At 43.1% G+C, this 72,089-nt stretch overlaps 1 protein-coding gene, 1 long non-coding RNA gene and 2 pseudogenes across 7 annotated transcripts; 2 read left to right on the top strand and 2 right to left on the bottom strand.

Annotated features, from left to right (window-relative positions):
* Positions 1-10,138: 10,138 nt before the first annotated feature.
* LOC103649886 (uncharacterized) lies at positions 10,139-11,089 on the top strand (annotated as a pseudogene).
* A 28,348-nt stretch (positions 11,090-39,437) lies between these two features.
* LOC100278387 (uncharacterized) lies at positions 39,438-44,568 on the bottom strand. 6 transcript variants are annotated; one of them, XM_035965799.1, is made up of 6 exons: positions 44,293-44,568; positions 42,951-42,995; positions 41,320-41,376; positions 41,176-41,234; positions 40,654-40,746; positions 39,438-40,008 (listed from the first exon to the last, which is right to left on the bottom strand). In XM_035965799.1, the coding sequence occupies exons 1-6, from the start codon at positions 44,477-44,479 to the stop codon at positions 39,982-39,984; spliced, it is 468 nt and encodes a 155-aa protein (XP_035821692.1). In that variant the 5' UTR covers positions 44,480-44,568; the 3' UTR covers positions 39,438-39,981. The 6 variants fall into 6 exon arrangements, 5 of the variants coding, with proteins under 5 accessions (XP_035821692.1, XP_035821693.1, XP_020405238.1 ...); NR_176369.1 differs by having other exon boundaries at positions 39,445-40,008; positions 40,654-40,757; positions 41,320-41,386; positions 44,293-44,479; XM_035965800.1 differs by lacking the exon at positions 42,951-42,995 and having other exon boundaries at positions 41,320-41,400; positions 44,293-44,567.
* Positions 44,569-45,611: 1,043 nt separating this feature from the next.
* On the top strand, positions 45,612-45,758 carry LOC111591258 (uncharacterized; annotated as a pseudogene).
* A 1,596-nt stretch (positions 45,759-47,354) lies between these two features.
* Positions 47,355-48,246, bottom strand: LOC103649888 (uncharacterized). The gene is made up of 2 exons (XR_563781.2): positions 47,890-48,246; positions 47,355-47,781 (listed from the first exon to the last, which is right to left on the bottom strand). It is a non-coding gene; the product is annotated as an uncharacterized lncRNA (long non-coding RNA).
* Between the last annotated feature and the right edge of the window lie 23,843 nt (positions 48,247-72,089).

Here is a 72,089-nt window from a genome sequence, read left to right on the forward strand (position 1 = left end):
GAATCTGCAAGTTGAGGAGTATCTTGAGGAGGAAGGCATCAAGCATGAGTTCTCCGCTCCCTACACACCACAGCAAAATGGTGTAGTAGAGAGGAAGAACAGGACGCTAATAGACATGGCGAGAACGATGCTTGGAGAGTTCAAGACGCCCGAGCGGTTTTGGTCGGAAGCTGTGAACACAGCTTGCCATGCCATAAACCGGCTCTATCTGCATTGCCTTCTCAAGAAGACCTCCTACGAACTCCTTACCGGTAACAAACCCAATGTCTCTTACTTTCGTGTATTTGGGAGCAAATGCTACATTCTGGTGAAGAAAGGTAGACATTCTAAATTTGCTCCCAAGGTAGTAGAAGGGTTTTTACTAGGGTATGACTCAAATACAAAGGCGTATACGGTCTTCAACAAATCATTGGGATTGGTTCAAGTCTCTAGCGATGTTGTATTTGATGAGACTAATGGCTCTCCAAGAGAGCAAGTTGATCTTGATGATGTAGATGAAGAAGAAATTCCGATGGCCGCAATGCGCACGATGGCGATAGGTGATGTGCGACCACAGGAACAACTGGAGCAAGAGCAGCCATCTTCCTCTACAATGGTGCATCCCCCAACTCAAGATGATAAATAGGTACATCAAGACGAAGGGCATGATCAAGGGGGAGCACAAGAAGATCAAGTGATGGAGGAAGAAGCACCATAGGCCCCTCCAAACCAAGTCCGAGCAACGATCCAAAGAAATCATCCCATCGATCAGATTCTAGGTGATATCAGCAAGGGAGTAACTACTCGCTCACGCCTAGCTAATTTTTGTGAGCATTACTCGTTTGTCTCTTCTATTGAGCCTTTTAGGGTAGAAGAGGCCTTGCAGGATCCAGATTGGGTGTTGGCCATGCAGGAAGAGCTCAACAACTTCAAGAGAAATGAAGTCTGGAGCTTGGTACCATGTCCAAGGCAAAACATTGTGGGAACCAAGTGGGTGTTCCACAACAAGCAAAACAAGCACGGGGTGGTGACAAGAAACATGGCTCGACTTGTGGCAAAAGGTTATGCCCAAGTCGCATGTTTGGATTTCGAGGATACTTTTTCTCCTGTGGCTAGGCTAGAGTCTATTCAAATATTATTAGCCTATGCTGCTCACCACTCTTTCAGGCTATTTCAAATGGACGTAAAGAGCGCTTTCCTCAACGGGCCAATCAAGGAGGAGGTATACGTGGAACAACCACCTGGCTTTGAGGATGACAGGTATCCCGACCACGTGTATAAGCTCTCTAAGGCGCTCTATGGACTTAAGCAAGCCCCAAGAGCATGGTATGAATGCCTTAGAGATTTCTTAATTGCTAATGCTTTCAAGGTTGGGAAAGCTGATCCAACTCTTTTTACAAAGACTTGTGATGGTGATCTCTTTGTGTGCCAAATTTATGTTGACAACATAATATTTGGTTCTACTAATCAAAAGTCTTGTGAGGAGTTTAGCAGGGTGATGACACAAAAGTTTGAGATGTCGATGATGGGCGAGTTGACCTACTTCCTTGGGTTCCAAGTGAAGCAACTCAAGGACGGCACCTTCATCTCCCAAACGAAGTACACACAAGATCTTCTCAAGCGATTTGGGATGAAGGACGCCAAGTCCGCGAAGACACCGATGGGAACCGATGGGCATGTTGACCTCAACAAAGGAGGTAAGTGCGTTGATCAAAAGGCATACCAGTCCATGATAGGTTCATTGCTTTATTTATGTGCTAGTAGACTGGACATTATGCTTAGTGTATGCATGTGTGCTAGATATCAATCCGACCCCAAGGAATGCCACCTTGTGGCCGTTAAGCGAATTCTTAGGTATTTAGTTTCTACGCCTTGCTTCAAGATCTGGTATCCAAAGGGGTCTACCTTTGACTTGATTGGATACTCAGACTCCGATTATGCATCCGGCATCACTTCCTGAGAGACCACCAGCAAAAGGGAGATATCAAGGTGTACCATATTAGCACCGAGAACCAGCTAGCCGATATCTTCACTAAGCCTTTAGATGAGAAAAGGTTTTGCAGGTTGCGAAGTGAGCTAAATGTTTTGGATTCGCGTATATTGGATTGATAGATAGCATACATGTGTTCTATGCCTTTGATCATGTTACTTTATGCATTTCAATCAATTATTGTTATTTATGGTGCTCAAGTTGTACAAGTGATCCCTGGACCTCACAAGTCCATATGCGAATGATGCACATATTAAGGGGGAGATGTGCTACAACTTGACCCTTTGAGACTAACCTGTTTGTTTGAGTCCACTTGATGTAGTCTCAAAGGTGCATTGAAAGGGAAAAGTGAACTTGGACGATGAAAAGACTTCCACTGCACTCCGGTATTAGTGTACTTACTTCCAAGTTCATACTTGCAATCTCATTGCCTTTTTGCTCTTAATTGGCATTTTTGGTGAGGCAATGGGGTTAGAGGGCCAAAAATGATCCCGTTTTGGTGCTTAATGCCAAAGGGGGAGAAATTAAGGCCAAAGCAAATGGATCAGCCAACCACTTGTGAATTTTGAAAATAATAGAGTTAGAGTTAGAATTTTTGATTTGTCCAAAATGCTCCTATTGCAAAATTTGGTCTCTTATGGGGGAGAATTTTGATTATGGGAAAAAGGGGGAGTTTTTTGGCACTTGATCAATTTTTCTCTTGGAATATCTCTCGATTTGCCCAAACAAGTGTGTTTGACTTAGAGATAGGAAAAAGAATTTGATTTGCAAAAACAAACCAAGTGGTGGCAAAGAGTGATCCAAATATGCCAAATCATAAGCAAAAATAATTTGGTCTTCAATTGCATTGATGTTGCACTCCTTTTGTTGCTTTTTGATGTGTTGGCATAAATCACCAAAAAGAGGGAGATTGAAAGAGAAATGTGCCCTTGGGCCATTTCTATAATTGTTTTGGTGATTAAGTGTCCAACACAAATGTTTTGAACTCTTATGTGCTAAACAAGCAAAGGTGCAAATCAAAGACAAGGTATGTTTCTAGACATAGTGAATTGTTTTTGAGTATTAACATGGTTGTCTAAGTGCTAGAAACAGTGGAGAGTAAAGAAGAAATGAATTGGAAAAGAGTTGGCTGTGTACAACCAACTCCAGCTCGGCCTGGCACACCGAACTGTCCGGTGGTGCACCGGACAGTGTCCGGTGCCCCAGGCAAGCCTCCGGTGAAGTAGCCGATCTCGGGAAGCGACGCAGGCGTACGGCTATAATTCACCGGACTGTCCGGTGGCGCACCGGACTGTCCAGTGAGTCATCCACGGCGAACTCGTCGCTCTCGGGAAAAACAATGGAGCGACGTGGCTATAATTCACCGGACTGTCCGGTGGTGCACCGGACTGTACGGTGAGCCAACGGTCGCCATCGCCAACGGTCGACCGCGCAATCAACGCGCGACATGTGGCTGCTCCAACGGTCGGCTGGGTGCACCGGACTGTCCGGTGTGCACCGGACAGTGTCTGGTGCGCCATCTGACCCGCGGGAGCAACGGTCGACTATGCCCGATTTGGAAGGATAGCCTAACATGTTGATCTCCAACGGCTCCTAGTTGCCTTGGGGCTATAAAAGGGACCCCTAGGCGCATGGAGCATACCACCAAGCATTCTCTAAGTATTCTAAAGCATCCAAACTCCGCTCCCACGCATTTGCTTCATTGTGTTAGTGATTTGGGCTCCATTCGAGTTGTGCACTCCCTGAGTTGTCATTTGAGCTCAAGTCTTCACTTGTGTGCGTGGTTGTGCTGCGTATTTGAGTCTTGCGTGTGCTGCTTCTCCCAACCTTACTATGTGCCTTCTTTGTGATCTCTACTGTAAGGGCGAGAGACTCCATGTTGTGGAGATTCCTCGCAAACGGGAAAATACACTAAAGGAAAAGATTGTGGTATTCAAATTGATCATCGGATCACTTGAAAGGGGTTGAGTGCAATAAAATCGCGTGTCTCTTGTGCTGCTTTCTCTGTGATTGGTTTTCGTTCACAAGAACTCGCCTCAGAACTACTTAGTCGCACTAACACTTATATAACTAAGTTTTGTGGCTATTTAGTGTTTGATTTTACAGGATCACGTATCCACCCCCCCCCCCCTCTAGGTGCTCTCAATCATAAGAACAAGCGTTCAAGTGCATAAATACCTATAAAGATAGTTTTGTTTTTGTTCCTAAGATTAGGTCTCCTATTCCTAAGGGTCACTTTAGGTACAGGATTTCAAAGTATGAAATCCACTTTTGTCATTAGAAGAGAAAAGGTAGGAGTAATCAGAGTAAAGCAGCAATATATAAGAAAACATTAAGGTAAGTTTAGAAAGAATCAGAGTAGCAAAGGAAAATATATAAGGGGTTGTCCGGTTTTATCTAGGTTACGTCCTACAGTCAACATTCCTCTGATACCACTTCTGTCACACCCAGATTTAAGGGTCAAACCTGGGTGGTTCTCAAATGTGTGCTAGGATCAAGTCTCACACATACGATGACTCATGGTATAGAAACGGATGTCACATCTTTACTATATAATATGATTTTTGTACAAAATCGCTAGATAAATACATCATACGAAGACAACGATCCAGCAACCATAGTTGACTAGGAGACAACGGCCTAGACCCCACACGAATATCATTGTGACATCCTTCATGGTCCTCATCATGTGGTACCTATTCTTGACCTGGGAGGATGTGAGTACATCAAGGGTGAACTCACATACGTTCATCGCTCAACAAGTTGTGGGGAATAATGTGCATGAGCTCACTTACGGTGGGGCGCATGTGTAGTGTAAGGCTTACCAAAGAAGATGGTTAAAGTTGAGCATTGCTTTTAAAGTTAGTCAAGTTTTATTAGCAGTTACTAAGTATAAGTAGATACCAACCCAAATAAATAAGAGATCACAATTAATAATAAATCCCACAATGAAATGCATATGACAAATTAAGTTTAGTTCCATAAATTACTCATGTGAGTGTCCGAGCCGCTCATGTCCGTGAGCACGACTGATATATTAGTTTTACACTCTTTGGAGGTTGTGCATCTTTACCCACAAGTCATGTTACCTATTTGCCAAGGGGTCGCGTCTTCTCATTCATCTGTACCGAGGAGACGAGGCAGGGTAGCACTACGAGGCCTTTACAAAGTTCCACTAGCTTTAGAAAACCCGTTACTGTATCTGAGAAGAGCGATATTGGAATCCCTTATCTGAAAAGCCATCGCATCATAATCATCCCGAGAAGCTCATTATACCGACAACTCCCCTACTGTCCTTTCCCTTTTCGAGTAAGGTAGTCCTCCAATAGTTTTCCAAATTAGTCAGCCAAGGGCGGAATCCCATACCACCCTTGTGGTAGCACTGTTTTCCCGGGTGGTTCTCCATGTTCCAATTATCATAATGATCTTATCATGTACAGTAATAAATCAATGATAATAAATAGCATGATCATGAATAATGTGAATCTTAACACCCAAAATCACATAGAGCAATAGCAAGTCTACCCAATAGTTCATTTGTCTGCAATGAGTGGGGTAAACAAAACTAGGAAAACCTATTGGGTCCCATCAAAATTAACCTATGCAGATCATAATGATTAATAGGAACATTATTGGGTAAATAAGAGTGATCAAGGGCACAACTTGCCTATGACTTGAGATTACAGGTACTTCACCAAGTTGGTCTTCGGTTTCACGTAACCTCACTGCTAGTCGTAGCAATACATACAAATAGACAAGGAGTACATAAAAATAACATTACACCAAATATGAGAACGAACGACGTAGGAATATTCTACGCACCACTATAAGATCGTAGGTTTGAGAATCACTAAAATTAGAGTTACGGTTAAAAAGATATGGTTTTCAGAAGATTTTCATGATTAAATTATAGAAACTATATTCTATGTTAATTAATGTAAATCATATGAGAAAAGATATTGAATAAATAACTAATTGAACTTTAATCCAAGTTATGACTTGATTATAGATTATATTTCAGTTAGATTATAATCATAGATAAATTAACTTTGATTAGCAAGATTTAATCTACTAAACATTGGATAAATAAATATATAACTATAAAAATGTATGATATGATAAATATAATGTTGTTACTGAGTAAGAAATTTTATTACGGAGCTAACACGATTGGAACGGGCCAAATCGGAGCTCTAACGGAAAAATTATGGATTTTCTAAGTTCACAATATTTATTTTTATACTAAAAATCATTATTTATATTCATTTCATTAATTTTATTTTGACATGTGGACTTTGGCTACTATTTTATGAGAGTGCAGGGTTATTTTTATAAATTTTTGGACCATTATGTAATGATCTATATATAGGGATGAACTGCGGGTAGATTAAAACAGAATCGAGGGTTCTTTTAGGAAATTGTCATGGTCGAAGGTATTGGTCGTTTCTGACTGCTTAGATTAGATCCAGCGGTTGTGATTCAATGCGCGCAGGGGAAACCCACGATCTAATGTACGTCGCTCCTTACTCGATTTACTCGATTGATGTCTCCAACCGTTCCGAGCCAAAAACGCTCCTAGAGCCCATCATCCCCTGATCTACGCTCATCGTGCAACCAAACTGAACTGGTACTCCTTAATTGATCCAAGCCGGTTATTACCAAATCAATGGCACGGCACCATCTTCCTCACCAGGCACGACGGCACAGCGCCCACACGGCGGCGCACATGGCCGGACCCCTATCTCGCACTCAGATGCTCAAACTCGAACCTACGGATGCTACATGTTGAGAGGACAAAGGAGAACTCTAGGGAAGGTCTTACCGGAGTATCAGACAGCGCAAGGACCCGACATCGACGAAGGGCGTCTCTCTCTGTCTCTCCCAACACTGACCGCTAATGGCGATTTGTAGGGTTTGCCGATTGAAGGAGTTGAGCGTGGGCGGTCACATATATAGGCGTGAGATGCGGTGTCCAATTAGGAGTAGTCCGCGCGTTGCTGGTCGGATCGGTTCGAGATACCCGGCGACGGCACAGCTGATCCGTTGGAGCACTACATGGAGCGCGCCAGCTAGGAAGACGAACCCACCTAAGGCCTTGTTCGGCTGGGCTGGAAATGGTCTATATGATGATTGGATCCACAGGTGTTATCCATGGCTGGATTAAATACAAGCCCAAAAAAAATATCTATTCGTTTAGCCCACGCCTCTTTGCAAACCAGGCCCAATACCCACGAAAAAACTCAATACCGGCCTCGAATTAGTCCACGCCTCCACAGCTGTGGAACTCTATCCCGGCCATGGTGTAGAAGCGACGGCGGCGCGTGATCTGGAGGAAGTTACGACGGCGACGCAAGGGCTCTTCCACCGTCGGCCGCCCTCTTCGTCGGCGAACTTTTCTCCTGTGAGTTCGTCCTTTCCTTCGTTCTCTTCTCCTCTTCCAAATCTGTGCAAATCTGGCTGGACGGGTCTAGCTCCAGCCGCACCATGGTCGAGCGAGCTGCGAGCCTGCTCCTCGCATGGCTGTTGGCTACATATATTTCCCCACAAAGCTTTTGTTGTTTGTAGTTGGCGCCATGGTCGAGCGAGCCTGCTCCTCGCATGGATGAACTGATCCTTATTTCCAAGTCAAGTCTGCTCACTCCGGCGACATGGCTGCTGCTGCCCAAAAGCTAGACGCACACATGAACTGATCCTTTATTCCTGCTGCCCAAAAGCTAGATGCGCACATGCTCTCTGCCCAAAAGTTGGACGCACACATGCTCCCCCTGACAGCGCCCCACCCTTCGCTTTACTCCTCTGTTCTCATGTTAGTTGATGCCGCATTCTTTATTTAACTGAAACTAGTTCTCATGGATTATGATCATAAATCTTCTATGCATTGTGCAGTACTACAGTCTCCCAATCTTCTGTTCTGTACATTGTGTGTTTCATTGTAGTGCAGAAGCAAAAATAAAAAGACTGATTTGTATGCATTGTTTTGCTGGTAGAGACAACATTAGTTCCTTTGTTTATTGTAAGCAGTATTGTTGCTTCTGCAAGGCTCTAAATTTTTCTACAGTATATTCTCCCTATTTTTATCTAGCCACAGGTTGTCTGTTTATGCACGTCAAGTCATGCTATGTTGTTTATTTGTGACGTGCATTTCTCTTTTAATATAAAAATAGTATTTCAGTTCCACTTATTCAAAAATATTACTAATTTGAATATTCTACCTTTTCTTTGTAGATTGTACCTGCACCGGTTAGAGTTGGAGAAGACCAACCCCCACCGTCTTGGGACCCGGTACCATCCCCGAGAGGTACTTTTTGGGACCTGGTACCCCCATTTTTTGCAATGAGTATGGGGTTAATGGAGCGCATTAGGAAGAGGAGACAGGATGATGATGATGATATGATGATGTTATTCCTTCCTGCATTACATTTGCTGCATTCTAGTTCTCTTAAAGGGAGGAGAGTTAAGAAACGACGACACACATCCAAGCTAAGTGGCGAGGAGCATGTTTTAGAGTTGCTTGAAGGGCATGTCAAGAACTGCCGAGTAGCATTCAGAATGGAACCTGGAATTTTTAGAGCCCTAGCCAGCTATCTTAGGAAGGAAAGGTTGGTACGTGACACAAGGATAAAAGTTGAGGAGAAGCTCGGCTTCTTTCTATACATGATAAGCCATAACGCTTCATTTGAGGATCTGCAAGAAGAGTTCGGGCATAGTAGTGACACATTCCACCATCATATAAAACATTTTTTTGACATAGTTGTCCCTTCCCTCGCCAAATGATTTTTGAAGCCTCCTTCTCCAATTCAAGTACATTCAAAAATTGAAAGGAATCCTAGGTTCTATCCTTACTTCAAGGTGATGGCATTTCTATCCTTGCCCAATATCTATTCATTTTCTTTCAGATTTTAAAAATTCACATATAGTTTTCTTGTGCAGAACTGCATCGGTGCAATTGATGGGACTCATGTACCCATTACAATTTCACCTGACAAAGCTGCTCCTTTTAGAAACAGGAAGGGGACTCTCAGCCAAAACGTGATGGTAGCTTGTGATTTTGACCTAAATATCACTTTCATGTCTACTGGGTGGGAGGGATCCGCTACAGATGCTAGAGTTCTTCGATCTGCAATGAACAATGGATTCCATGTACCTCCAGGAAAGTTCTATTTGGTTGATGGTGGGTATGCTAACACCACGTCATTCCTTGCGCCTTATCGTGGAGTTAGATACCATCTAAAGGAGTATGGGCAAGGTCACCGTAGACCTCAGAACTACAAGGAGTTATTTAACCATCGCCATGCCATACTGAGGAATCATGTTGAAAGGACTTTGGGGGTTGTGAAGAAGCGCTTTCCCATTCTAAAAGCTGCCACATTTCACAAAATAAGGAATCAAGTGAAAATACCAGTAGCAGCTGCTGTACTTCACAATATTATTCGGTCACTCAAAGGGGATGAGGAATGGTTAGATAATCAACCAGATAATATCTCGCCACAAAACTTTGTTGATCTACCGGATGGTGATCAAGGCAACGATCAAGTAAATGTCCAAGGAAATAATCTTAGAGATGCAATAGCACAAGAAATGTGGAATGATTACCAAGTGCATAGAAATTAGTTTGGAATATTAGCCCTCATGTATTCTGGCACATCTATTAGCCCTCATGTATTCTGGTTTAGTTTGGAATAGACCATATGTTGCTCTATTTGGTACATTTTATTTACTGTCACATTGTTACCTCTCTTAATATTTGGTTTAATCCATTTCAGCTAACTATTTTCAGCTAACTGTTTTTAGCTAACTGTTTTCAACTAACTGTTTTCAGCTAACTATTTTCAGCTAACTGTTTTCAGCTAACTGTTTTCAGCTACCTATTTTAAGCATAGAAATTTCAGCTAACTATTTCTCATTGTGTTATATAATATTAGTTAACATGTTTGGAAGGGGTTCTCCAAGAATCAACATGCTCTTATCAAAAAGTGCAACAAAGAAGCCTTCTCCTAAAGCTGGTGATCCAAGAAAACATGGAGGTTCTCCAAAAGGTATGCAAGTAGACTTAAGAGATATTAAGCGCCTCTTGGAATTCTACAACTAATGTTTCTTCCTTGTCTTGTGTAGAGAAATTAAGAGCCGCTTGGAACTCAACTCTAGAGAAGACTCTTGTGGACCTGTTGCATGAGCACAAGACAGCTGATTATAGGGGGTCAAAATGGATGGACAACAAAAGCATGGAACAAAATTGTCAAGGAATTTCATCAGAGGGAACAATATGTCTATTTCACAAAGACACAAATACAAGATAAGGAAAGAGAGTTGAAAAGGGACTATAGGTTGCTAAAGGATGCAAAGAATCAAAGTGGAGCTCATTTTGATGAGAAGACAGGGAGGATTACGGCTGACCTAGCTTTATGGAAAAATTTACTGACTTCTCATCCTAAGGCTAAAAAGTTCCGCAACAAGTCTTTTCCTCTATATGAGGCCTTGGGGGAGCTTTATGATGGTTAGTCTCATTACAATGTCCATTTTTCCAATATGTTATGTTGTCTACCCTTTTTAGTAAAACTTAATTGTGCAGGGCAAACAGCTGAAGGGACCTACAACTATACCTCCACCCAACTTCCCGATCTTACTCAAGTAGGAAATAGAGATGAGTTTCTCAACATACAACATGAACAAGATGAAGTGGAAGAAACCTTGCCGGCACATGAAGAAGATGATGTCCATGTTGTTGAGGCAGGAGATGCAACAGGTGAAAGGCATGATCTGGTGCCACAGAGAAGGACTACTGCTACAAGAGGGAACAATGAATAAACAAGGACAAAGAGGCATAAAAAGGGCGATAACCTAGAAGGAATAATGGGAAGATACATTGACATGAGAATGAAGCAAGCTGAGGAAGAAGACACACAACTAGCAAAAGAGAGGGAGGAAAAGGAAGTGAGTCAAGCTGCAGACTTCTCAATCAAGAAGTGCATATCCATTATTGGTACAATGGAAGTTACAAAGGAGGAAAAAGCGAAAGCCTACAATGTCTTCAAGGACCTTGACAACAGGCAAATTTTCTTGAGTGCATGCGATGATGATGCCGAGTCTGCACTGATTTGGCTGAGAAACGAGATGGCTTAGCTGGTATGCTCTCATCCTTTCCCTCTTCTCTTCCCACTAACTTTTTGAGGCTTGCATCTCTTCCTAGGTTGATTACTAGCCTGCAAGCATCCTTGGGCATTTCCTTCTGCTTTGCAGTCACTAGCTAGATGCTTGAACATTTCATATTTTCTCTTAAAATCTATTTGAACACCATAATAATAATGAATTGCTTATGGTTTATTTGAGCATTTCCTATTTTCCCTTATGATTTATTTCCTATTTTCCTATTTTAGTTGCAAACAAAGCACAATTCTTTCGTGAACTGCTTTCTTTTTAGATTATTAGACATGTTTGTCATTTCCCTACCAATCTTGGGCTATGAGCAAATATGTGATTCAACTCGAAAATACCAATATGGTCTAGCATGTTTATGTTTGATATGAAATGATTAAAATGCGTGGAGAAATTCTAGCGTTTAACAGTTGCATTCCCTTGCAGGTGGAGTCCTCTGAATTGCTTGTTGGATAGACAGTATGTTATGTTGTTCAAATGAAACATTAGCTCTCTCCCTTTGGTTTGTTCTTAATCTAAATGCACACACTCTATTGTAATGTAATAAGAGACAATGAGTGGCCAACTTCTGATTTTGATGCTTCAAATTTCATCCGCTTCACAGACCTAATACGATGGGCACTGATCTTTTTATATGCATGCAACAAATTAATGTATCCATGTGGTGTAACCAAACAATGGAAAATTAGCCATGTATTAAATTCCAGCTGTAATTGAAACACACATGGTTTAAGTGACATGGGATGGATTCACTCAATCCCACCGTGTATTGGATCCCTGAAAGTCGCCTAGAGGGGGGGGGGGGTGAATAGGGCGAATCTGAAATTCTCAAAAAATAATCACAACTACAAGCCGGGTTAGCGTTAGAAATATAATAGAGTCCACGAGAGAGGGTGCAAAACAAGTCGCAAGCGAATAATGAAGTGAGACACGCGGATTTGTTTTACCGAGGTTCGGTTCTCTCAAACCTACTCCCCGTTGAGGAGGCCACAAAGGCCGGGTCTCTTTCAACCCTTACCCTCTCTCAAACGGTCCCTCGGACCGAATGAGCTTTCTCTTCTCAATCACTTGGAACACAAAGTTCCCACAAGGACCACCACAAGTTTGGTGTCTCTTGCCTCAATTACAAGTGAGTTTGATCGCAATGAAAGAATCAAGAAAGAAGAAAGCAATCCAAGCGCAAGAGCTCGAAAGAACACAAGCAAATCTCTCTCTCTCTAATCACTAGGGCGTTGTGTGGAATTTGGAGAGGATTTGATGTCTTTGGTGTGTCTAGAATTGAATGCTAGAGCTCTTGTAAGTAGTTGGGAAGTGGAAAACTTGGATGCATGAATGTGGGGTGGTTGGGGGTATTTATAGCCCCAACCACCAAACTAGCCGTTTGGTGAGGCTGTCTGTTTGATGGCGCACCGGACAGTCCGGTGCACACCGGACATGTCCGGTGCACACCGGACATGTCCGGTGCGACAGTCACGTCACCAAAGCCGTTGGGTTCCGACCGTTGGAGTTCTGACTTCTGGGCCCGCCTTGATGTCCGATGGCGCACCGGACATGTACTGTTGAGTGTCCGGTGCGCCAGTATGGGCGTGCCTGACCTCTGCGCGCGCAGCGCGCGCATTTAATGCGTCGCAGGTAGCCGTTGGTGCCGAAATAGCCGTTGCCCCGCTGTTACACCGGACAGTCCGGTGTACACAGGACAGTCCGGTGAATTATAGCGGAGCAACTTCAATAAATTCCCGAGGCTGGCGAGTTCCGGAGGCCGCTCTTCCTTGGAGCACCGGACATGTCCGGTGTACACCGGACAGTCCGGTGAATTATAGCGGAGTCGCCTCTGGAAATTCCCGAAGGTGACGAGTTTGAAGTTGAGTCCTCTGGTGCACCGGACATGTCCGGTGGCACACCGGACAGTCCGGTGCGCCAGATCAGAGGTGCCTTCGGTTGACCCTTGCTCCTTTGTTTGAACCCAATACTTGGTCTTTTTATTGGCTAAGTGTGAACCTTTTGCACCTGTATAACTTATATACTAGAGCAAGCTAGTTAGTCCATTTATTTGTGTTGGGCAATTCAACCACCAAAATTAATTAGGGACTAGGTGTAAGCCTAATTCCCTTTCAATCTCCCCCTTTTTGGTGATTGATGCCAACACAAACCAAAGCAAATATAAGAGTGCATAATTGAACTAGTTTGCATAATGTAAGTGCAAAGGTTGCTTGGAATTGAGCCAATAAATGCTTACATGATGTGCATGGATTGTTTCTTTATTTTTGACATTTTGGACCACGCTTGCACCACATGTTTTGTTTTTGCAAATTCTTTTTGTAAATCCTTTTCAAAGTCCTTTTGCAACATAGTCAAAGGTAGATGAATAAGATTTTTGCAAAGCATTTTCAAGTTTAAAAATTTTCTCCCCTTGTTTCAAATGCTTTTCCTTTGACTAAACAAAACTCCCCCTAAATGAGATCCTCCTCTTAGTGTTCAAGAGGGTTTTGATTTATCATTTTTGAAATACTACTTCCTCCCCCTTTAGAACATAATAAGATACCAATTTGAAATTGACCAATTGAAAAATCTCCAAATTTAAAAAATTAGGTGGTGGTGCGGTCCTTTTGCTTTGGGCTCATATTTTCTCCCCCTTTGGCATGAATCGCCAAAAACGGAATCATTAGAGCCCAACGAAATACTTTCTCCTCCTTTGGTCATAAAAAAATGAGTGAAGATTATACCAAAGTTGGAGAGATGCTCGGGGTGACGGCGAAGGATGAGTAGGAGAGTGGAGTGGAGTGGAAGCCTTTGTCTTCGCCGAAGACTTCAATTCCCTTTCAATATACCTATGACTTGGTTTGAAATATACTTGAAAGCACATTAGTCATAGCATATAAAAGAGACATGATCAAAGGTATATTTATAAGCTATGTGTGCAAATTAGCAAAAGAAATTCCTAGAATCAAGAATATTGAGCTCATGCCTAAGTTTGGTAAAAGTTTGTTCATCAAGTGGCTTGGTAAAGATATCGGCTAATTGATCTTTAGTGTTAATGTATGAAATCTCGATATCCCAATTTTGTTGGTGATCCCTAAGAAAATGATACCGAATGGCTATGTGTTTAGTGCGGCTATGCTCAACGGGATTATCCGCCATGCGGATTGCACTCTCATTATCACATAGAAGAGGAACTTTGGTTAATTTGTAACCATAGTCCCGCAGGGTTTGCCTCATCCAAAGCAATTGCGTGCAACAATGGCCTGCGGCAATATACTCGGCTTCGGCGGTAGAAAGAGCGACCGAATTTTGCTTCTTTGAAGCCCAAGACACCAAGGATCTTCCCAAGAACTGGCAAGTCCCCGATGTGCTCTTCCTATTAATCTTACACCCCGCCCAATCGGCATCCGAATAACCAATCAAATCAAATGTGGATCCCCGAGGGTACCAAAGCCCAAACTTAGGTGTATAAGCCAAATATCTCAAGATTCGTTTTACGGCCGTAAGGTGTGATTCCTTAGGGTCGGCTTGGAATCTTGCACACATGCAAACGGAAAGCATAATGTCCGGTCGAGATGCACATAAATAAAGCAATGAACCAATCATCGATCGGTATACCTTTTGATCCACGGACTTACCTCCCGTGTCGAGGTCGAGATGCCCATTGGTTCCCATGGGTGTCTTGATGGGCTTGGCATCCTTCATTCCAAACTTGCTTAGAATGTCTTGAGTATACTTCGTTTGGCTAATGAAGGTGCCCTCTTGGAGTTGCTTGACTTGGAATCCTAGAAAATACTTCAACTCCCCCATCATAGACATCTCGAATTTTTGTGTCATGATCCTACTAAATTCTTCACATGTAGATTCGTTAGTAGACCCAAATATAATATCATCAACATAAATTTGGCATACAAACAGATCATTGTCAAGAGTTTTAGTGAATAAAGTAGGATCGGCCTTGCTGACTTTGAAGCCATTAGCAATAAGGAAATCTCTAAGGCATTCATACCATGCTCTTGGGGCTTGCTTGAGCCCATAAAGCGCCTTAGAGAGCCTATAGACATGGTTAGGGTACTCACTATCTTCAAAGCCGGGAGGTTGCTCAACATAGACCTCCTCCTTGATTGGTCCATTGAGGAAGGCACTCTTCACGTCCATTTGATAAAGCTTGAAGCCATGGTAAGTAGCATAGGCTAATAATATGCGAATTGACTCAAGTCTAGCTACGGGTGCATAGGTTTCACCAAAATCCAAACCTTCGACTTGTGAATACCCCTTGGCCACGAGTCGAGCTTTGTTCCTTGTCACCACACCATGCTCGTCTTGTTTGTTGCGGAAGACCCACTTGGTTCCTACAACATTTTGGTTAGGACGTGGAACCAAATGCCATACCTCGTTCCTCGTGAAATTGTTGAGCTCCTCTTGCATCGCCATCACCCAATCTGACTCTTGAAGTGCTTCCTCTACCCTGTGTGGCTCAATAGAGGAAACAAAAGAGTAATGCTCACAAAAATGGGCAACACGAGATCGAGTGGTTACCCCCTTATGAATGTCGCCGAGGATGGTGTCGACGGGGTGACCTCGTTGGATTGCTTGGTGGACTCTTGGGTGTGGCGGCCTTGGTTCTTCATCCTCCTTGTCTTGATCATTTGCATCTCCCCCTTGATCATTGCCGTCATCTTGAGGTGGCTCATCTCTTTGATCTTCTCCTTCATCAACTTGAGCCTCGTCCTCATTTTGAGTTGGTGGAGATGCTTGTGCGGAAGAGGAAGGTTGATCTTGTGCACTTGGAGGCTCTTCGGATTCCTTAGGGCACACATCCCCAATGGACATGTTCCTTAGCGCGATGCACGGAGCCTGTTCTTCACCTATCTCATCAAGATCAACTTGCTCTACTTGAGAGCCGTTAGTCTCATCAAACACAACGTCACAAGAAACTTCAACGAGTCCTGAGGACTTGTTAAAGACTCTATATGCCCTTGTGTTTGAATCATATCCTAGTAAAAAGCCTTCTACAGTTTTAGGAGCAAATTTAGATTTTCTACCTCTCTTAACAAGAATAAAGCATTTGCTACCAAAAACTCTAAAATATGAAATATTTGGCTTTTTACCGGTTAGGAGTTCATAGGATGTCTTCTTGAGGATTCGGTGTAGATATAACCGGTTGATGGCGTAGCAAGCGGTGTTGACCGCCTCGGCCCAAAACCGATCCGGTGTCTTGTACTCATCAAGCATGGTTCTTGCCATGTCCAATAGAGTTCGATTCTTCCTCTCCACTACACCATTTTGTTGTGGAGTGTAGGGAGAAGAGAACTCATGCTTGATGCCCTCCTCCTCAAGGAAGCCTTCAATTTGAGAGTTCTTGAACTCCGTCCCGTTGTCGCTTCTTATTTTCTTGATCCTTAAGCTGAACTCATTTTGAGCCCGTCTCAAGAATCCCTTTAAGGTCTCTTGGGTATGAGATTTTTCCTGCAAAAAGAACACCCAAGTGAAGCGAGAATAATCATCCACAATAACTAGACAGTACTTACTCCCGCCGATGCTTATGTAAGCGATCGGGCCGAATAGGTCCATGTGTAGGAGCTCCAGTGGCCTGTCACTAGTCATGATGTTCTTGTGTGGATGTTGGGACCCAACTTGCTTTCCTGCTTGGCATGTGCTACAAATCCTGTCTTTCTCAAAATGAACATTTGTTAGTCCTAAAATGTGCTCTCCCTTTAGAAGCTTATGAAGATTCTTCATTCCAACATGGGCTAGTCGGCGATGCCAGAGCCAACCCATGTTAGTCTTAGCAATTAAGCATGTGTCGAGTTCAGCTCTATCAAAATCTACCAAGTATAGCTGACCCTCTAACACACCCTTAAATGCTATTGAATCATCACTTCTTCTAAAGACAGTAACACCTACATCAGTAAATAGACAGTTGTAGCCCATTTGACATAATTGGGATACGGAAAGCAAATTGTAATCTAATGAATCTACAAGAAAAACATTTGAAATAGTATGGTCAGGTGATATAGCAATTTTACCCAATCCTTTGACCAAACCTTGATTTCCATCCCCGAATGTGATAGCTCGTTGGGGATCTTGGTTTTTCTCATATGAGGAGAACATCTTCTTCTCCCCTGTCATGTGGTTTGTGCACCCGCTGTCGAGTATCCAACTTGAGCCCCCAGATGCATAAACCTACAAAACAATTTTAGTTCTTGACTTTAGGTACCCAAACGGTTTTGGGTCCTTTGGCATTAGAAACAAGAACTTTGGGTACCCAAACACAAGTTTTAGAGCCCTTGTGTTTGCCCCCAACAAACTTGGCAACTACCTTGCCGGATTTGTTAGTTAAAACATAAGATGCATCAAAAGTCTTAAATGAGATGTCATGCTCATTTGATGCATTAGGAGTTTTCCTTTTAGGCAACTTAGCACGGGTTGGTTGCCTAGAACTAGATGTCTCACCCTTATACATAAAAGCATAGTTGGGGCCAGAGTGAGACTTCCTAGAATGAGTTCTCCTAATTTTGCTCTCAGGATAGCCGGCAGGGTACAAAATGTAACCCTCGTTATCCTAAGGCATGGGAGCCTTGCCCTTAACAAAGTTAGACAAGTTCTTAGGAGGGGCATTAAGTTTGACATTGTCTCCCCTTGGAAGCCAATGCCATCCTTGATGCCAGGGCGTCTCCCATTATAGAGCATACTTCTAGCAAATTTAAACTTTTCATTTTCTAAATTATGCTCGGCAATTTTAGCATCTAATTTTGCTATATGATCATTTTGTTGTTTAATTAATACCATGTGATCATGAATAGCATTGATATCAACATCTCTACATCTAGTGCAAATAGAAGTGTGCTCAACAGTAGATGTAGAGGATTTGCAAGAATTAAGTTCAACAATCTTAGCACGCAAAATATCATTGTTATCTCTAAGATTGGAAATTGTAACATTGCAAACATCAAGATCTTTAGCCTTAGCAATCAAATTTTCATTTTCTACTCTAAGGCTAGCAAGAGAATCGTTCAATTCCTTAATCTTAGCAAGCAAATCATCATTATCATTTCTAAGATTGGGAATTGAAGCATCGCAAACATGAGAATCAACCTTAGCAATTAATCTAGCATTTTCATTTCTAAGGTTGTCAATAATCTCACGGCAGGTGCTTAGCTCACTAGACAATTTTTCACATTTTTCAACTTGTAGAGCATAAGCATTTTTGACCTTAACATGCTTTTTGTTTTCCTTAATAAGGAAGTCCTCTTGAGAGTCCAAGAGATCATCCTTCTCATGAATAGCACTAATCAATTCATTTAATTTTTCCTTTTGTTGCATGTTTAGGTCGGCAAAAAGGGTACGCAAATTATTTTCCTCATCACTAGCATTATCATCACTAGAGGATTCATATTTAGTGGAGGATTTAGATTTAACCTTCTTCCTTTTGCCGTCCTTTGCCATGAGGCACTTGTGGCTGACGTTGGGGAAGAGGAGTCCCTTGGTGACGACGGCGATGTTGGCGGCGTCCTCGTCGTCGGAGGATGAGTCGGTGGAGCTCTCGTCCGAGTCCCACTCCCGGCAAACATGGGCATCGCCGCCCTTCTTCTTGTAGTACCTCTTCTTTTCTCTCCTCTTTCGCTTCTTGTCGTTGCCCCTGTCACTGTCACTAGATATAGGACATTTTGCAATGAAATGACCGGGCTTACCACACTTGTAGCAAACCTTCTTGGAACGGGATTTGTAGTCCTTCCCCTTCCGTTGCTTGAGGATTTGGCGAAAGCTTTTGATGATTAAAGCCATCTCCTCATTGTCGAGCTTGGAGGCGTCAATTGGTTGTCTACTCGGTGTAGACTCCTCCTTCTTCTCCTCCGTCGCCTTAAATGCCACCGGTTGTGCTTCAGACGTGGAGGGTTCGTCAAGCTCGTTGATCTTCTTTGAGCCCTTGATCATACATTCAAAGCTCACAAAATTCCCGATAACTTCCTCGGGGGTCATTAGTGTGTATCTAGGATTACCACGAATTAATTGAACTTGAGTGGGGTTAAGGAAAATGAGAGATCTTAGAATAACCTTAACCACCTCGTGGTCATCCCATTTCTTGCTCCCGAGGTTGCGCACTTGGTTTACCAAGGTTTTGAGCCGGTTGTACATATCTTGTGGCTCCTCCCCTTGGCGAAGACGAAAACGACCGAGCTCCCCCTCGATCGTTTCCCGCTTGGTGATCTTGGTGAGTTCATCACCCTCGTGCGCGGTCTTGAGAAGGTCCCAAATCTCCTTTGCATTCTTCAACCCTTGCACCTTGTTGTATTCCTCCTTGCTTAGAGAGGCGAGGAGTATGGTTGTAGCTTGAGAGTTGAAGTGCTCGATTTGGGCCACTTCGTCCGTATCGTAGTCTTCATCCCCTACGGATGGTACCTGTGCTCCAAACTCAACAACATTCCATATACTTTTGTGGAGTGAGGTTAGATGGAATTTCATTAAATCACTCCACCTAGCATAATCTTCGCCATCAAAGGTTGGCGGTTTGCCTAATGGAACGGAAAGTAATGGAGTAGGTCTAGATGTACGAGGATAGTCTAAGGGGATCTTACTAAACTTCTTGAGCTCTTGGCGCTTAGAAGTTACGGACGGCGCATCGGAGTCGGAGGTCGATGTTGATGAAGTGTCGGTCTCGTAGTAGACCACTTTCCTCATCCTCTTGTGCTTGTTGCCTTTCCGATGCGACTTGTGAGAAGAAGATTTTTCCTTCTTCTCTTTGTGGTGAGAAGAGGAAGATCTTTTCTCCTTCCGTTTGGAGGAGTCCTTCTTCTTCTCCTTCCTCTTGGTGCGGGACTCTTCCGATGAAGTGCTCCCTTGGCTTGTAGTGGGCTTGTCGCCGGTCTCCATCTCCCTCTTGGTGTGATCTCCCGACATCACTTCGAGCGGTTAGGCTCAAATGAAGCACCAGGCTCCGATACCAATTGAAAGTCGCCTAGAGGGGGGGTGAATAGGGCGAATCTAAAATTCTCAAAAAATAATCACAACTACAAGCCGGGTTAGCGTTAGAAATATAATAGAGTCCACGAGAGAGGGTGCAAAACAAGTCGCAAGCGAATAATGAAGTGAGACACGCAGATTTGTTTTACCGAGGTTCGGTTCTCTCAAACCTACTCCCCGTTGAGGAGGCCACAAAGGCCGGGTCTCTTTCAACCCTTACCCTCTCTCAAACGGTCCCTCGGACCGAATGAGCTTTCTCTTCTCAATCACTTGGAACACAAAGTTCCCACAAGGACCACCACAAGTTTGGTGTCTCTTGCCTCAATTACAAGTGAGTTTGATCGCAATGAAAGAATCAAGAAAGAAGAAAGCAATCCAAGCGCAAGAGCTCGAAAGAACACAAGCAAATCTCTCTCTCTAATCACTAGGGCGTTGTGTGGAATTTGGAGAGGATTTGATGTCTTTGGTGTGTCTAGAATTGAATGCTAGAGCTCTTGTAAGTAGTTGGGAAGTGGAAAACTTGGATGCATGAATGTGGGGTGGTTGGGGGTATTTATAGCCCCAACCACCAAACTAGCCGTTTGGTGAGGCTGTCTGTTTGATGGCGCACCGGACAGTCCGGTGCACACCAGACATGTCCGGTGCGACAACCACGTCACCAAAGCCGTTGGGTTCCAACCGTTGGAGTTCTGACTTCTGGGCCCGCCTTGATGTCCGGTGGCGCACCGGACATGTACTGTTGAGTGTCCGGTGCGCCAGTATGGGCGTGCCTGACCTCTGCGCGCGCAGCGCGCGCATTTAATGCGTCGCAGGTAGCCGTTGGTGCCGAAATAGCCGTTGCCCCGCTGTTACACCGGACAGTCCGGTGTACACCGGACAGTCCGGTGAATTATAGCGGAGCAACTTCAATAAATTCCCGAGGCTGGCGAGTTCCGGAGGCCGCTCTTCCTTGGAGCACCGGACATGTCCGGTGTACACCGGACAGTCCGGTGAATTATAGCGGAGTCACCTCTGGAAATTCCCGAAGGTGACGAGTTTGAAGTTGAGTCCTCTGGTGCACCGGACATGTCCGGTGGCACACCGGACAGTCCGGTGCGCCAGATCAGAGGTGCCTTCGATTGACCCTTGCTCCTTTGTTTGAACCCAATACTTTGTCTTTTTATTGGCTAAGTGTGAACCTTTTGCACCTGTATAACTTATATACTAGAGCAAGCTAGTTAGTCCATTTATTTGTGTTGGGCAATTCAACCACCAAAATTAATTAGGGACTAGGTGTAAGCCTAATTCTCTTTCAATCCCAATATGTATTAAATACTAGCGTGCCGAACAAGGCCTAAGGTGATCCCACACGTCAGTGTGTAAGGGTGAAGGCTAAACCATGAGCGCACTACACGGTTTACTGGTTAGGTGCCCACGGTATTGGGCCAACCGGCCAATGGCCAATGCAGCGAGATGAAGTAGAGGATGCGAGAGTCGGGCCACACGGGATGGGCCACGGGGTAAGGGGGAGTGGGCCAAGGCAGGGAAGATTCGGCCTGGGTAAGTACTGGTGAGTCTTTTCTCTTTTTTTCTTAGTTTTTCCTATCTTATTTCTAAATTCAAATTTGATTCTTGTTTTGAATTTTAGCTTTAAAAAATGTGCAATAAAATAAAATCCAGAATGATGCAAGATATATATTTATTTTAATTACTTTACTCATTTATCCAAATGTTGTAATTATGCAAAACACACATATTATTCATTTTTAGAAAACATTATCTTGAATGTGTTGTTACATTACAAGTATATTAAAGTTCATATCCATTTGTTTTTATAGAAAACATCTTCCAGTGTCTGATCTTTATTAAGATAGAATTCAATTATCGTTGCCATTTATTTTAGAAAGGGTGAATCCCAAATATAATTATTCATCAAGGGCACTTTATTTTGATTTCTTCTACTAATCCCAAAATCAGGATTTTGGGTGTTACAATTTTCAATACGTACAATTGCTTTTAAGAAATTAGACATTTTCAGATCAAATTCTGAATATAAATCATGACCTACAATAAATAGTCTAGGTGTCTGTTCCACAACAAGTAACCTAACAGGTTACCTAACAGCATAATTACATAAATGCAGCACACCTCTACCATAACAGATAAACTAAAGTATGAGGTCAAATCAGATGACGTAAGCTGATCAGACATACTGGTAGACAAAGTTGGTGGAAGCAGCATGGTCGACGATGTCGAGTAGCAAGGTCGATGACGTCGAAGCAGCTGGGTCGACGACAAGATCGCGAGCGGTCACGTGAGGACGCTTCGCAAAAACCTTGTTTGCCCTCTCCCGGTGCAGGATCTCGAAGGCGACGGATTCCAGAGACCTGCTCTCCCGATCGTAGATGCACGTCGACGGTCGGAATGAAGAGAATTACGATGTTGGCTCAGTTTTGTTAGGATGGGTTTGGCGCTGTATACAAGGCGCCTTATTTGGCTATGTTCACAAACTAATAAGGACCCGCGATCTGATCTACACGTTATCCACAAATCGATAGACTCATGCTCCGATAATGGCTCAGATCCTTATCGTGATCGGATAGGGCTCTAGACTTAACAACCAAGCAACCAAAAAATAAAACGGCAAAAGGAAATTGCGCCCTCGCAATGCGAGCGGCCGGATTTTGGTGGACCATTCACGTACATGACGTGCGCCCGCGCCCTTCGCCCAACCTAGGCAAGGCGAGCGAGCGCGTGCATGTGTGGTTCTCCACACTCTCTCCCCTCATCTATGACTTGGTAAGTGAGTGTAGCCTACATATTTAAACTAGTTCCACTCCACTTGGACTAGCAATATGGAACTATTTGTTCCACCATTCCCTAGTCATACCCATACATAGGCTTTTGAGATTTTTCTAGAATTTAATTGAATTTCACAATTTGGGCCTAGCCCATAAATACAACAGTTGCATCAGATATGTTCTTTGGATTAAGTGCTTATACTATACATTATCTCTAATCCTTTAAAGCACCAGTTTCGTGTGTCGTACGTCAAGCATGAAGCGTGTAGGTCTATTCCACTACCGCCACTTCTCGCTTAACAATGGCCCAATAGGTTGTTACACAATAAATGGGCCATGAGAAACCATCCAAGCCTAGGGGTGTAATTGCATCCGATACACACGGATATTACTCGTTTCATATTTATTTTCGTATTATTTTTTGGGGTTCTGATGGATTCTGGTATTAAGTTGTCTAGAATAAGATTTAAATAGATATCGACATCTTAAATACCAATCTTTGAGAATACAAATACGAATAAAGATCGATATGGATCAGATACTAAGTATCTGGACTTGAATACAGATCGAATTTTAGCCCTTTTAGGCGGATCCAATTTGAATACGGACGAATAATATTCATACCATTTACACTCATACCCAAGCCCAACATGACAGGAAGCCACACACAGAGCTCCCACATAATACTACCTTTGTAACACCCTGAATTTGGGGGTATAAAATTTCTTTTCTAATATCTACCAAATTCAAATGTTACCCTCTCTCTTCCTTGATTTTCTTTTCTTTTCCTAAATAGTGGACAATTATTTTGTTTTATATAACTGTCAGCCTAGTAAAATAAAAAACCTGAGAGGGTCCTTGTTTGTTGCATAGCATGTCGGAATAGCAGTTTCTTTGGTATGTTCATTTGTTGTGTCTTGGCACTCATGCAAAATTCTCGAAGCTCATTTGAATTTCGAAGTTTATAGACCAAAACCTAAATACCCAATAGCAAAAGAAATAAGGAAAATGGACAAAAGAGGAAGCCTTCCCCCCCTTCCCAGGCCGCCCCCACCCAGCCCAACAATCGCCCCAGCGGCCCAGCGCGCGCGCTTCCCCCCCTAGCCCATGTCGTGCCCCTGCGGCCTTCCCCCCTATAGGAGCCCGCGACCGAGCCTCACCTCGCCGCGCCACCCATCTGCGTCGAGCTCGTGCCGGTGCTTCGTCACGCGAGTACTACACCCTGCCTCGGCCCAGCGTAGCGGCACGCTGCTGCCGATCAGCCAGCCAGTGGCCGAGCTCCCCTGCGCGCGTCGTCCGTCGGCCGACCAGCCGCGTGCGCAACAGCAGCGTTGCCGCCGTCGAGCATCATCGTCGTCGTTCATCGCGCTGAAGTCTTCGCTAGCAGTTCATCATGTTCCGCGTCCATGCCTAAACGTCATGCATCTGCGCCTCGCCGTTCGCTGTTGTCTGAGGTGAGCCCATCGAGGTGAAGCTCATCTACCCCTAGCTGTCTACCCCCTCTCTCATCTACCCTGCGCACGCACGTTCGTGAAGCCCCTCGCCCCATCGGCTCGTCTTGCAGCCACCGCCATACCTCCCTCGCCGTGCGTGCGTGTTGGTGCTGCACGTCTAGCCTGTGCCCTATCTACCATGTTGGTGCGTGTTGTCGCCATTCGTGTGTGGTCGCGCGTGTCATCGCGCGTCGTTTACGCGTGTGGCACACGCTGCCTCACGCGTTGATGCACGTTATTAATTGTTTCGTGTTAACTGCTTGTGTTAATTAAGTAATTCTTGTTCAATTATCGACTAATAAAATAACTGGTCAATCAAAAACAAATTTGTAATCTTAGTCATTACGCTTTGAAAATATCTGTTAATGTAATTGTGCTAATTCAAAGTATTTTAGTTTATGTTTGACAGGATGTCGATTAGTGCTTCTGCATATCATGGTCGTTCTAAAATAATTATTTAGTCGCCACGGATTCTACGTAACAACTTATAGATGTCGAGTTGATAATTTGTTTTTTGTTCGAGTTACGATTTGGATTAAAACTAAACGAGATATTTCTCTGAAAAAACTCCCGTAAACTATTTACACTAATTAAAATTAACTTAGAAATATAGTTTTACGCGTTTGATCATTATTCAGTAGTATTCGCGTGTCCCACGTTGTTGTGCGCGTTGTTTCGCGTACGCGCAGCATGTCGTCGGGGTCCCGACGACATCCGTCTACCCCTAGACGACGTTCGTCTACTCGTAGACAACGCCCGTCTATTCCCTGAACCCGTTCGTCTACCCTGCATGTTAGTAGCATTATTTTGTCGCGACACGGACTTTCGTTAACTATTTAGTTAATTGATAATTATTAAAATAGGAGTCTAGTTAACCTTAACCTATAGTTTTAATTGGCGCTTTGAAAATACCGATTAACACGATTAATGCCACCTCAACTGTTTTGTGAATTAGTATTTATTTAGTATAAATGCGATGATTATTAGTAATTCTCGCATGCCGTAGGTGCTGTCTGCGTGCTGTTCGTGCGTGATGTGCTCGTGGTCGCGTGTTAATTCGTGTGTCGTCAGCGTGTTATGTCGTGCGTGTCCGCGTGTCGTTCTACACGTTGCCGTGTTGTTTCGTGTATCGTAAGTCCGCCTCGAGTAGAACCTCTCGTGTTAGTTAAATTACTTATTTAACTGATAGCTGTTAGTATAGCAGATTAATCAAAACTAAATGGTAGAGATGATTTATATTTTATAATGTTGAATTAAATGTTATAGTTAATATTTGTTTAACGTAAACGCGATAACTTCTCGACTGTAGCTTGACCGTCGCGTTTCTTTCCCTCGCATGACCGTAGACTCGAGCTCTATTTTATGTTGCATGTTTTTATAACATTTTATCTTGTATGGTGTAATGTTCTTTTGCATATATATATATATATATATGTTTGTTTGTTAGTTCCTGTTTGTATTCGCTACACGTTGCGAATAGATTGCGATCTGTTTCCGAGCTTCGAGGAATCGACGGTCAAGCTTCGGCGACCAAATGATCCAGGTCTTCGAGTTCTACAAAGTTGAAGACCCTGAGCATCTATTTGGTGAAGGTAAGTATCCTCTGACCTATTATGTCCCATTTACTTTATAATTCATCAACCGCGTACCATGATCAACCTAAGGATTAACTAGCTTTGTATTTACCTTGTCCTTGATTACCTTTCGGGTTACTATGGTTAGATTCATGCTATTGCTTTACTTTAATCAATGAACATGATGTGAACACTTATGATACGATGTTGTCATTATGATTATGATGTTGGACTGGTGATACTTTAGGGGGCTCGAGCGGTTTCTCGAGTGCCTCTCCATAAGGACCTATTCGTTGGATGATCGCCCGAGAAAACAGTGCAACCATGAGGGTGGTATGGGACGCCCTTAGCTAATTAATTAGAGGAACTGAGGTGTAGTTTGCTTCGCCGTCATGCCATCAATGGGGCTCGGTGTATGTGGCTCGCTCTGCCGAGGGTGGATTGCCCCTTGGGGAGGAGTGCGGTACATTTAGGAAACCTAATGGGCGGCTACAGCCTCAGGGAATCTTTGTAAAGGCTTCATAGTGAATCCCTGGCCATTCACCTCGGGAGTGAACAAGGGTCTTGCAAGCCCAGGCTAGAGAGGGAATCACGGCTTATGGGTAAAGTGTGCAACCTCTGTAGAGTGTTATGAAACTGATATATCAGCCGTGCTCGCGGTTATGAGCAGCCAAGGGAGCTCCATTGATTAGAGACACGTTGATCAGAGATACTTTATTTACAGGTCATAATGAGGATGATGGTTTTGATTATGATTATGGTTACGGTTTCTGGTATTCTTTTCGTTTAGAAAGAGTACTTTTGGGTTAACAACTTGGGTTAATGTTAAAACCTGACTCTCTACTAGTAACAATTACCTGATCAACTAAAAGCAACTGCTTGACCTTAACCCCACATAAAGCTAGTCCACCTCAGCCAAATGGGACATTTGCTGAGTACGTTGATGTGTACTCACCCTTGCTTTCCAAAACACCAGGTTGCCTTTGGTGCAATCTATGCTCAGGTAAAGAAGAAGGTGTCGAGGCGGATCTCCAGGAGTTCCAGGACTTCGACGAGTTTGAGGATTAGGCTAGCGACCTCCCCTAGTCAGCTGCCTGTGGTGGGTTGTTTATGTTGGCTACGTTTTGATTCTGTGTACTTTGATTTATATTATGTAAATGACTCTTGTCTTTAATATTATTACTTACTCTTTATTGTTATTCGAAGCATTGTGCTATGATGAGTCATTTATGTAATCACTGTGTACATGAATTTCTGAGCCTGGCACGTACATGGTTCGCATTCGGTTTACCTTCCAAACCGGGTGTGACATAAGTGGTATCAAAGCCTTGCTGACTGTAGGACCGCTATCCTAGAGTAGCACTGGCCGTTTTAAGGACTTATTGATTATTACTTCACCTCATCCTTGTTGCCGCTTCAAAATATTAGTCATCTTGACTAATTCTATGTTGTTCTCCTATATATATCACCTTGCCAAAAGTATTTTATTCTAGTATGGTCTATACATCTCTCAATCTATTAGATCTGATCTCACTCTTGTGCTTGCGACATCTTTGTAGATGCCCCCTGACCATAACCTTCTTGTCATTTTGGGATTCTTTCCTCTTTCGTCATTAAATTGCTACCATCTGGCGAACTCTAGTCCTTTGGTATCGACATGCTTGTATCCCTTTAATACTCTCGTTTCAAATACTTGCCTCTAAGTTTCTACTGCCTGCTTAAACATTTCAGTTTATATGTCCATGACCTTCCTGTCTTTGAGACCCTTTCCTATTCTATTGTTAAGTCGCTATCTTTTGGCAATTTGTACTCTCTTCGTCTTGGTATGCTCGTACCATTGGAATCTTGCATACTCTTATTTTTATATGTGCTTGCCTTTATATCCCATTGTTTGTTTAAGACATTTTGGTTAACATGCTTTTGACCACCCTTATTTCCTAATGATCCATGAGTTACCATTCTATTTCGCACATCCTTGCTGATCTCATCGTTTCCTTATAACTTCCCTCAGTAATAATTTCTATTACTTCGACCATTTTGTTGGAACCTTACGTATCTTACCCTTGATTGTTTTCTCCACTTCGTCAGTCTTGCCTTGACTCTGTCCATGGTTATGTTTTTCATCATTATCACCTTTACCCTTATCACCTCTATATCTTACCTTGATGTTTATCTTATACTGGCCCTTTAAAATCTCCTCTTTTCCATCTCAATCTAAGCATTGTACTTTACCTATCTTTACCTTGGTCGTATCCTCTTCTTTGGCTTGCGAGTTTGTAACTTCGTCCTTTGTGGTGCTTTTGTTTGTTATTGCCTCCACCTATCCCATCTCTCGATCTTACCTTGGTGATTACCCTATGCCCGTTATCTGAAATCTCCAATCTCCTATCCCAATATGAGAACGGTGTTTTACTTATCTTATCCTTGATAATATTCTCTTCTTTACCACGTGTAAGCCTTGACATACCTCCATTCTTTGTTGTACTTATACCACTGGCTCTTTTGTGCCTTCGTCTTTTCCCTTATGCCCTTGTCTATTATCGCCTTTGACCCTTGTGATATTGAGGCCTTCTACCTAAATGCTTACCTTGAACTTATCCTTTAAAAGCCTTCCCTTTCTTTCAACCCAGTTTGTGAGCTGTGAGTTACCTATCTCTCCCTTAATTTCTTTTCCCTCCTTGTCGCCTTACAAGTTTTGTCTTAATTCCATCCTTTGTTGTGTTTTTATTTGCTATCACCATCACCTTGTCATCCATCGATCTTGCCTTGATACTTACCTTGATGCTTGCTTTTTAAAAATCTCCTCTCGTTCACCTCAATTGGAAAGTGGCAATTTACCTATCTGGTCCTTGGACGTACCCTTTTCTTTTCCATTTGCAGGTCCTATCTTAACTCCATCCTTTATGGTACTTATATATGTTGTTCTTATGCTTATTTACCTTCTCTCCTATATCCCTATCTGTTATCACCTTTAAAACCCTTGTGATACTTATGCCCTTGGCTTCCTGCCTACCTTGAACCTATCCTTTGAAGCCTCCTCTTTTCCATCTCTGTTCGAGGATAATGCCTCATCTATTTCATCATTGACTACTCCCCCTTCTTTGACACCTTGCCAGTTTTGTCCAAAATACATCCTTTCTTGTGTGTTTGTCTGTTATCACTTTAACCCTTGTCATCCCTTGATCTTTACCTTGTTGCTTATCCTGTGCCTGCATTTTAGAGCCGTCTCTCCCATTTCATTCCAAGAGTGATGTCTTACCCATCTTGCTCTTGTCTGTTCCCTTTTCCTCTGTCGCGTTGCAAGTCTTAGCTTTTGCTCGATATCACCCTCACCTTCCTAATATCTAGATCTTTCCATGATGCTTATCTTATGCCTACCTTTTGAATTATCATCTTTCCCATCTCGATTTGAGAATGGTGTTTTACCTATCCTGACCTTGGTTGCATTCTCTCCATGTCGGTTACCATCCTTGCTTTAGCTCCATCCTTTATTATGCTCATGCCCCTATACTGCATGTCTTATTACTCCCCTTGTCTTTCGATGGCCTTATAGTAGTTTCCCCTTGGTAAGGAAAGACCACCATCTAGTTAACATTAATGTGTAGCAACGAGATGTGTGTTGTTGTATGCTTGTGTTGTTTGTCCTTGTGTCATGACTGATTTGATTCTTTGTGCTGAGTGTTGATGTGTTGTGGCCCTTGGTCTGCAATGACATCAATTTACTAGCTGAGTGCCATAGAGTTAGGTAGTTGAGTGCTCTCCCTTTCTCTCATTAATCCATCTATGCTTACCTTTTCTATCTATACCCTTTCCTCTTGCACCTGTCCATTTGGCAATCTCCAACTCCTCCAAATCAGTCAAGATCAGAGTCGGCAACATCTTCACCAAGTGCATATCAATGCTCCTGTTAAGGGGGTTAGCCGCTAACCCCAATAAAGACAATGCTATCAACATCAACCAACAAGATCAGAGTGGCGCAGCGAAAGCGTGTGTGGGTCCTAATCCACAGGTCCAGGAGATCCTCAAGAAATGCATCAATCGGTCTCAAGCATCTGAAGGTCAAAACAACCAATCCACAAGTCCAGCCGGCGGAGTCAAAGCTGGGTTGGAAGAAGCTACGAAAGACTAATGAACCAATCTAATTTTCTTGTTAGCCTCTTCTTGAATCTCGAGGACGAGATTTTGTTAAGGGGGTTAGATTTGTAACACCCTGAATTTAGGGGTATAAATTTTCTTTTCTAATATCCACCAAATCCAGGTGTTACCCTCTCTCTTCCTTGATTTTCTTTTCATTTCATAAATAGTGGAGAATTATTTTATTTTATATAACTATCAGCCTAGTAAAATAAAAACCCTGAGAGGGTCCTTGTTTGTTGCATAGCATGTCGGAATAGCAGTTTCTTTGGTATGTTCATTTGTTGTGTCTTGGCACTCATTCAAAATTCTTGAAGATCATTTGAATTTTGAAGTTTATAGACCAAAACCTAAATACCCAATAGCAAAAGAAATAAGGAAAATGGACAAAAGAGGAAGCCTTCAGCCCTCCCCCTTCCCAGGCCGCGCCCCCACCCAGCCCAGCAAGCGCCCTCGCGGCCCAGCGCGCGCTTCCCCCTCGGCCCATGCCACACCCTTGCGGCCTTTCCCCCTATAGAAGCCCGCGGTCGAGCCCCACCCCATCGCGCGACCCATCTGCATCGAGCTCATGCCGGTGCTTCGTCGCGCCAGTACTGTACCACGCCTCAGCCCAGCGTCACGGCACGCTGCTGCCGATCAGCCAGCCAGTGGCCGAGCTCCCGTGCGCGTCATCCGTCGGCTGGCTAGCCGCGTGCGCAACAGCAGCGTCGCCGCTGTCGTTCATCGCGCCGAAGTCTTCGCCAGCAGTTCGTCATGTTCTGCATCCATGCCTAAACATCGTGTGTCTGCGCCCCGCCATTCACCGTTGTCTGAGGTGAGCCCGTCGAGGTGAAGCTCAACTACCCCTAGCTGTCTACCCCCTCTCTCATCTACGCTGCGCGCGCACGTTCACGAAGCCCCTCGCCCCATCGGCTCGTCGCGCAGCCACCGCCATGCCACCCTCACCGTGCGTGCGTGTTGGTGCTGCACGTCTAGCCCATGCCCTATCAGCCATGTTGGCGCGTGTCGTCGCCATTCGTGTGTGTGGTCGCGCGTGTCATCGCGCGTCGTTTACGCGTGTAGCACACGCTGCCTCACGCGTTGTCGTGCACGTTATTAATTGTTTCGTATTAACTGCTCGTGTTAATTAAGTAATTCTTGTTCAATTATCGACTAATAAAATAACTATTCAATCGAAAACAAATTTGTAATCTTAGTCATTACGCTTTGAAAATATCTGTTAATGTAATTGTGCTAATTCAAAGTATTTTTGTTTATGTTTGGCAGGATGTCGATTAGTGCTTCTGCATATCATGGTCGTTCTAAAATAATTATTTAGTTGCCACGGATTCTACGTAACAACTTATAGATGTCGAGTTTATAATGTGTTTTCTGTTCGAGTTACGATTTGGATTAAAACTAAATGAGATATTTCTCTGAAAAACCTCCCGTAAACTATTTACGCTAATTAAAATTAACTTAGAAATATAGTTTTACGCGTTTGATCATAATTCAGTAGTATTCGCGTGTCGCGCGCTGTTGTGCGTGTTGTTTCGCGTACGCGCAGCATGTCGTCGGGGTCCTGACGACATCCGTCTACCCCTAGACGACGTTCGTCTACCCGTAGACAATGCCCGTCTATTCCCTAAACCCGTTCGTCTACCCCGCGTGTTAGTAGCATTATTTTGTCGCGACACGGACTTTCGTTAACTATTTAGTTAATTGATAATTATTAAAATAGGAGTCTAGTAAACCCTAACCTATAGTTTTAATTGGCGCTTTGAAAATACCGATTAACACGATTAATGCCACCTCAACTATTTTGTGAATTAGTATTTATTTAGTATAAACACGATGATTATTAGTAATTCTCGTGTGCCGTAGGTGCTGTCTGCGTGTTGTTCGTGCGTGATGTGCTCGTGGTCGCGTGTTGGTTCATGCGTCATTCGTGCTGTTTGCACTCGTTATTTCGTGTGTCGACAGCATGTTATGTCGTGTGTGTCCGCGCGTCGTTCTACACGCTGCCGTGTTGTTTCGTGTATCGTAAGTCCACCTCGCGTAGAATGTCTCATGTTAATTAAATTACTTATTTAACTGATATATGTTAGTATAGCAGATTAATCGAAACTAAATGGTAGAGATTATTTATATTTGATAGTGTTGAATTAAATGTTATAGTTAATATTTGTTTAATGTAAACGCGATAACTTCTCGACTATAGCTTGACCGTCACGTTTCTTTCCCTCGCACGACCGTAGAATCGAGCTCTATTTTATGCTGCATGTTTTTATAACATTTTATCTTGTATGGTGTAATGTTCTTATGCATATATATATGTTTGTTTGTTTCTTCCTGTTTGTATTCGCTGCGCGTCGTGAATAGATTGCGATCCGTTTCCGAGCTTCGAGGAATCGACGGTCAAGCTTCGGCGACCAAATGATCCAGTTCTTCGAGTTCTACAAAGTTGAAGACCCTGAGCATCTGTTTGGTGAAGGCAAGTGTCCTTTAACCTATTATGTCCTATTTACTTTATAATTCATCAACCCGCATACCATGATCAACCTAAGGATTGACTAGCTTTGTATTTACCTTGTCCTTGATTACCTTTCGGGTTACTATGGTTAGATTCATGCTATTGCTTTACATTAATCAATGAACATGATGTGAACACTTATGATACGATGTTGTCATTATGATTATGATGTTGGACTGGTGATACTTTAGGGGGCTCGAGCGGTTTCTCGAGTGCCTCTCCATAAGGACCTGTTCATTGGATGATCGCCCGGGAAAATAGTGCAACCATGAGGGTGGTATGTGAGAGCACCTAGAGGGGGGGGGTGAATAGGTGATCCTGTAAACCTTGAAAACTTAAGCCACAAAAACTTGGTTAAGCGTTAGCACAGTAAATGCCAAGTGGCTAGAGAGGAGTCAAAACACAATAACCACAAGAAAACAATCACAGAGATGGCACGGTGGTTATCCCGTGGTTCGGCCAAGACCAACGCTTGCCTACTCCACGTTGTGGCGTCCCAACGGACGAGGGTTGCAATCAACCCCTCTCAAGCGGTCCAAAGACCCACTTGAATACCATGGTGTTTTGCTTGCTTTTCTCAATCCCGTTTGCGAGGAATCTCCACAACTTGGAGCCTCTCGCCCTTACACTTAAAGTTCACAAAGAAGCACGGAGCAAGGGAGGGATTAGCAACACACTCAAGACAAGAAATCACAGCAACACCACGCACACAAGTTGCAACGAGAGCTCACAACACAACTCAATGAGTTCACCACTCAACTAGAGCTCTATATGCTATCACAATGAAACAAAAGCACGGAATCGAGGTCTTGGTGCTTAGAAATGTTGTAGGAATGCTTGGTGTACTCCTCCATGCGCCTAGGGGTCCCTTTTATAGCCCCAAGGCAGCTAGGAGCCGTTGAGAGCAATCTAGGAAGGCTGATCTTGCCTTCTGTCGACTGGCGCACCGGACAGTCCGGTGCCCGATTTCCTTCCAAAAATGGCGCAATCGACCGTTGGCAGCCAGAGAGCCGTTGGCGCACCGGACATGTCCGGTGCACACCGGACAGTCCGGTGCCTCCTTCTAGCCGTTGGCCTGGCCACGTGTCCCGCGCAGATCGCGCGGCCGACCGTTGGCTCACCGGACAGTCCGGTGCACACCGGACAGTCCGGTGAATTATAGCCGTACGTCGCTGGTGAATTCCCGAGAGCGGCCACTTCGCTCGAGCCAGCCTGGCGCACCGGACACTGTCCGGTGAACCCAGACTGAGCAGACTTTGGCTGAACTTAGCCATCTCTTCTCCAACTCGATTTTTTCTGTTTCCAGCACTTAGACACAATACATTAGTCCATAAAACAATGTACTAAGTCTGAGAAACATACCTTTATCCTTGATTTGTACTTTGTCCACCATTTTACACTTAGGCACTTGTGTTGGACACTAAATCACCAAAATACTTAGAAATGGCCCAAGGGCACATTTCCCTTTCAATCTCCCCCTTTTTGGTGATTTATGCCAACACAACATAAAGCAAATAGAACAAGTACAAAATCAATTCAAATAAGAACTCAAAATTGTTTTGATTCAATTTTGACATATATGGATCACTCTATGCCACCACTTGGTTTGTTTTTGCAAATCAAACTCAAATTTCTATCTCTAAGTCAAACACACATGTTAAGACATAAAGAGAGTCATTCCAAGAGAAATTGATTCAAGATTTCAAAAACTCCCCTTTTTCCCATAATCAACACTTCTCCCCACAAGAAGCCAACTTTTGACAAGAGAGACAACAAAAGAGTTTTGACAAACCAAAAGCTCTATTCTACTATTTTCAAAATCTCTCAAGTGGCAGTTGATCCATTTATTGCTTTGGCCTTTATTTTCTCCCCCTTTGGCATCAAGCACCAAAACGAGATCAATCTTGGCCCTAGAACCCCATTGCCTCACCAAAATCTTCAATAAGAATACAAAGGCAATGAGAGTACATGAGATGAACTTGGAATAAGTTACCCTCTCATCGGAGTGCAGTGGAAGTCTTTTCATGGTCCAAGTCCACCTTTTCCCTTTCAAACCTCCTTTGAGACTAAATCAAGCAAACTCAAGCAAATGGTTAGTCTCAAAGGGTCAAGTTGTACCACAACTCCCCCTAAATATGTGCATCACTTGCACAAGGACTTGTGAGGTCCGGGGATTGATTGTACAACTTGAGCACCATAGTAAGCAACAAAATGCATAAGGAACATGATCAAAGGCATAAACACATGTATGCTATAAATCAATCCAAGTTCCGCGAATCTAGGACATTTAGCTCACTACGCAGCCTGCAAAAGGTCTTTTCATCTAAAGGCTTAGTGAAGATATCGGCTAGCTGGTTCTCGGTGCTAACATGAAACACTTCGATATCCCCCTTTTGCTGGTGGTCTCTCAAAAAGTGATGCCAGATGTCAATGTGCTTTGTGCGGCTGTGCTCAACAGGATTCTCCGCTATTCGGATAGCACTCTCATTGTCACATAGGAGTGGGACTTTGCTCAGATTGTAGCCAAAGTCCCGGAGGGTTTGCCTCATCCAAAGTAGTTGCACACAACACTGTCCTGCGGCAACGTACTGGGCCTCAGCGGTGGATAGGGCAACAGAAGTTTGTTTCTTAGAGTTCCACGACACCAGGGACCTTCCTAAGAATTGGCACGTCCCCGATGTACCCTTCCTATCGACCTTACATCCAGCATAGTCGGAATCTGAGTACCCAATCAAGTCAAAGTTAGACCCCTTTGGATACCAGATCCCGAAGCAAGGCGTAGCGACTAAATATCGAAGAATTCGCTTCACAGCCACTAAGTGACACTCCTTAGGATCGGATTGAAATCTAGCACACATGCATACGCTAAGCATAATATCCGGTCTACTAGCACATAAATAAAGCAAAGAACCTATCATGGACCGGTATGCTTTTTGATCAACGGACTTACCACCTTTGTTGAGGTCGGTGTGTCCGTCGGTTCCCATCGGAGTCTTTGCCGGCTTGGCGTCCTTCATCCCAAACCGCTTTAGCAAGTCTTGCGTATACTTCGTTTGGGAGATGAAAGTGTCGTCCTTGAGTTGCTTCACTTGGAACCCAAGGAAGTAGTTCAACTCGCCCATCATCGACATCTCGAATTTCTGCGTCATAACCCTGCTAAACTCGCCCATCATCATTCGCCCGCTTACGAATTTTCCAAGGACTTCTTCGGGCGACATTTTGGTGTACCTGGGATTCTCACGAATATTATTCACCAAATGAGGATCAAGAACGATAAAGGACCTTAGCATCAGTCGGACGACGTCGTGGTCCGTCCATCGCGTGCTTCCGTAGCTCCTTATTTTGTTGATAAGGGTCTTGAGTCGGTTGTATGTTTGTGTCGGCTCCTCGCCCCTTATCATCGCGAATCGTCCAAGCTCTCCCTCCACCAACTCCATCTTGGTGAGCAAGGTGACATCGTTCCTCTCATGAGAAATCTTGAGGGTGTCCCAGATCTGCTTGGCGTTATCCAAGCCGCTCACTTTGTGGTATTCATCCCTGCACAATGAAGCTAGAAGAACAGTAGTAGCTTGTGCATTCTTATGAATTTGCTCATTAATGAACATGGGACTATCCGTACTATCAAAGTGCATTCCACTCTCTACAATCTCCCATATACTAGGATGGAGAGAGAACAAGTGACTACGCATTTTGTGACTCCAAAATCCGTAGTCCTCTCCATCAAAATGAGGAGGTTTACCAAGTGGAATAGATAATAAATGAGCATTTGTACTTTGAGGAATACGAGAGTAATCAAAAGAAAAGTTCGAATTGACCGGTTTCCTTCTCTCATAGTCATTGTGGTCGTCGTCCTTTTGGGAAGAAGTAGACTCATCGCTGTCGTCGTAGTAGACGATCTCCTTGATGCGCCTCGTCTTCTTCTTCTTCCCATCTTTCCGTCTATGGCCCGAGCCCGAGTCAGTAGGCTTGTCATCCTTCGGATCGTTGACGAAAGATTCCTTCTCTTTATCGTTGATCACGATACCCTTCCCCTTAGGATCCATCTCTTCGGGCGGTTAGTCCCTTTGTGAAGAGAACGGCTCTGATACCAATTGAGAGCACCTAGAGGGGGGGTGAATAGGTGATCCTGTAAACCTTGAAAACTTAAGCCACAAAAACTTGGTTAAGCGTTAGCACAGTAAATACCAAGTGGCTAGAGAGGAGTCAAAACACAATAACCACAAGAAAACAATCACAGAGATGGCACAGTGGTTATCCCGTGGTTCGGCCAAGACCAACGCTTGCCTACTCCACGTTGTGGCATCCCAACGGACGAGGGTTGCAATCAACCCCTCTCAAGCGGTCCAAAGACCCACTTGAATACCACGGTGTTTTGCTTGCTTTTCTCAATCCCGTTTGCGAGGAATCTCCACAACTTGGAGCCTCTCGCCCTTACACTTAAAGTTCACAAAGAAGCACGGAGCAAGGGAGGGATTAGCAACGCACTCAAGACAAGAAATCACAACAACACCACGCACACAAGTTGCAACGAGAGCTCACAACACAACTCAATGATTTCACCACTCAACTAGAGCTCTATATGCTATCACAATGAAACAAAAGCGCGGAATCGAGGTCTTGGTGCTTAGAAATGTTGTAGGAATGCTTGGTGTACTCCTCCATGCGCCTAGGGTCCCTTTTATAGCCCCAAGGCAGCTAGGAGCCATTGAGAGCAATCTAGGAAGGCTGATCTTGCCTTCTGTCGACTGGCGCACCGGACAGTCCGGTGCACACCGGACACTGTCTGGTGCCCGATTTCCTTCCAAAAATGGCGCAGTCGACCGTTGGCAGCCAGAGAGCCGTTGGCGCACCGGACATGTCCGGTGCACACCGGATAGTCCGGTGCCTCCTTCTAGCCGTTGGCCCGGCCACGTGTCCCGCGCAGATCGCGTGGCCGACCGTTGACCCTGCCGACTGTTGGCTCACCGGACAGTCCGGTGCACACCGGACAGTCCGGTGAATTATAGCCGCACGTCGCCGGTGAATTCTCGAGAGCGGCCACTTCGCTCGAGCTAGCCTGGCGCACCGGACACTATCCGGTGCACCACCGGACACTGTCCGGTGCACCCAGACTGAGCAGACTTTGGCTGAACTTAGCCTTCTCTTCTCCAACTCGATTTTTTCTGTTTCCAGCACTTAGACACAATACATTAGTCCATAAAACAATGTACTAAGTCTGAGAAACATACCTTTATCCTTGATTTGTACTTTGTCCACCATTTTACACTTAGGCACTTGTGTTGGACACTAAATCACCAAAATACTTAGAAATGGCCCAAGGGCACATTTCCCTATCAGTATGGGACGCCCTTAGCTAATTAATTAGAGGAACTGAGGTGTAGTTTGCTTCGCCGTCGTGCCGTCATTGGGGCTCGGTGTATGCGGCTCGCTCTACCGAGGGTGGATTGCCCCTTAGGGAGGAGTGCGGTACATTTAGGAAACCTAATGGGTGGCTACAGCCTCATGGAATCTTTGTAAAGGCTTCGTAGTGAATCCCTGGCCATTCACCTCGAGAGTGAACAAGGGTCTTGCAAGCCCAGGCTAGAGAGGGAATCACGGCTTATGGGTAAAGTGCGCAACCTCTGTAGAGTGTTATGAAACTGATATATCAGACGTGCTCGCGGTTATGAGCGGCCAAGGGAGCTCCATTGATTAGAGACACATTGATCAGAGATACTTTGTTTACAGGTGATAATGAGGATGATGGGTTTGATTATGATTATGGTTACGATTTCTGGTATTCTTTTCGTTTGGAAAGAGTACTTTTAGGTTAACAACTTGGGTTAATGTTAAAACCTGGCTCTCTACTAGTAGTAATTACCTGATCAACTAAAAGCAACTGCTTGACCTTAACCCTACATAAAGCTAGTCCACCTCAGCCAAACGGGACATTTGCTGAGTACGTTGATGTGTACTCACCCTTGCTTTCACAAAACACAAGGCTGTCTTTGGTGCAATCTATGTCAGGTAAAGAAGGTGTCGAGGCGGATCTCTAGGAGTTCCAGGACTTCGACGAGTTTGAGGATTAGGCTAGCGACCTCCCCCAGTCAGCTGCCTGTGGTGGGTTGTTTATGTTGGCTACGTTTCGATTCTGTGTACTTTGATTTATATTATGTAAATGACTCTTGTTTTTAATATTATTACTTACTCTTTATTGTTATTCGAAGCATTGTGTTATGATGAGTCATTTATGTAATCGCTGTGTATGTGAATTTCTGATCCTGGCACGTACATGCACTACAACCTTTTAGGCCTTCTGTGACATAATTATTATGTCACTAACTAGTGTTTATTTGTCACAGGTTATGTTTTGGTGACGTCTTTGTGACGAAAAAGTCATCGTCACAGAAGGTGCGTGTTAAATAGCCTACTATGACGATGATCAAAAAATCGTCATAGATTCTATGACGCATACCAGCTTCGTCACTAAATCTATGACACTCTATTTCGTCATAAGTGCCCTTGAAAACGTCACAATTCGTACTGACATGCATTGCCACGTGGCTAATGGTGATGATGTGGTATGTGACGTGGCAAAACCTTTATGACTAAAATATTTGTCATAGATTCGATGACGTGGCAAGTCACGTGGCAGATGACGTGCCAAAATTATTGTGACGAATAATTTTGTCACAAATTGGAAGGTGTCGGCCACTTACGTGACAATGCATTTGTGACAAAAAATTTCATTATAAAATGTGATGACGTGTCAAGTGATGTGGCAAAGCATTTGTGACAAAAACAATCGTCATCGCAAGGAACACATCATATGCATTCATATCGTCATAGAATATTACACATCACAACAAAAATATCATATGAATTTGTTCAACACAAATATTTCATCTAGCAGAGAATAATATAACTTTAAAACATATATCTGCAAATCCTTTAACTTAAAATCCAAAACAAATCCAATAACTTCAACTCAAAGTATTAAACATTAAGCATAATTTAAAATGATCCGATAACTTCAAATCTAGAGCTACTATTGCTAGCCACTATAGCAGCCATAAGGCTGCAGGTCCTATAGTGGTCAACCAGACTTAAGATGGAGGCACTTGGCCTCGATTGAAGCTTAATAGTAGACGAAGGAGGTTGTTATTTTCTTCCATCGACCTCTTCATACTATCAGTGGTCTCCTGAGATGCTTGTGCTTAAGCCTTCAAGGTTTCCACTTCTTCCTGAAGGCCATCTTTTTCTTGCTTCTCGATCTCTAGTTCATCCTGAAGTTGTTGAGCCATTGCCGAAACAGTTGTTGTGGAGCTTTTCTTGGAGGCAGACTGAAGACCAACATTGTGTAGGAACACACTGGAGCCCAGTAGCACATTAGAAACAACTTCTGTAGGAGATTTTGGTTGTTGTCCATCCTGAAATGGTGCTGCTACCATTTCTTCCATGTTAAATTGTGCTTTGGTATACAGAAACAGAAACAGAGATGTTAGAGTCGATTACTGCATATCTAAATGCTTTAGCAAGCTATACATATATTTAAATGCTAGAGAGATGTTAGAGTCGATTACATAAATAGAGATGTTAGAGTCGAAAACATAAATAGAAAAACAACAAGCTATACATTATCTGTTATTATTGTTCTGTCTATTCAGTACTTGATGAATATGTAAATGGACTTTTTAGAGAAAGAGCATGAGGAGCTGCACAATGCTCAAATAAGGAGGATTAGGATACTTGTAGGTAACGTAGCTACAACCTAAAATATTATAGTTTGGTGGATGAACTGTTAGTCAACTATTAACACTACAATATAAATTATTTAGGAGACATGATCTCTGATTAATGGAGGCAAGCACACGTAATAACCACCTCTTTAAATGGTTATGGGTGTTCATTTGCAGCATTACACATTCATAGATTATTCAACTATGCACATAAAATAAAGGTTGTTTCATAATCAAGAAATGTAAGTGAACACAAATGAAACAACCTGGGGCAACTATATGAGGTAACAGAGATGATAAACTGACTATATTGGCAATATTACACATTCACGTATCATTCAACTATGTAGATAAGTAAACAATGGTTATTTTCTTACCAATATAATAGCCTTTGCAATGTAGGACTGAGAGCATGTGCATTGTTGATATTGTACATTTTTACGATTAAGTTTGTTCTTCACACAACTTTCCTGTGTATCAACTAAGCATGTAAAAATAATATAGACTTAGAATAAGTAGCTGGAGTAAGAAAAAACAAACATATGATGTGGCAACAGAGTAAGTAATCATGTCAGACATAGGGTTATGCAGAAGACACCATTCTAGATCATGCCACACGGCTACAAACGTGAATACCACCCAGATACTTAGTAGCTTTCTTTGAGAAACACCAAGAGGAATGTATAATTACATGTAACAAGAGTGGTCGATCAAACAAAGCAACACAGACTAACAAGCAAAGAATCGTGAAGCTATAAATAGACATAACAGACCAACAAATTTAACAAGCAAGACATAATACAAACATTTTTCATACATATATGTGGCCACTATTTTCAATATAAATTCAGTTTTGGTGTGCTGTTCTCTTATTAAAGTTGTTCAGAGAGTGCACAGACCTTGAAATCAAGCTTGATAACTGCTTCCGACAGGAGAAAGCTTTGAAGAGAAAGACAAACTATGAAGAGAGCAAGAAATTTAAAGACCAGTTGCAGGCTTACAAAAAAGAAATTGCAGAGAAAAAACAAGGAATAAGAACTTACAAAACGTGAATACCACCCTCTCATGCAAACTTAGCAGCTTGAATACGTGGCTCTGGCCTTTTGTTCCCTTCAGTGATTTATCTTACACAATTAGTGTCAAATATAAATAATTATAATTGTATAGACACAGACTATTTTTATAAGAGTAATGTTGCATATAACTAAACATTAGTTGTGATAAAACATAATACAACATATGAATAATTGAGTTCAAATTGAAGTTGTACACAAATGGGGTAAGTATAGGTTCTCAATATATATTTGTGACTCGCCAAAATCATTCATGATATTATCCTAGTAATGATAGATATCGCAGTCCAAAAAGTTAAGGTGCCCACTTGCCTTGATTCCAGTGTGGTTATCACCCTCCTCCTGTATCTGGGAAGTAGGTTGTGCAACAATATCCATGTTTTGGATGGGCTCATGGTTTGTGGTAGTACTGGAACTAGGTTGGGTAGGAACAATAAGGTTGTGGGTCAAATCATGGTTTGTGGCAGCACTTGAACTGGGCTATGTAGAAACATTTAGGCTATGGGTAGACTCTTGGTTTACTTCAATAACTCTTTGTCTAGTGACTCTAACTGGTCGTTCCTGCACAGGTGCCATAATTCTTTTATTTCCTCTTGTTACTTTTGTTGACATCTATTCACCGTCATTGGAGATGTGGGTAAGGACACCCTTACGGGCTTGGAATTCCAAAATATATGTACAACACAATAAGCATCAATTATATTCAGTACGAGGGTCTTCGGTACATTTAAAATGTAAATTAATAAATGAAAAATGTATCGAACACAATAAAGAAGATAATGTAATGCATCAATTATATTCAACACTTGATATCTTGTGTCAATTTCTTGGTTGGTCCAAAACGTTATATATAGAAGGATAAAGTTCTCCACCCAATGTTATAAACTCCTAAACTTGGATTAACACCACCCAATGTTAAAAAAACATCATGTCTGGTTTGACAATGAATAAAATCGGCCTAGCTATGCCCAATTGAAAAACTGTATTCTAAAATAGTGAGCATTTGCAATTGGCGCATATAGCCAAGAGAAATAAAGCTACAAGCAACCTTATTAGCAGGAAATGCAGGGAACAGTAGACACACAAGCAACATCTTAACCGATCACACCATGGTAGTACGCAAGCAGCTAGATACTAAAATATCTAGAAGTTTCTAGTATATACGTGACATGAGCAGCTGCAATCTACATCATGAATCTACCTAGATCCAAAGCTTATGGAGGTTCGAGGTTGGGCATGAAGCAGTTAGCGTGGAGAAGTCGCCGTGTGTACGCCAACGACAGCGAGCACCTTCTCCCTGTCGTTGGTGGATAATGTGTCGAGTGAGGACGCCGCTGAAGGCTCAGAGCGAGCCATTCGTGCGACCACAGTGGAAGGCAACAGTAGGCGGAGGTTGCGGTAGGGGATGACAGAAGCTGCTAGTGGAGACAGTGAAGGCAAAGGAGGCGGCGCTGCAATGGCGAGGACGAGTCAGGTGATAGAGAAGAGGAGGTGACAGATCTCGTGAGTTGCCATGGCCATGAAGGAGAAAATGCTTCCCAAACCTAGATCCCACTGCTTCACGAAGTGACGAACAGAGAGGAGCAACTAAACAAAATTACCTTCGGAATTTCGTGGGGAGGTCACCGGATCACGGCAGCCGACTGCTATGAGGGAGGGTGAGGAAGAGAGGTTAGGTGAAGAAGATAGGTATTAAATAGCTTCTGATGCAACTAATAAATAGCAATGATTTTGCTGCCGATGCAACTCAGTTTTGTGTCTGAACAGAGCTTCTAATGCAGAGCTTCCGATGCAGCTAAGTTTTGTGTCTACCAAAATGTTTGAATCAATTCTATTTCATTATGTTTGTCATATGGGCATCTCATATCTGTAAGGATATGATGAGTATTACACCAATTTAAATTGTGTGATGCGTACTCTACCAATTGTAAAAGTTCAATAGAAAATAGGTGAGCATGGCAGGTTGTTTGTTGTCTTTTTTCTAATCATGGATATTTTCTTCCATTCTGTTCAGCCAACCTTGGTTTTAGAAAACTTTATACCACTAATGAAAATTATGCTCATTGCTAGCCGATCAAGTGTAAGAGAATCTCAGGTAGACTTCCAAACATTATGTGATAATTCAAATCAATTAATACATATCATTTTAGACCCAGTGATCCCATCATACCAAACAGATCATAAAAACTACAAATGCTGAAGGAGTAAAGGATGATGAAAACTGAGGCTCTGATAAATAATCAAATGGTGTAATGTACAAAGAATTACTACAAACACAAAGCATGCCATCAGTTGTAGTTTTAGGGCTGCAAATATGTAAGGTAGACTTTACCCTCTCCAAATGGTGTAATGTACATATGAATACTGCAAATCTAAAAATCTGTAAGCGTGTCATCTAGTTTTATCTTCTACTCACCTTGCTTTTCTGATTTATTAGTGTTAAGAATTTCAACATTGATTATATTCTATTATTGTTAGCTAAAGTGAGACCAGAGACTTATGTTTTTGGCTTAAGTTTAGTAGTGATCACTTTCCTATATGAGGCTTCAGGCCATTCGTCATTCGCTTTTACAATAGACTTGGAAATACCGTACAATCTGCCTCATATCAGTCTCAGTGTGCTACAAACAATTCAGAAACTGCATTGTTCATATTCATTTGTACCCTGAAACTATTGCATCAATCTTATAATAAATGACAATCTTGCATTCCTAAGACAATTCAGAAGTACGTGCCTCTTATTGGAGTACCATAAAGCACACGCTACAAATAAACTATCCAATACAACCTTTGCACATGACTGCTTGAATGGCCGATTAGCCAGATATGCAAGACATGGAGCAGTCAGCCCTTTGATAGCTCACTACAGGAAGCGACTTTGTCGAGGAGATAGAAAAGGGACGAAACTTGGAGCTATCAAATCCGAGAGTGATTGGAATTTACCTGGGGTTTCCCTTGTGCATCGTTGCCCCTTCCTCCCTGGAGGCATTTGCGCCAAATCGGATGGAGAGGCTGAAGGACTGGAGGCTACGAATCCGCTAGTGCCAAGGATGGGAAGGTGAATTAGGCACGGCAAGGAACTGATTTGGCACTGGTGATTGGTGGAGGATTTATCGGATCTCATAAACATGGAGGGGGGTTGCTGCCGTTACCATTTTTGGTGGAAAGGCTGCTGCCATTTTTTTAGGGGCGACTAAATGATTTTTTTCCTCTTCCACACATTCTATTATCTTTTTGTAAGGAATGCAAGGCAAAGGCCTAGTAGTATAATGACACAACTATCGAGAGCAGTTAGTTATTAAGTGTTTTGTTTTAGTAACTAAAGGTAGTTTATGTGTATGAATGACTATTACGACGAATGAGGTTTCATACAACTGTCACAATTATGGTGTACAAGAAGCTATGACGATTTATTCTTATGACGAACCCATATTATCATAGATCATCGTCACAAAAAGTATCTTAAAATGGGTTATGACAGTTTTAATGACAGTGGTTATTTTTTTGTCATTAAACTTAGATGTCTCATAGAAATCGTCATAAATAAAGCGATTTAATGATGATTCTCACTCGTGTCATAGCATATTCGTCACAGAAGGTCACATTTGTTGTAGTGATGGTTCACATTCGGTTTACCTTCCAAACCGGGTGTGACAACCTTGCTAGCTGAAGGAGGACGAGCAATTGATAAAAAGGGTAAGGATCCTTTTCAACTATAGATGGCCAAGCGAGACATGCTAAATAGGGCGTCACTAAGCATGGCACGACCTGTAGTGCTTCGGCACGGCACATGCACGAATCATATAATTCCAGTGCCGGTACGACACGAGTCTAGTTTCATGCTTGGGCCGCCACCCCGATATGATGGGCTGACACGAGCATGGCACGATTAGGCACGATTTAGACCAACCGATGGTATATAGATGAGATTGTGATGTGTGCATGTGATTTGTTATGATTTTAAACATAATAAATTCACTATATAATGGTTTAAATGTTTAAGTTTTAAAACTATATATAATCTTAAAGATCTTATATATTTTTGAGCTCTTAAAGTAAAATAATGCATGATTGGCATGGACACCATTATGGGTTAGTGTCGTATAGTGTCGGCACGATACGATTAGACACTATAGTATAGTGCCTGAGCCGATGATTAGGCACTAGTGTCCACACGGCATGACACGATTATTAATAGTGTCTAGTAGTGCTAGTGCTAGTGTCGTGCCGGCGGCCTATTTGGCCATCCATATTTTCAACTCATACTTTCTTGGCTTTATGACTAAGATAAAGTGTAATATTTGTTTTTATTAGTTTAATATATGATATATAGACTATATGTCCACTTTAATATAAAACTTATTTTTTATGAGTATCAAGTATGTTTGGGTGCCGTCGCAACACACATCATTATACTAGTCTATACTATACTTAAAGCACTAGTTTCAACGGTCATCCCACGTTATTTTTTTACAAATAACCCCTCACAGCTATTTTAAATTAATTCATTGCACGCCTATAGATGGCCAAATGACGATCCGGCACGGGCCAGACGCACGCGGGCCACAACTATGGCCCAGGCACGTCATGCTGACCTGGTAACTGTGCTGGGCCAGCCCGTTAGCCCGTCGGCCCATTTGATTAAATCAGCGTAAAATGTTAAAAAACGATGCAGGAGGTGGGGTTCGAACCCCTGCCCTGATGGAAGAATGGCGGGAGACACTGGTCATCTATTTGGTTAGTTGTACGGGGAGAGAAACTGCATCCACGAATCCTTAAAACACATTTTGTTTGTTTCACTTCTCTGCATAACCAGGCTGAGCGGGTGCAAGATACGACAGCGAGTCAGGCCCGCCAGAGATGGTCGCTCGGCGTGTACGCACGCGTACAGGCGAGGTGCAGCCATGCCCATGTATTGGCATGTTTTTCGAGAAATATTTTTAGTTTGTTTTGTTCCAATATATATTATAATTAAAAGATTTAATCATCGAACTGATTTTATATTTGTGTTCCTGACATTTTTCGAACAAAACTAGGATACACATGATATATAATTTTTAAAGATTTATTTGTGCACTTTTCTCTTATACACGTTCTGATGCAGACAACCAAACATGAGCTATATTTGTCCAAAATGCACTAACGCAAACAACCAAACGTAAACCTATGCACAAAGCTAGCCTGCGCACAAGGAGTCTGGCTTCTCCCGTACGGACCAGGCTGGCACCGTCCAACAACCAAACAGGTCGTGGGTGAAGCTGTCTAACCAGTAGAATATCATGCTCAGATATTTTTAATATTGAATACAAATTGTATATATGTATATACTTTTTTGTAAAATAAAAATATAATTGTGTCGGGCCGGGCCAGCACTATGGGCCGAGGCTACAGCCCAAGCACGACACGGCGTTCTTGGCTCTTGCAAGCATTAGGTCGTTTCTGAGACTACATTGGCGCAATGGACTACATGGTGTTTGAGGTTGCTGAATTAGATAGCGCAAAATGATTTGTCACAGTAACAGTAAAATGAAAGGTTATTTGTTGGTTTTAAACATTAGTAATTGCTACGGAGTAGCATAATTTATATGGAGCGCATCCAGTTTTTATTGATGCCTGACTTTAGCAATCACTCCATATTTTGGTCTATCGTTTTTATAAGTTTGACTTCATGTGACTTATTTTAGAAACTTGAGCTCACAAACTTTCTCTTATTTGGTCTCTGTATGTCATTTTATAATCTTTGTTCGTTCAGTCAGTCGTTATGAACTCTCTTATAATCACTCACTTCATTGGCAATGTTGTACCAAGACATATTGCATGGACTAAACAATAACATCAGTTAGCCAAATCAAAAAAATATTATACAGAGAGCGGAGACAATCAATAAAAAATCTTGAATTTTTTTTGATGGATAGTTTACGTGAGTATTGTTGTAAACCGTCGCAACGCACGGGCAACCGACTAGTTATAGTTAAAACAACATATGACACTACAACGATTATATATGAGTGGCAGTGGTGTTACCTTGAAAAACCAAACACACGGTTGAACTCGTAGGACCACAAATGATAAATGAACCAAATTATCTCAGTTATGCACCCCGACCTATATTACTTATAATTTGACACGAATGGTGTACGGATTCTCTTATGTTTGTATTGTTAAGAACTAGTTTGGGAACCCAATTTTTTTTGATAAAATAAAAATCCATTAAAAAAATAGGGTTCCTAAACTAGTCCTAATAAAATTTAAAAACTTATTGTCGTCGCGGCCTGGTTGATCTTAAGTATCCTCCGTCCTCCCTGTCCATTTTAGGACGTTAAGCGCCGTGCCGAAGACAGCACGGCGGCTGTGGCTGTCGAGGTTTGCCGGCATCCGGTGGCGGCGGCGCTTGGCCCTGATGGTCTCCGTCCAGACGAGGTACTGCTGCTTCTGCATGCAAATATAGGTTTCATCATCGCCATCCGATCAACCATTTAGTTTCAGTGCCAACCTAGCCAGAGTGATCAATATATATAGAAGAGCGCCATCGATCTGTACCTTGGGCTGGAGCCTCCGAACTGTGGACGACGGAGCAGGAGATAGTGATGGCCACGATGATCAGCAGGGACATCGCCGGCCGGGAATAGCGACGAGAAGAGAGCTTCTCCATGGGGTAGGTATTGATTCTTACAGAGAGGTTGTCTTCTCCTTCCTTGCCAGCTCGCCTTTTATATGATGCTAGCACTTACTATGAGATAAGATTTAGTATCAAGGGATAAGATTAGAATACAGTCCATCCCAGGCAGGTTCCTAGCAACTCGATTTCTTGTCCATGGCCGGCAATTAAGTAGCAACGTACAATTTGAATATAATTGATGTCGATGGTCTCCGCGCGCTACTACGATACCAATGATCCGGTCATACGCGATACCAATAATTGGTAGTTTCTCGTATAGAAAAGACTAGCATGGTCTATGGAGTTTTGTACGCGGTGCAATTCAACCACATCAGAAATGACTACTAATTTGTACGGTCCAGGAAAATTTCTGTGGAGATTTTTAGGCGTACGTTGCAAGACCATGGTGACCACACTAATCGTACGGTGCAGGACAATTAATATAGTGCTCGTTGAATTCTTCGTTCACACAAGAAAACAACTCCAGAAGAATAGGATTTATGCAACGTAAAACTAGCTTAACTTATGTTATACTAATTTTAAGTGTACTTATTAATTTCGTATGATATAAATGTTAATGTTTTAAACTTTAGCCGATGTTAAATCAATCGGCTTCTTACAAATGGAGAATTATAGGGTGTGTTTGGTTTGAGAAACGAGGTAGTTCATCTTCTTCTCACTTCTCACTTTTTTTATTTGGTTTGTGGAATAGAATAAGTTGATCAATCACCATCTCATTCCTCATAACCTAATAATTAGTATATACATAAGGAATGGTTTGATGCCACCAAAATTTATGAAATAAACTCATGATGTATCATCTCATGAAGACTCCACAAATCTAACACACCCATAATCTTTTGTAGTAGATAGAGTGAGTACATGCAACTTGCGAGCAGCGGAAAATCCAGTCAAAGACACAACTAGACAAGACAACAGTAATTGTCCGAATAGGTCGACCTTATTGGTCCGCCGCAGTGGCGTAGACAGTGGGTGGTCCGGGTGGGCCACGACATATCCTAAGCCGGCCCACCGGATCACCAGTCCACCAAGATCCATATAAAAAATATTGATATATATTATATTTACATTCTAATATATATGTTTATAGACTTAAATGTTAAATCTATAGTGTTATATGGTATTTTTATCTTTATATTTTGAACTATATGCCAAATTACTATATATTATATTAAATTATTTATAAAAAATTCTAATGGCATACCTCACGAAAAAATTCTAGCTACGCCACTGGTCCGCCGGTCGTGCCATGGCCCGATGGTGGGCCTAGCTAACGGGCCTATGGCAACCCATAGCATTTAACTAGCAAAAAAACTAAAATATGTATAAATATGAGTTTGAATGACCATTGCACCTTTAAAGCCATATTTACACCTACCTCCCCACCATAGCACATATATTTTTGTACTAGTCATATGTCCGTGCTTTACTACGGTTGTTATATATCATACAAATAGGTATTGAGATATTTATTTAAATATAATTATTGTTTATTTTTAAACATTAAGATACGTGTGGTCTCATGGTTAGCCCTAAATTTCTGGTGTGGTAGCTGCACGGGCAGGGTCGGGTGCTAGGCAGGCGCAGTCACTGGTTGCGCAGGCACTGGGGTCCACAGGGCAATAGCTGAGAAAGTATTGCGCAGCGCTGGATGTAGGGCCCACAAGGCACGGTGCCGAGGCGGGGCACGTGGGGCGGGAGAACCATTTGGCGCGCGTGGGGTGGGCCCATAGTGTCAGCGCGGAGGGTGAAGTCGTGGTAGCACAAGGTGCCCACATTATATTCTTAATAGAGTAGTATAGATTTTATACTCTATAATTATGTGTAATACAAATATTTCCATGGAAAAATAAAACAGGCACGTGTCGAGCTTAGCTCGTCGTACCGCACCTAAGAGTGGAGTTTGAAATAGGGGATAAAATAGGAGATGTGATAGGAGATCTGCTGGAGATAGCCTAAGGTCCAAGCATGACACTATGATCGGGATAAGTCGATACGGGCCCGGTGGCTAACGGGCCAGACCATGCTTGTGTCGGCTAAAACCGTTTCGAGGTATGGATCGCCTGGTACGTCCAACTCATTTGAACATCTATATCCTCTAGCTTCTAATTTTTGAGTCAGTCATAGTCTGGGTCTCTAGGGTTGGCTTACAAGAAGCTGACCGCCAACAGAGAATGTATAATTGCATCCTTTAGTTGATGCATGCACCTTAGAGATGAATTAACACTATACCCACTAAGGGCTTGTTCGGTTATGGGTGGATTGACAGGCATTGGAGGGGATTAAAATCTCATGCTATTCAAAATTGAATAGAAAGACATTTAATCCCCCTCGACCCCCTTCAATACAATGCTATTGAATAAGGCATAATAGGGTAGCATTGATGATTACCAATACTAATATATAAGATAGATGCCCCCCAATCACCAACAATCTTATCTAAAATATGTAGGACTCGCATGTTATATTAGAATTCATTTTTTTCTTTTGTTTGGTCCCTCACACCTCTTCATGATCCACACAGATGGCGACATCGATGGTTGTGGCTGCAGTTGTAGAGGCGCTTGCACCTAGACATGCCTCAACCACCGCGTGAGAACATGGTATAGTCACAGAGGCTAGGGTTAGACGGGAACAAGTCCTTAGAGATGTTGTCAAAGAGTTAGGGCATGATCTAGCCGTTGAGCTTATTCCTCAAGAGACCGAGCGACTTGAGTCGGCTAAGCCACATGAGGGAGACGGGGATCTGGCTAGAGAGCTAGTTCCTGGAGAGCCTAAGTGAGTTCAGGGTGAGGGTGTGGGGATAGATATCCCCGAGTCATCATGGCATTGTTATGCTTCATGGGTTGCCTACAAGGCTCCCAATGGTCCGCTCATAAGGCGCCTAGTGGGCATTAGCCGGGTGCAACCGAAGGAGATGCACGCGTGGGCGCAAAGGTTCTAGAGATCATACCCGCGCATGCCCCACAAAGACCAACTGATCACCGGAAGACGTGGCATGCTTCTGGCGGAATTAGATAGATAGGAGTCATGCTCTGAGATTGTACAGAGTGATCCCTCCTAAGTCAGATATAAGGATGGGATGGAACTCCTACAAAAATGACGAACCCTCATACCACACTCATCTTACACCTTCAGCAACCACTTGTAATCCTCAATCACTAGCAATATACATCTCAGAACTCACGGGCGTAGGGTATTACGCATCCAAGCATCCTGAACCTGTATAATTCGTTGTGTCCTGTCGAGCATTGCATGAACCATCGAGCTACGATCGACCTCGTTGTCCTCTCAAAAGCCCTATGTGGTATATCCCATAGTGCGTCGTCGGTACCAAACACCGACAGCTGGCGCGCTAGGTAGGTGGTGTGACGTAGATCCGTGACAGCTCCATGGTCGTCATCAACACCATCGTTGACCGAAAGGGCACTCTACACCATGTAGCGGATATGGAGAAAGACACTCTGAGGTCTCGCATCATTGCCACAACAAAGAAGAGGCTCTCGTTGAGATCCAGGACAGCCCCCGTCGTGACTAAACACCAGTTGGTTGTGGTTGGATCCACGTCGAAACGTCCCTAGACAAAAGGGCCTCGACTCATGCGCTATGTTAGGTTGCCTCTAAGCCGACCAAGCACATGGTCGCTTTAGCGCCTTCGCCTCGACCGACTGCTACAATAGTCCCGACACGACAAACCCCATTATCTACCTCGCTGACCTAGGTCTGGACCCGGATCAGTAAGAAAAAGAATGGGACGGAGGTCCCTGCTACTCCCAAGGCTAACAAAGCGCGGTCAACTCCACCATGATCACCTAACCCTAGGGTGCGGCAGCTGCGCCCGCGATACCGAAATTCTCTCTACTACCCTGATGTCATCTACATCAACGTGGTAGTGCAGAACGACCCTATCTCCGACAACAAACTAACCGTGTAGGGGAGAAGCCCCGTAGCACGAGGTGTGTCCCTGGCGGAATCGCCGCTGCAACATCCGGCGTCACCACGCTGCTGGGGAACAGGACCCGACTCAGCCTATTTCCCTGGATGAGGTGTCCGAGGTCGAAGAGACTCCTTGAAAGGGAAATAGGGTCAAACCTTTTCTAAATGATTTTGGTGGTTGAATTGCTCAACACAAATTATTGGACTAACTAGTTTGCTCTAGAGTATATGTTCTGCAGGTGCCAAAGGTTCAACACAAAACCAATATAAAGATTAAAAAGGCTTCAAGAAGAAAGGAGCAAAGGAAACCGAAGAGAATCCTGGTCTGGCGCACCGGACAGTGTCCTGTGCACCAGGGAGGAACAACTTCAAACTCTTCACCTTCGGGTTTCCCAGGCGCAGCTCCGCTATAATTCACCGGATTGTCCGGTGTGCCACCGGACTGTCCGGTGCACCAGCGGAGCAACGGCTACCTGCGCGCAACGGTCGATTCTGCAAAGTGAATAGTGCAATTCAGATGTCAGAGCAGATGGTCAGAGGGGCACCGAACTGTCCGGTGTAGCACCGGACTGTCCGGTGCCGCATGAGGACAAAGCCTCCAACGGTCGACCAGCTCCATGCCCTAACGGGAGGATGACGTGGCGGTGCACCGGACACTGTCCGCTGGCGCACCGGACTGTCCGGTGCGCCCATCGCCAGCAGCCTTCTCCAACGGCTACAATTTGGTTGGTGGCTATAAATAGCACCCCAACCGGCCACTTCAAGGTGTGTGAGTCCAAACAACATTCCAAGTCATCTAGTTGACATACTCAAGCCCTCCCAACCACATATATTCATTGATCCATCCTATGCGCAAGATTTAGGCCACTACAACCAACACAAGTGCCACAAAAAGAGAGCTAGCAAAAGAAAGCCTCTCGTGTGAGTCTAGCAAGGGTGGCTTGTGAGAATTATTGAGAGTTAGTGAGCACTACATCTTGTGATCATTTGTGCGTGGAGTTTTGACTCCCATTGAACTTCCTCCAAAGTTTTGGAGGCTTGTAAAAGCTAGCAAGAGACACCAAAGAGTGTGGTGGTCCTTGTGGGGTCTTAAGTGATCCTTGAGAAGAAGAAGAGCTCGCCGGTCTTTGGTGATCGGTGGAGAGAGGGAAAGGTTTGAAAAAGACCCGTCCTTAGTGGACTCCTCAACGGGGACTAGGCCTTCGAGGGCCGAACCTCAGTAAAACAAATCACCCGTGTCTCGTGTGCTTATTGCTTGTGATTTGTTTGTTCTTTCCCTTTCTAAGTTTTTCTTGCACTATTCTTTGCTAATACTATTTGGTGTTGCTTTAAGTTAAATTCTCATTTAGTGAAGCAACACCTTGCAAGAAAGAACTTGTGTTATTGCTCTTCTTATCTAAGCCCTCTTGCTTTATTCTCATAGACCTATTAGTTGTATTGATTTATCAATTCCGCATTATTTGAAAGCAATACTCTTTACAAGCAAAGGACTTAGATTTTATACTCCTGTAATTGTGTATCTTGTTCTAACCACTAATCAAGGGATCTAGTTGGGGTGTAAAGTTTTAATTTTCAGGTTTCGCCTATCTACCCCCCCTCTAGGCGACTTTCAATTGGTATCAGAGCTAGGCACTTCATATTGAGTCTAACAACTCGAAGTGATGGCTCAAAGAAGATCCCAAAAGAACAAGAACATAACTCAGAAGGATGTAACTCTTGAGATTTTACTTGATGATTGTTCTAATTATGCTTCATGGTCTACTAGTGTGATAAAAGCTTTTAGAACCATAGATTCACGATTAGAACAAATTTTAGACAAGAGTATCATACCCTCCAGCTATAATGATAAAAATATTTCCGAGGAAGATCAAAGATGTATACGCTTAAACTATATAGCTTTTGACATCCTAGTTAATTCTCTTAGCAAGGAAGATTATCATGCCTTCATAATGAATTATTATGAACATATTCCTGATGCGCATGATATTTGGACTAGAATTAAAATCAAATTTGATGAGTCCAAACATGATAGTTCATTTTGTGCTTCTACTTCCTTTGGTCTTTGTGATACTAACCCTTGCAAGGAAGAAGAAGAAAATGACCGATAGAGACCAAACGATGAATCCACCTCTCCAAAAGGTTTGTCTTCCCATTTCGATTCCCACATATGTTGTGTGGCTAATGAAAATGATAGCGGAAGCACAAACGAGGATGAGGAGGAAGAAAGAAGCTTCATACAACTCTACGCTCGCCTAAGCCAAGACGATAAGGCGGTCATGCTAAAACTTCTAGAAAGAGCTAGAGAGCAAAGCGAAGCTCGTCAAATGCTAGAGAATGTTCTCTCCATGAAAATGCAATACTTTGACGAGTTGACTAAAGAACATGAGGAGCTAAAGAGCTCTCATGTTGATTTGGTCCAAAGGTATGAAACTATTTCAATTGAGCAAGATAACTCTTTACATTGTATCGCTCAATTAGTAAATAGAAATGCCTTGCTTAAGGACCAAGTAGAAAAGCTAAAAGATGAAACTCTAGCTTTTCAAGAAAAATATGATATGCTCCTATGTTCTCATGAAAATCTTATGGATGATCATATCATATTAAATATTGCTCATGAGGTTGTGATAGAAAACTTAAAATCCCAACAACCTCAATTATGCACATGTATTCAAATTGAAACTATATTACCATGTGCAAATGCTTGTTGTCCGTCGACAAGCAAATCTTCCTTTGAGCTAGAATTTGCAGGAACAAAAGATGACACATATCAAAAGCTCAAAGAAGAAAATGAGAGGCTAAAAATGAGCTTGACACAACTAAAAGGGAAGTGCATCGCTCAACCTTCTCAAGATAACCATGATCACATGGTGAAGAAGCTTGAGACGGGAACAACCGAGGCATGCACTAACTCCCTTGAAGAAAATGTTAAGGACTTGAGGATTGCTAAGAGGAAGGAACAAAAGAAGAAAATCAACACCTCTTCCAAAAGCCTCAACCATGCCTCCATACAAGGTAACATCCAAGGTAATGATCAAGCCATACTTCACACTAAGAAAAGTAGAAGGTGTAGTGAATGCTTTGAGAAAGGACACTTGATTAGATCATGTCCCTATTTTAAAAATGGCTTGATTATTAACAAGGATGATAAACTTTGTTTTAAATGTTCAAAGAAGGGACACTTGTTTAGGTCATGTTCTCATTTAAAACAAAAAGGCATAGTGTTAGAAAAGAAAATATTCACTAATCATGTAGCAAGAAAGAAACAAGGAAAAAAGAAATCTTCAAGACTTGAGGATCGCCTATGCTACATATGCCAAAAGAAGGGACATCAATGCAAGGATTGTCCCATTGGTAACAATCCCACTCCTAGCTTGTCAATTAACTCTCATGTAACTAGGCAACCCAAAATTGCAACTTGTGCTAGAAAGGTAATGAGTTTACCTAGCGCTAGCACAAAGGACATTTGGGTTCCTAGATCTTTGTTGACTAACCTTGATGGACCCATCAAGAGATGGGTACCAAAACATGCTTGACAAGCTTCGCAGGAAAAGGAGATGATATGAAGCTTCATGGTGCTTGAGAGAGTCAACTCAATTTTTATTAACTCAAGTTATCAATCTTCAATGATCTATATCCAAGATTGACCCAAAGTTATTTCGAATTATTATATCTAAAACTCATATCATCTCGGGGAAGATACTGATGTTGTAGGAAATAAAGAATTAATCCTATGCCGAAAAGTCAAGACCTACAACATGGAGGAAAGCCAAAGGATGGTAACAATTATGCTTTTAAGTGCAAGTATCTTAAATTATCATTTCTTATGTGTCTTGTTTAGTCACATAGAAAAAGAAAGCACTTCAAATGTTTTTAAATTATGTCACTATTCTTTGAAGAAATTCCTCTCGTATGGTAGATTGTATATTCATCATTTCTATATCATGGCAATCTACATGATTTAAATTGTTGTAAGTATCTCATGGCATGCATTTCATTAATCATTCTATTATTGTCATGTTCTAGATATAGAGAGATATTCCATGTTCTTAAAAGAATAAGGTGTCACGTAAGGAATTCAATTCCTTAGGACACTTATAAAGGGAATCTCTCTTTATATCTAGAAATCGTGAGACTAATGTTTTTATCTAAATAACCTAAGTAGTCTCACATGTAGAGAATAAGTTTCTCTTTGGAGATGCGTAATCTAACATAAAAAGAAAAGTCAATCCAATGATTTATGTTGTTTTGCCTCTTAATTAAATTGGATATGATTCTTCTATATTTATCGCTCTCCATATTATGAATTAGATTTATTCCCATAAATCTTAAAGAATTAACTATGCTTGTTTTATTAAGCATACATCACGGAATAACCTAGTTCATATTATAAAGTTTCCATGCTTTAATAATCATTTTTCCATTTCTTATCAAAATGATTACACAAAGGGAAACTAGTGCTTGTGATACTAATGACATATCTCTTGAGCTTACTTATGAAAATCTACAAGAGAGTAAGTGCAAGCCGCAAGTCTAAAGGGTTTCTCTTCACCCAAAGGAAGAAAGGTAAAAGCAAAGGAATGGGAACTCATTTTCTTAATCAAATATAGTTCCCATCAATGGTTATTTACTCTAAATTCTACCTATGTGAAGAATAGATTCTTTATTATACTTTAGTCAGCCAGATGTGCATTCAATCTCATTTTCATAAAATGCACTTGTCCCTTAGAATCTAATTCATGCCTTTGCTATATCTGTTCTCATATTTATATGCTTTTAAGTCATGATAATAAATTCAATATGAAGAAGTAAAATTCCTATGATTAATCAAAATATTTAAAAGATGCTTATTCCTCTTTTCTAATAATGTGCACTAATATTAAGGATTTTACTTCATGTCTGTGTGATGTATTGATGATGAATTGTTTATATTACTTATCTAAAAATAAATCATTCTTCATCATATACTCCCTTGAGCTATTAACATCTCTCTTGAGTATTTTCAATAAGTTTGAAAGGAAAAAAGAGACAACTACAAAGGGAGGACACTCTAATGAAAAAGGAAGACATCAAGAGCAACAACACCAAATTGGATAATGAGATCTACAAAACAATCATGGTGTGGTTGTAAGCATTCTAAATCTTTTTCATTGTGAAAATACAAGGCTTAAGTTGTTTATTGCAAATTTTATAAGCCTTGATCAAGATGTATAATGTTTCTCCCTATTTGTTTTTAAAAGTGAGTGCATCCATTCAACTCATTCAAATATTTGGTGCATATCTTTAGGGGGAGCCTATTTTTATATCTTGATTATAATGAGACTATCTCTTTATCTTAGTAATATCTTATAGTCTCATGCGTGAGAATGAGTTTCTCATAATGTATGCTACTACATATCAATCCAACTTGTTAAAATAACATCGCTTTTATAAAGGATTGTTGCTTTCATTGCTAAAGTAGCATATGTACTGGATTCTCCTATCTTACCGAATGCATATGTTGTTCTTTTGATCACATCTGTTATTTGTTTGATCATTGAATAACTTCAATCAACACTTATGTTTCTTAGTGCCCTATATACTATCAATCGATATCTCTCTTGATGTGCACTAAGTTAAAAGGAGAATTCATGATATATTTATGCAATTTGTGATCTACTTGATATATAATAACAATGACTTAGAAAAGGATCACTAGTTGTAGAACTCTCTCTTGTGCAAAATATTTCCATATATTGTCTTGAGTATAGGTCTTAAGCATCTAAGACTAAGGACAATGCACAATGAACAGAGCGTCTCTATGTGAAGGTACAAAAGGGTAAAACCACTTCCTTTCATTTAAACTTGTACCTAAATCTTCCTTCTCTATACATTCTTTGCATATCTTGTATAAAAGGAAGAGAAAGCATGTCCATGCATTAGCCCTGCTTCATACCTAGTTTAACTTCTCAAATATTTCATTTCTGAATTTATACATCTTCGTTAAAGCTGGGTGAAGTGATTTTATTGTCAAAGAGCTTAAAGCTTAACCTTGTAACGAGGATAAGCTGCCTTTGTTTCAAAGGTGGATGGTCCTTAAGCCTCTTTGAAATCCTTAAGGGAAATTGCTTAAGTTGTCTATAACATGCTTTCATTAGTGCATGAACTGTCATGAGCATTACACTTATACTATGACACAATGCACTACACATTCTCTATGATATAGATATGACCTCATTAACCTAACTATGTGCACTTGGCATTTAAGGCCAAAATATGTGTTCCTCTCCATGCACATATTTAGGGGGAGAAATCTATATTGTATAGAACTATGATCATGCTTAACTTGATATATCCTTTGATCATGTCTCTTTTATGTCTATGACTAATGTGTTTTCAAGTATATTCTCATGCTTAGTCATAGAATTGAAAGGGAAATGGAGTATTCGGCAAAGGCATCGCTTCCACTCTACATCTTCGGTATCATCCACTCTTTGCCGGTATTCCGCATGATTCTCCACTTTGGTATAATCTTCACTCATATATTATTTGCCAAAGGGGGAGTGAAAACGAAAGGGCTTAATATTTCACTCACAAGTATTCGTTTTGGCGATTCATGCCAAAGGGGGAGAAAGTATTAGCCCAAAGCAAAAGGACCGCACCACCACCAATTTCAAAATTTTAGTCTTTCAATTTGTATTTAAAGTAGTGCTTTCAAATTGGTATCTTAATGTTGATAGATTTTTCAAATTGGTATACCCACTTCAAAATTAATATCTAAAACCCTCTTAAACACTAAGAGGAGGATTTCATTAAGGGGGAGTTTTGTTTAGTCAAAGGAAAAGCATTTGAAACAGGAGGAGAAAATTTGTTATCAAAATCTTATTCATATACCTTTGACTATTTGCAAAAAGACTTTGAAAAGATTTTCCAAAACATTTGCAAAAACAAAACAAGTGGTGCAAGCCCAGTCCAAAATGGCAAAAGATATGAAAGCATCCATGCATATCTTATGAAACGAATATTGGTTTAATTCCAAGCAACCTTTTGCACTTCCTTATGCAAACTAGTTCAATACTGCACTTTTATATTTGCTTTGGTTTGTGTTGGCCTCAATCACCAAAAAGGGGGAGATTGAAAGGGAAATAGGGTCAAACCTTTTCCTAAATGATTTTGGTGGTTGAATTGCTCAACACAAATTATTGGACTAACTAGTTCGCTCTAGAGTATATGTTCTACAGGTGCCAAAGGTTCAACTCAAAACCAATACAAAGATTAAAAAGGGTTCAAGAAGAAAGGAGCAAAGGAAACCGAAGAGAATCCTAGTCTGGCGCACCGGACATTGTCCGGTGCACCAGGGAGGAACGACTTCAAACTCTTCACCTTCGGGTTTCCCAGGCACAGCTCCGCTATAATTCACTGGACTGTCCGGTGTGCCACCGGACTGTCCGGTGCACCAGTGGAGCAACGGCTACCTGCCCGCAACGGTCGATTCTGCAAAGTGAACAGTGCAATTCAGATGTCAGAGCAGATGGTCAGAGGGGCACCGGACTGTCCGGTGTAGCACCGAACTGTCCGGTGCCGCATGAGGACAAAGCCTCCAACGGTCGACCAGCTCTATGCCCTAACGGGAGGATGACGTGGCGGCGCACCGGACACTATCCGGTGGCGCACCAGACACTGTCCGGTGGCACACCGGACTGTCCGGTGTGCCCATCGCCAGCAGCCTTCTCCAACGGCTACAATTTGGTTGGTGGCTATAAATACCACCCCAACCGGCCACTTCAAGGTGTGTGAGTCCAAGCAACATTCCAAGTCATCTAGTTGACATACTCAAGCCCTCCCAACCACATATATTCATTGATCCATCCTATGCGCAAGATTTAGGCCACTATAACCAACACAAGTGCCACAAAAAGAGAGCTAGCAAAAGAAAGCCTCTCGTGTGAGTCTAGTAAGAGTGGCTTGTGAGAATTATTGAGAGTTAGTGAGCACTACATCTTGTGATCATTTGTGCGTGGAGTTTTGACTCCCATTGAACTTCCTCCAAAGTTTTGGAGGCTTGTAAAAGCTAGCAAGAGACACCAAAGAGTGTGGTGGTCCTTGTGGGGTCTTAAGTGATTCTTGAGAAGAAGAAGAGCTCGCCGGTCTTTGGTGATCGGTGGACTAGGCCTTCGAGGGCTGAACCTCGGTAAAACAAATCAACCGTGTCTTGTGTGCTTATTGCTTGTGATTTGTTTGTTCTTTCCCTTTCTAAGTTTTTCTTGCACTATTCTTTGCTAATACTATTTGGTGTTGCTTTAAGTTAAATTCTCATTTAGTGAAGCAACACCTTGCAAGAAAGAACTTGTGTTATTGCTCTTCTTATCTAAGCCCTCTTGCTTTATTCTCATAGACCTATTAGTTGTATTGATTTATCAATTCCGCATTATTTGAAAGCAATACTCTTTACAAGCAAAGGACTTAGATTTTATACTCCGGTAATTGTGTATCTTGTTCTAACCACTAATCAAGGGATCTAGTTGGGGTGTAAAGTTTTAATTTTCAGGTTTCGCCTATCCACCCCCCCTCTAGGCGACTTTCACTCCTGACGAGCAAGGTTTTCGCCTACACAGGAACGCCCACCGTCGGAGTCGCCACATCGCCTAGGAGCGTGAACGTGAGGCGGCTGGGCATAATGTTAGGCCTCCATGTGAGCATTTACCTCTTCCCCGCAACCTGCAACCTAAATTCGTCTAGGCCATGTAGACTCCAAGCTAGGTTGGTGGCGTACTGGATCAGTTGGCGAACGATCTACCTCGCACGCTCGACAATGAGAGTTACCAAAAAATCCTCACTCGGACGACGAACCACCTTCTTCCACCAGTTCACCTGGATGGCGACATGTGTCACCACATCAACAACCAACATGACGTGTGAACCAGCATCGAGGCATCACGCACCCGACAGCACAAAGATGAACTGAAACACCATGAGGGGTATGATCGGGACCATGGCACCCCCATGCGGGGAGCTGTGGGCTGAGCAGACTCCGTCGCTTCCTCAACAAACAGCCCAGCACCACCCCGGTCGGTGGTCGGCTTGTGACCGACTGCAAGATCCGTGTCACCAGTCACCGCCATAGGATTGGCACCATGACTGTGTTGTGGCGATCATTAAGAAGTTTGGGGAGTGTCCGGGGTCTCTACCTTCACCCCCTGGTTGCGTGCTTTCCAGTGGTTGTCTAACTTCAAGGTCTCCAACATCGACAAATACGAGGCCAAGCTGGGCATCAGGGGCTGGCTGGCTACTCAACGATGACCTAGGCCACTACAGCGTTGGAGGACATCATAGCGGCGTATCTCCCAATTGTGCTAGGGCAAGACGTGCTCTAGTGGCTCCATCATCTCCCTCGCCACTGCATTTATCACTAAGCCGACTTCTGCGACCGGTTCGTCGCCAGCTATCAATCGCTTTCTGACAAGCCTGTAGAGTCGTGGGACCTCAAGTCTATCGGGCGCAAGAACAATGAGTCCCTTCGCTCGTTCCTCGTGCATTTCCAATCCATGAGAAATTGCATCCCCGACAATGACGAAATGATGGTGATCAAGGACTTTTATCAGGGGTCTCACGACAGGGCTTTCATATGGGATATCCTTCAAAAAGGCCCGACGACCTCCAAACAACTCTTCTAGGAGGCTAACATCTACATCACTGCTGACGATTGGCCCCACAGTCTTGTTGATCAACCAAGGTCTGCACCTCAGTAGGAGGGGAACCCACAACAGGATAAGCGCTGGGACAACAGGCTGAGGGTTGAAGTCCATGCCATGGGGTCGCGGTGACTCGGGCGCGTGGCACCCCCTCAACAGCAACCCACGAATGATGGACAAAATTATCAATGGCTTGTGTCCCTAGCATAAGGAGATGCACCATACTCTGTGCAACTGTAGAGACTTCAAGAATTCGATCGACCATGGTGGACCTTTCTAGTCGCTGCCTCCGCCACCCCGGAGCGACCAAGGTCCGGAGCCTCAGCAGCAAGGGACGGACAGAGGGGAGTTTCCTCGAGTTGACATGGGAGGTCAACATCATCTACGGAGGCCACAACTCTCAACAGAACAAGAGGAAATAGAAGATTACCGACAAACAAGTCCTAGTGGTCTCTATTGGTCCACCGACACCATAGGTGGTTGGAGACCCCGATCACCTTTAGTCGGGCTGACTAGTGGCTTAGTGAAAGCACCTAGAGGGGGGATGAATAGGTGATCCTGTAAAACACTTGAAACTTAATCCACAAAACTTTATTAGGAGTTAGCACAATTAAGCCAAGTGGCTAGAGAGGAGAACTTGCACAACACGATGACCACAAAGAGATCAACACAGAGATGACACAGTGGTTTATCCCGTGGTTCGGCCAAGTCAACACTTGCCTACTCCACGTTGTGGCGTCCCAACGGACAAGGGTTGCAATCAACCCCTTTCAAGCGGTCCAAAGACCCACTTGAATACCACGGTGTTTTGCCTTCACTTTACTATATCCAACTTGCGAGGAATCTCCACAACTTGGAGCCTCTCGCCCTTACACTTTGATGTTCACAAAGAAGCACGGAGTAAGGGAGGGATGAGCAACGCACACAAGACACGAAATCAGAGTACCAACACGCACACAAGTCACAACAAGAGCTCACAACACAACCCGGCGAGTTCACAACTCAAATGAAGCTCTAGTTGCTATCACAAAGAATCAAATGCGCGGAATCGAAGTCTTGGTGCTTAGGAATTCTTAGAGAATGCTTGTTGTATTCCTCCATGCGCCTAGGGGTCTCTTTTATAGCCCCAAGGCAGCTAGGAGTCGTTGAGTGCATTCCAGGAAGGCAATTCTTGCCTTCTGTCGCCTGGCGCACCGGACAGTCCGGTGCACCACCGGACACTGTCCGGTGCGGATCTCTTTCCTTATTTGGCGAAGCCGACCGTTGCAGTCTTGGAGCCGTTGGCGCACCGGACACTGTCTGGTGCACACCGGACAGTCCGGTGCCCATCCGACCGTTGGCACTTGCCACGCGTCGCGCGCGGATTCCGCGGCCGACCGTTGGCCCGGCTGACTGTTGGCTCACCGGACAGTCCGGTGCACCACCGGACAGTCCGGTGATTTATAGCCGTACGTCGCTGACGATTTCCCGAGAGTGGCAAGTTCGCCTGAGTCAGCCTGGCGCACCGGACATTGTCCGGTGCACCACCGGACAGTCCGGTGCACCCAGACTGAGCTGACTTTGGCTGAACAAAGCCATCTTTAATTCCAACTTGATTTTTCCTGTTTCCAGCACTTAGACATAATACATTAGTCTCCAAAACAATATACTAAGTCTTAGAAACATACCTTTATACTTGATTTGTACTTTGTCCACCATTTAACACTTAGGCACTTGTGTTGGACACGAAATCACCAAAATACTTAGAAATGGCCCAAGGGCACATTTCCCTTTCAATCTCCCCCTTTTTGGTGATTTATGCCAACACAACACAAAGCAAGTAGAACAAGTGCAAAATCAATTCAAATAAGAACTCAAGATTGTTTTGATTCAAATTGGCATATATGGATCATTCTTTGCCACCACTTGGTTTGTTTTTGCAAATCAACCTCAATTTCCTATCTCTAAGTCAAACACACTTGTTGAGACATAAAGAGAGTTGTTCCAAGAGAAATTGATCAAAGATTTCGAAAACTCCCCCTTTTCCCATAATCAACCATTCTCCCCACAAGAGGCCAACTTTTGACAATAAGAGACAAACAAGAGTATTTTGACAAACAAAAACTCTAGCTCTACTTTTTCAAAATTCTCAAGTGGTAGCTGATCCATTTCTTGCTTTGGCCTTATTTTCTCCCCCTTTGGCATCAAGCACCAAAATGGGATCAATCTTGGCCCTTAAACCTCATTGTCTCACCAAAATCTTCAAATAAGAGTACAAAGGCAATAAGAATATGGAGATGAACTTGGAGTGAGTTACCCTCTCATCGGAGTGCAGTGGAAGTCTTGCATGGTCCAAGTTCACCTTTCCCTTTCAATCCACCTTTGAGACTAAATCAAGTAAACTCAAGCACACAGTTAGTCTCAAAGGGTCAAGTTGTAGCATGCCTCCCCCTAAATAAGTGCATCACTTGCAAATGGACTTGTGAGGCCAGGGATCATGAGTACAACTTGAGCACCATAAACAACAAAATGCATAAGGGAACATGATCAAAGCATAAGACACATGAATGCTACACATCAATCCAAGTTCCGCGAATCTAAGACATTTAGCTCACTACGCAGCCTGCAAAAGGTCTTCTCATCTAGAGGCTTGGTAAAGATATCGGCTAGTTGGTTCTCAGTGCTAACATGAAACACTTCGATATCCCCCTTTTGCTGGTGGTCTCTCAAAAAGTGATGCCGGATGTCTATGTGCTTTGTGCGGCTGTGTTCAACAGGATTATCCGCTATGCGGATAGCACTCTCATTATCACATAGCAGTGGGACTTTGCTCAGATTGTAGCCAAAGTCCCTGAGGGTTTGCCTCATCCAAAGTAGTTGCGCGCAACACTGTCCTGTGGCAACATACTCGGCCTCAGTGGTGGATAGGGCAACGGAAGTCTGTTTCTTAGAACTCCATGACACCAGGGACCTTCCTAAGAATTGGCACGTCCCCGATGTACTCTTCCTATCGACCTTACATCCAGCATAGTCGGAGTCTGAATATCCAATCAAGTCAAAGGTAGACCCCTTTGGATACCATATCCCGAAGCAGGGCGTAGCGACTAAATATCTAAGAATTCGCTTCACAGCCACTAAGTGACACTCCCTTGGATCGGATTGAAATCTAGCACACATGCATATGCTAAGCATAATATCCGGTCTACTAGCACATAAATAAATTAAAGACCCTATCATGGACCGGTATGCCTTTTGATCAACGGACTTACCTCCTTTGTTGAGGTCGGTGTGTCCGTCGGTTCCCATTGGAGTCTTTGCGGGCTTGGCGTCCTTCATCCCAAACCGCTTGATCAAGTCTTGCGTGTACTTCGTTTGGGAGATGAAAGTCCCATCCTTGAGTTGCCTCACTTGGAACCCAAGGAAATAGCTTAACTCGCCCATCATCGACATCTCAAACTTTTGAGTCATCACCCTGCTAAACTCTTCACAAGACTTTTGGTTAGTGGAACCAAATATTATGTCATCGACATAAATTTGGCACACAAAAACATCACCATCACATGTCTTAGTAAAAAGAGTTGGATCAGCTTTCCCAACCTTGAAAGCATTAGCAATTAAAAAGTCTCTAAGGCATTCATACCATGCTCTTGGGGCTTGCTTAAGTCCATAGAGCGCCTTAGAGAGCTTACAGACGTGGTTGGGGTACCGTTCATCCTCGAAGCCAGGGGGTTGCTCCACGTACACCTCCTCCTTGATTGGCCCGTTGAGGAAAGCGCTCTTCACATCCATTTGGAACAACCTGAAAGAATGGTGAGCGGCATATGCTAGCAAAATACGAATGGACTCTAGCCTAGCCACAAGAGCAAAAGTTTCCTCAAAGTCCAAACCTGCGACTTGGGCATAACCTTTTGCCACAAGTCGTGCCTTGTTCCTTGTCACCACCCCGTGCTCGTCTTGTTTGTTGCGGAACACCCACTTGGTTCCCACAACATTTTGCTTGGGACGAGGCACCAGTGTCCAAACTTCATTTCTCTTGAAGTTGTTGAGCTCTTCCTGCATGGCCAACACCCAGTCCGGATCTAGCAAGGCCTCTTCTACCCTGAAAGGCTCAATAGAAGAGACAAAAGAGTAATGCTCACAAAAATTAACTAATCTAGAGGGAGTAGTTACTCCCTTGCTAATATCACCCAAAATTTGGTCGACGGGATGATCCCTTTGAATCGTCGCTCGAACTTGGGTTGGAGGTGCCAGTTGCGCTTCTTCCTCTATCCCATGAACATCTTGTGCTCCCCCTTGATCACACGCCTCTTCTTGATGAACATGTTCATCGTCTTGAGTTGGGGGATGCACCATTGTTGAGGAAGAAGGTTGATCTTGCTCCTTTTGTTCCTGTGGTCGTACATCGCCAATCGCCATGGTACGTATTGCGGCCGTCGGAACATCTTCTTCATCTACATCATCAAGACCAACAACTTGCTCTCCTGGAGAGCCATTAGTCTCATCAAATACAACATCGCTAGAGACTTCAACCAAACCCGATGATTTGTTGAAGACCCTATACGCCTTTGTATTTGAGTCATAACCTAACAAAAACCCTTCTACAGCTTTGGGAGCAAATTTGGAATTCCTACCCTTTTTCACTAGAATATAGCATTTACTCCCAAAAACTCGGAAATACGACACATTTGGTTTGTTACCGGTTAGTAGCTCATACGAAGTCTTCTTGAGGAGGCGATGAAGGTAGACCCGGTTGATAGCGTGGCAAGCCGTGTTCACGGCTTCCGACCAAAAGCGCTCGGGGGTCTTGAACTCTCCAAGTATTGTCCTCGCCATGTCTATAAGCGTCCTGTTCTTCCTCTCTACCACACCATTTTGCTGTGGTGTGTAGGGAGCGGAGAACTCGTGCTTGATTCCTTCCTCCTCAAGATACTCCTCCACTTGAAGGTTCTTGAACTCGGACCCATTGTCGCTCCTTATCTTCTTCACCTTGAGCTCAAACTCGTTTTGAGCTCTCCTTAGGAAGCGCTTGAGGGTCCCTTGGGTTTCAGATTTATCCTGCAAAAAGAATACCCAAGTGAAGCGGGAAAATCATCAACTATAACAAGACCATACTTACTTCCTCCTATGCTTAGATATGCGACGGGTCCGAAGAGGTCCATATGAAGTAACTCCAGGGGTCTTGATGTTGTCATCACATTTTTGGCATGATGAGAGCTTCCCACCTGTTTCCCTGCTTGACAAGCTGCACAAGGTCTATCTTTTTCGAAAGTAACATTAGTTAGACCTATCACGTGTTCTCCCTTTAGAAGCTTGTGAAGGTTCTTCATCCCCACATGTGCTAAGCGGCGATGCCACAACCAGCCCATGCTAGTCTTAGCAATTAAGCATGCATCTAGACCGGCCTCCTCTTTTGCAAAATCAACTAAATATAGTTTGTCGTCTAATACATCCTTAAAAGCTAATGACCCATCACTTCTTCTAAACACAGACACATCTACATTTGTGAATAGACAATTATATCCCATATTACATAATTGACTTACGGATAACAAGTTATATCCAAGCGACTCTACTAAGAATACATTAGAAATAGAGTGCTCATTTGATATTGCAATTTTGCCTAAGCCTTTAACCTTGCCTTGATTCCCGTCACCAAATATGATTGAATCTTGGGAATCTTTATTCTTGACGTAGGAGGTGAACATCTTCTTCTCCCCCATCATGTGGTTTGTGCATCCGCTGTCGATAATCCAGCTTGATCCCCCGGATGCATAAACCTGCAAGGCAAATTTAGGCTTGGGTCTTAGGTACCCAACTCTTGTTAGGTCCTACAAGGTTAGTGACAATATCCTTAGGGATCCAAATGCAAGTTTTATCTCCCTTGCACTTTGCCCCTAGTTTCCTAGCAATCACTTTCATATCCTTTCTACAAATCGCAAATGAAGCATTGCAAGCATGATAAATTGTAGAAGGTTCATTTATTATTTTCCTAGAAACATGAACAACATTTCTTCTAGGCATGTGATTAATAACATTTCTCCTAGCTAAATTTCTATCATGCATAATAGAAGAACTAGAAGCAACCATGGCATGAGAATTAAAAGCATCATAACTTCTATAAACATTTCTAGAATGTCTCCTATCATGATACATGAAGGCATGGTTCTTTTGAGCACTACTAGCCATAGGGGCCTTCCCTTTCTCCTTGGCGGAGATGGAAGCCTTATGGCTTGTTAAGTTCTTGACTTCCCTCTTGAAGCCAAGACCATCCTTAATTGAGGGATGTCTACCAATCGTGTAGGCATCCCTTGCAAATTTTAGCTTGTCAAATTCACTCTTGCTAGTCTTAAGTTGGGCATTAAGACTAGCCACTTCATCATTTAATTTAGAAATGCAAACTAGGTGTTCACTACAAGCATCAACATTAAAATTTTGCACCTATCGCAAATCATAACACGTTCTACACGAGAGTTAGATTTATTTGCTACTTCTAGTTTAGCATTTAAATCATCATTAACACCTTTTAAAGTAGAAATGGTTTCATGACAAGTAGATAGTTCACAAGAAAGCATTTCATTCCTTTTAACTTCTAGAGCAAGAGAATTTTGTGCACTAACAAATTTATCATGCTCTTCATATAAAAGGTCCTCTTGTTTTTTTAGTAATCTATTCTTATCATTCAAAGCATCAATCAATTCATTAATATTATCAATCTTAGTTCTATCTAAGCCCTTGAATAAGCATGAATAGTCTATTTCATCATCGTCACTAGACTCATTCTCGCTTGAAGAAGCATAAGTAGTATTGTTTCGAGTACATACCTTCTTCTCCTTTGCCATGAGGCATGTGTGATGCACGTTGGGGAAGAGGGATGACTTGTTGAAGGTGGTGGCGGCGAGTCCTTCGTTGTCGGAGTCGGACGAGGAGCAATCCGAATCCCACTCCTTTCCAAGATGTGCCTCGCCCTTCGCCTTCTTGTAGTTCTTCTTCTTTTCCCACTTTCCACTCTTCTTTTCCTGATCACTATCATTATCGGGACAATTAGCGATAAAATGACCAATCTTACCACATTTGAAGCAGGAGCGCTTCCCCTTTGTCTTGTTCTTGTTGGGGTGCTCCTTGCGACCCTTTAGCGCCGTCTTGAACCGCTTGATGATAAGGGCCATTTCTTCCTCATTAAGCCCGGCTGCCTCAACTTGCGCCACCTTGCTAGGTAGTGCCTCCTTGCTCCTTGTCGTTTTGAGAGCAACGGTTTGAGGCTCATGGATTGGGCCATTCAATGCATCATCCACGTATCTCACCTCCTTGATCATCATCCGCCCGCTTACAAATTTCCCAAGAATTTCTTCGGGCGACATCTTGGTGTACCTAGGATTTTCACGAATATTGTTTACCAGATGTGGATCAAGTACAGTAAAGGACCTTAGCATTAGGCAGACGACGTCGTGGTGCGTCCATCGCGTGCTTCAATAGCTCCTTATCTTGTTGACAAGGGTCTTGAGCCTGTTGTAAGTCTGGGTTGGCTCCTCCCCTCTTATCATCGCGAATCTCCCGAGTTCGCCTTCCACCAACTCCATCTTGGTGAGCATGGTGACGTCGTTCCCCTCATGTGAGATCTTGAGGGTGTCCCAGATCTGCTTGGCATTGTCCAAGCCGCTCATCTTATGGTACTCGTCCCTGCACAATGAGGCTAACAACACAGTAGTAGCTTGTGCATTTTTATGAATCTGTTCATTGATAAACAAAGGACTATCCGAGCTATCAAATTTCATTCCACTCTCTGCTATCTCCCATATACTAGGATGGAGAGAGAAAAAGTGACTACGCATTTTATGACTCCAAAATCCATAGTCCTCTCCATCAAAATGAGGAGGTTTACCAAGTGGAATGGAGAGTAAATGAGCATTGGTACTTTGAGGAATACGAGAATAATCAAAAGAGAAGTTTGAATTAACCGTCTTCTTTTTCTCATAGTCGTTGTCGTCGTCCTTTTGGGAAGAAGAGGATTCGTCGCTGTCGTAGTAGACTATCTCTTTGATGCGCCTTGTTTTCTTCTTCCTTCCATCTTTTCTTTTGTGGCTCGAGCCCGAGTCAGTAGGCTTGTCCTCCTTTGGATCATTGACAAAGGACTCCTTCTCCTTATCGTTGACCACCATCCCCTTGCCCTTAGGATCCATCTCTTCGGGCGATTAGTCCCTTTCTTGAAGAGAACGGCTCTGATACCAATTGAAAGCACCTAGAGGGGGGGTGAATAGGTGATCCTGTAAAACACTTGAAACTTAATCCACAAAGCTTGATTAGGAGTTAGCACAATTAAGCCAAGTGGCTAGAGAGGAGAACTTGCACAACACGATGACCACAAAGAGATCAACACAGAGATGGCACAGTGGTTTATCCCGTGGTTTGGCCAAGTCAACACTTGCCTACTCCACGTTGTGGCGTCCCAACGGACGAGGGTTGCAATCAACCCCTTTCAAGCGGTCCAAAGACCCACTTGAATACCACGGTGTTTTGCCTTCACTTTACTATATCTCACTTGCGAGGAATCTCCACAACTTGGAGCCTCTCGCCCTTACACTTTGATGTTCACAAAGAAGCACAGAGTAAGGCAGGGATGAGCAACGCACACAAGACACGAAATCAGAGTACCAACACGCACACAAGTCACAACAAGAGCTCACAACACAACCCGGCGAGTTCACAACTCAAATGAAGCTCTAGTTGCTATCACAAAGAATCAAATACGCGGAATCAAAGTCTTGGTGCTTAGGAATGCTTAGAAAATGCTTGTTGTATTCCTCCATGCGCCTAGGGGTCTCTTTTATAGCCCTAAGGCAGCTAGGAGTCGTTGAGTGCATTCCAGGAAGGCAATTCTTGCCTTCTGTCGCCTGGCGCACCGGACAGTCCGGTGCGGATCTCTTTCCTTATTTGGCGAAGCCAACCGTTGCAGTCTTGGAGCCGTTGGCGCACCGGACACTGTTCGGTGCACACCGGACAGTCCGGTGCCCCATCCGACCGTTAGCACTTGCCACGCGTCGCGCGCGGATTCTGCGGCCGACCGTTGGCCCGGCTGACTGTTGGCTCACCGGACAGTCTGGTGCACCACCGGACAGTCCGGTGATTTATAGCCGTACGTCGCCGACGATTTCCCGAGAGCAACAAGTTCGCCTGAGTCAGCCTGGCGCACCCAGACTGAGCTGACTTTGGCTGAACAAAGCCATCTTTAATTCCAACTTGATTTTTCCCGTTTCCAGCTCTTAGACATAATACATTAGTCTCCAAAACAATATACTAAGTCTTAGAAACATACCTTTATACTTGATTTGTACTTTGTCCACCATTTAACACTTAGGCACTTGTGTTGGACACTAAATCACCAAAATACTTAGAAATGGCCCAAGGGCACATTTCCCTTTCACTTAGCTTTGATCATCTAGGCAATTATTCTTTGCTTGTTAACCGGGTGATCAGAGACAATCGAGTCAAGAAGGTGTTGATGGACGGGGGAAGCAGCATCAACATTAAATTCCCTTGGACTCTCGAGGCGCTCGGGATCTCTGTCACCGACCTTAATGAGACGAACACTCCTTTCTTTGGCATCGTTATGATTAAGGGGGAGTACCCCTTGGGTAACACCTCCCTACCCATGATGTTCGGCACGTCTAACAACTACCACACCAAGTTCCTCCGCTTTGAGGTGGCTCGGTTCAACTGCACCTACAACACCATCATCGGAAGACCAGGGTCGGCCAAGTTTATGGTCATCCCCCATTACTCCTACATGATGCTCAATATGTCGGGCCTGCAAGGCATTATCACCGTAAGGGCTGACTTCTAGGCCTCCGCGGAGTGCTACCGAGGGGCTATACAGACGACTCTCGCTTCAAGCACCTCGATAGCACAGAAGCGGCTGATAGCGGAGGCAGACATGCTCCTGAAGGATGACCTCCTGATCTCGACCTTAGAAGCAACCCCATGGTCGGCCATACGACCAATCAAAGAGACCAAGAAGGACAACCTCACCCTTCCGGACGTGTGTAAGACGACAATCATCGGCTCTAGCCTCACCACCAAATAGGAAGACACGTTCATCCAGTTCGTCTAGTTTCAGCTACTAGCTAGTGGTGTTGAGCCCCTTTCTGCCTCTTCTTGAGGACTAGCCATTTTCTCGCTTGGTCGTGTTGAGACATTGTCCATTTCTTTTGGGACCAAGCTTTGCTCACTCTAGATGACTTATTTGGCTTTTTTCTTGTTTTTGGTCATACAGGTGAGCTTCTATTCTTCTTTCTTCTTTCTGCTAATATATGTTCATGTGGTGGTGTTGACAATGCACTCATCAAGGGGGATATTGCGAACACAAGGTTGATTTGTCCCTTGTGGTTCAGGTTGACGATGAGTGATTATCAACGGGTAGCGTCTCAGGTTGAGTTGTGGACTAACCGAGGCGTGAGTTATGTGTCTTCAACCATGTCTCTAGG

The sequence above is a fragment of the Zea mays genome, chromosome 3 (assembly GCF_902167145.1).
Source record: "Zea mays cultivar B73 chromosome 3, Zm-B73-REFERENCE-NAM-5.0, whole genome shotgun sequence".
Classification (NCBI taxonomy): domain Eukaryota; kingdom Viridiplantae; phylum Streptophyta; class Magnoliopsida; order Poales; family Poaceae; genus Zea; species Zea mays.

What these genes read in the sequence shown, in the direction of transcription:
- LOC100278387 (NM_001361335.1), bottom strand. Translation starts at nt 44,479, where the DNA reads ATGTTTATGAGATCCGATAAATCCTCCACCAATCACCAGTGCCAAATC. An exon ending in ATGCACAAGGGAAACCCCAG is followed by an intron (nt 42,996 to 44,292) that starts GTAAATTCCAAT and finishes CCTCCCTCATAG; the next exon opens with CAGTCGGCTGCCGTGATCCG. An exon ending in CTCCCCACGAAATTCCGAAG is followed by an intron (nt 41,401 to 42,950) that starts GTAATTTTGTTT and finishes TAATTGTGTAAG; the next exon opens with ATAAATCACTGAAGGGAACA.